The following is a 72,089-nucleotide window of genomic DNA, read 5'->3' as shown; positions in this document are numbered from 1 at the left end:
TGATAATCAAACCAACTTTTCATACAAAATATTACAAATATTATCCAATCGTTTATCAAAACTCTTTTCCAAGGATCAACGTATTCACAAAAACCTCCTAAATTCAAAATTTCTTGTTTTGATGAAACGAACTTACTTTTTTCGAAGACCTTTTCCTACACCGATTTTCCAAAACACGTGGGCAAGAAGACTTCATGGGGACCGACCATCTTCGGATTTCGTAAACTCTTTTAAAACAAAAGTAGCATTTCCATTCATTACAAAATTCGATATGCATGACCAATGAGTACTTTATATCCTCTTACACATGCAAACTATATTCTACCCTTCAAACCAAGCTCAATCTAATTTTGATTCGATAAACTCAACATTTCGTTTAAACAACTATACATGCATATTATCACACACGTTTTAGTTGTTTCACCGCGACAATTTCATTTATATCATTCGTATTTACATGCTCAACCATTTGAGCACTTTTACATGCTTAAATTTGTTATGTTTCAACTAATACTATATACGCAGTCATTAGTATTCGTACTCACACTCACACTCATATTCCTAACAATACGTTTTATACTTATACTTATGATAATCGTATTCATACTAATACTCATACGTTTCATGCCTTTACTTATATTCATACGTTTCATGCTTATACGTATACCATACTACTCATACGTTTATGTCTATACATACATTCACATGTGTATTCATACTTACACTTATACTCATGCTTATACTTTCATTCATATTCATGATTCATACCTTCGTTCCCATACACGAGTGGAATCCGAGGAATTCGCTTACGTGGGTCCTATACATACTTAAGCATGGACTTGCTTACATACTACATTCTTACACGTACACATTCTTAATTTTAAAATTATGTATACCCTAATTCATACACAACTAGTACAAGCTATGTGGATCAGGCGACGATCAATATAATCGGGTGCACACGGGATTATAGTGATAAGCGCATGAGAACCCTAGAGTGTACTACTGTGTATGGTAAGACACGGAATGTCACATGACACCAGATACAAGCGGACGTAATGTGGTCAAAATATGGTGGATACGCCGCTGGTACTTCCTATATATAAGTGTTTTAACCATGTTACCAAACTTTTGTAAAATGTGCCATGAGAAACTCGGTGTGCTGCAGACCTTTTAGACCTGACACAAACTTTAACAACTCACAAAAGCATTGCTAAAACGCGCGATATCCGATTATCCATGACGAAACCACATCCTCAACACTTCACATTCACATTGTATCTGAGTGTATCATACCATTCTTATCCTTGCATTCATCTTCTAGATCGTTCGTTCACTCACATTCCTCCGTTGTCCCCAGACTATCTTCTATTCCTTATTTATGCGCCAACATACTTGGTCGTCCGTTACCTCCAAAATCATTTTATTAATTGCCTAACTCGTTTCTCACCAACAAACAATTTTCTACAATCTAAGATTTATTAATGCTCTTGAAACCAACAAAACTTTTTCATACAACCTACTGTGCGGCCACACTTCTCAACCCGTTTAAAAAAAATCCTTCTTGGGAAACATAGTACCTCTCCATTCGAGTCATTCAAACTTGTTTAAACACACATTGCCTATACACACACATGCACGTTTAACTTATGCGTAATGCCTCTAATCATCTTGGTCAAATAAACTCTTTTTACAAACCCATCCTTTCGTTTCTCAACGATTTAGTACATTTTCAACACGCTTCGAATCCCCAAATCTTGATTTTAGTCAATTGTTTAAGCCAAAATGCCTTTTTCAAAGTCTTACTCTTAAATAAATTTTGGGACGAAATTTCCTAAAGGAGGGGAGACTGTAACGCCCCGTTTTTCGTAACTTTCCTTAATTAGAAAGCGTGTCTTGCATAGTCTATTTTGGAAGTCTTGTGTTCTTTTGTACTTTGTATTCGTTTCAAACCGTTGTAAATCCGAGACTTTGATCATAATGAAATGAATCTTTTATGTGGAATACTATTTTTTTATACATGCTTAAACGTGTTGCAATACTCGGGTTATACGTTACCAATCTCGCATGCATACGCGCGACCTATACTCGACATACTGGTACTCATAACTTATACGTGCTTGTTAAGTATTAAATACGTGTTAATTCTAATAATAATAATAATAATAATAATAATAATAATAATAATAATAATAATAATAATAGTAATAGTAATAATAATAATAGTATAATAATAATATCATCATAATAATGATCATATTTGTTTCGAGGCTTCTCACCACACGAAAAAGAAAAAAAAAACATGAGGCTTATGCTTATACCTCATGTGTTTCACCCATATATAAATATATAATAAACTATGCATATCCTAATTAGTTAATGTGCACTACAAATAGATATTAGGTTGTTAAAAAAAAATAAAGTAACATTAGTGAGCCTTATTGGCTGTTTAGTTGGTTCTCTTAAACTATCCCACCTCCATTTAATTGTATTATCATAAGTGCATTTATGTATCACTTTTATACATAAAATATATGCTACATAAAAAGAGGATATTCATGGCTGGTTACAGCCATTTCGGCCAACAGTCTCGAAACACAACATTTTCTTTTTTTTTTTTATTAGTTTAACCCCCCAACTAATCATATTAATTGTCAACCACCCAACCCTAAACTCCTCCCTATAAATACACACCCTCTCCAAGCCATTCTACATTTTCACAACCCTCTAATCCCTACAAAATCACTCTCAAACTCTTGCAAATTCTGAAATTCGGGCAGATTCATACCTCCTTACAAAAATGAGCATAACTTGCTCAAAACTCAACCAAATCACTTGATTCTTCTTTCTAAATGTTTGGATAATCTTTGGGCATGATTCCTTGATCTCTCCTTGGAGAAATCAGACCTGGAAATACCCTAAAAGTGTCCATAAACTTTCTGTTTTGTTTTAAAACTTTCTAAACTCTTGTATACTTCACACAAACTTGTGTTCTTATGCTTCTAGTCTATTGTATGATTAGTAAATCCAAACCAAGGTTGTTTTACACTTAATATGAGTGCCTAAACACTCTAAACTTTCTGTTTTAATCGAGTTCTTAACTCACAAGTGGTGCCAAGTCTTGAACTTGAAGATGGTGTGACTACTTGGCTAGCCTAGGCTAACCTACTACATAAACAAGTCCACACATCACTTGATGTTTTGCTTAGTTAATTGTATTATTTCTTGTACATATCTATGAGGTTCGTAAATCGAAGGTTCGCCTTCCTACCTCCTACATGACCTATATTTTAACATATCATTCGAGGTACCAAAGTGGAGGGTTTCACCTCCCACCTCCTACTTGACTTATGACACCAAGAGGTACCATAGTGGAAGGTTCAACCTCCCGCCTCCTACATGACTTTATATATATTATTATGTACATAGTACGACTATAATAATCCTTAAAACCGAACCCTTGATAGTGATTATATAAATCCTCTACCAAGTTAATAAGTTTATCACTATGTGTGTAGTTCCTTGTCACGAATCTAATAGGTCTTGAACCTATGAAATCACACACAATCCATAAGGATTACTATAGTGTCAAGACAAGTGCTAATACCATAGTGATTATTTTCATGATACATACTTTGTTATTCTTTGAATCTTAATTCCGAATCTCGACTCTAAACATACTTAAACTTTGACCCTTACACTTTCAATCTTCAAACCTCATCAACTTCGTCGCATTGGATAATAAGAAAGCATAGGCGAATTTTGTGAGTATACTCGATCCCCTTTTCCCTCTTACACTTTGGGATGCAACATGTATGATTATGCAAACAACTTTTTAAACTCAAACGAAACATACTCTATCCATGATTAAACATGAAACTAATGTGAATTACTTGTTATTCTCGTATGCTTTGTGAACGCTTTGGAACGTTATATGCTCATTAACTTTGCTCGCCCACCTTAACAATTATAGCGCTATAGGATTAACGCCCCGCCCGCTATTCTATTGGGTATTGTTAAGTTAAACATTACCACCCCGCTAAACTATTGGGATTAGGCTATGGTATGCGTTGTATTCTTGGGTTTGATCATATTGTACGCCAAAAATTGCATTGCTAGTAAATTTATTCATTTTGTATCATGTTGGATATGAGTTTTTATTCTATTATGCTATATAGTCAAACTTGTATACTCGCCTTTGCTTTTGCATTGAATTCTATTTTAATACATGTTGCAGGTTAATTTTTGAGGTGATACTTCGAGATGAAACAAGATTTAGGGTGGACTAGATACACACTAGATTAATCTATCTTTTATTGTTATGTTACAATTTGAAACAATGTTGTTATTTTTTTATTTGAATCTTGTATGACAATTTAGTATTACAATGAAATTTGAATTTAATTAAATATTGTCACATAGTGTTATGAAGTCTCTAGCAATCTATACACACTTCGTCTCATCCCGATGTTTCCGCCATCGGTTGGGGTGTGACAGGTTAGTTTTAAAGAATGAATACGGTTTAATCGCATAAATAGGCGAAGACCGTTTTAGAATGTGGTTTTGACCCGACAAGCTTGTATACTTGTTTAATATGGGCAACTTAATCACATTCTGAGTTTTGAGACAGAAATGATATGGTTTGACCCGTTTCGGCTAGAATGGGTAAACTAGTTACATAAGTCGATCTGAACGCGTAAAGTGCGTAACGAGTAACCATAAGAGTCATATACAAGTTTCCTAAGTTAATATGCCTTAAATATGTTGTGATATCAGTAGGATACCTTTCATTATGCCCAAAACGAGTTTAAGACCAACTTATGCCCCTTAGGGGTATTTTGGTCATTTTAGAGGTTATAAAAGAGATTAAATATCATCTTGAGTTACATATCTGATTTAATCAGTTAATACACTTAATTTAATAAGTTATAAGAGTAGGGTATCATATATATGTGAAAGTTATTAATTATAACCATTCTATGCACCGCAGGGGCATTTTGGTAATTTCACTTAGGCTTAAAAGGTCAAAACTGAAAACCTGAGTTTAAAACTTTTCCCTACTGTTAAAATATAAAAATTTACTAAATATATCAGTAGGCACCAGCCCTTATATGTTTAAAATAGTTTTGATACATACTATGCGTTAAAAAACGCTTAAAAAGGCGATTTGGAGCCATTTCCGGGTTTTGTGTAGAAAGCTAATATTTTTATTATTCCAGAAGGCTCAAAATATTGTATTTATCATATTAGATCAGTAGAAAAAGGTTTGGGGTCAAAAGGATTTATAAAACTCATTTTATAGCCCAAAAGGGCAAAACCGGCAATTACCGAATCAAGCCTATAACCCTATGTTATGCTCAGCCTAAAAATAAATAAAAATCTTTAAAAATCCTAAAATATTATTTTATATCAGTAGGTAAAACGTTTGGTATCAAAAATTGGGTTTAAATAGGATATACGCTAATTACACCGTTTAATTAATAAAAGGCTTTCTAATTACGCTATTGAGCATAAGTCCTAATCTAGACCTCAAACTGATGTCAAATTTTAGGGACAAGTTTATATATCAGTAATAAAGATTATTGTCCTCTCATATTTTCAAATTTCTCCTTTTAGGGTTAAAAGGGCATAACGGTCAACATTTAGGCATTTAACGGAAACAAGCATGAACTAGGATTTCTATGGAACCAAGTTGTATAACCTCGGAGGGTTATACTAACCTATAATATGGTCCTAAAGGAATCCTAAGGCATATCTAAACTAAGCTAATTCGGGTCAGAACTGAAAGTCAAAGCAAAAGTCAACTTTTGCGACTTTTATAAATCCTAAAATCCTAAAATAAATAAAAATCTTTAAAAATCCTAAAATATTATTTTATATCAGTAGGTAAAACGTTTGGTATCAAAAATTGGGTTTAGATAGGATATACGCTAATTACACCGTTTAATTAATAAAAGGCTTTCTAATTACGCTATTGAGCATAAGTCCTAATCTAGACCTCAAACTGATGTCAAATTTTAGGGACAAGTTTATAAATCAGTAATAAAGATTATCGTCCTCTCATATTTTCAAATTTCTCATTTTAGGGTCAAAAGGGCATAACGGTCAACATTTAGGCATTTAACGGAAACAAGCATGAACTAGGATTTCTATGGAACCAAGTTGTATAACCTCGGAGGGTTATACTAACCTATAATATGGTCCTAAAGGAATCCTAAGGCATATCTAAACTAAGCTAATTCGGGTCAGAACTGAAAGTCAAAGCAAAAGTCAACTTTTGCGACTTTCGGTTCCGAACCGGGTCTATACTTAGAATTGTCGGGTTGAGTCATGCTTAGACATGTTCAACTAATATTTACCAAGTTATTAAAGTGACAAAACTGATTTTTATGACTTTTATATTAGTAGTTACGAATTTATTTAAAACTAACCCGTTTGACTTTCATTTGACCCGACAATTTAACTAAGTAAACGTGGTAATTAGGAGGCGCCCTTTTGAGGGTTAGTCATCTACCTAATTACGGTCACGTAGCCATGTTCGTTGCGAACCATGGCCTAGTCGTTTAAAAGTCAAAGCGTTTATCGATAACACTTGACTTTTCGGTTTAAAACGCTAAATAATTAAACTAAGCATGAAAGGACACTTACGGTGGTCCCTATGGGCTGAATAGAGGTTCCAAATATGCTTAGGATCCCCATTTGGATTGAGAGATAGCAAAATTGAATGAATTGTGAGTTTTTGAGCAAAACCCATCTCTATATATAGTGGTTGGAAGGTGGCTAGATGATCAACAAGTGTTGAGGAAGTTCATAGGATTGAAACATGTGTACTCCGGTTTTACAATTCAGTGGGTAAGTCCCAAGTTTGAGTTTGATGGTTTTGGGTATAAAAAAAATGGTAAAACAAACAGCAAAAACAGGTTGCTGCTGCTGTTAACTGAATTGTTGCTGCTGTACATGTTTGGGCGGCCCGCGTAGGCAGCCCCTTTGGGCTTCGCGGCCCGCGTGGCTGGCCCAGACCAGCAAAACAGTTTGGCAGCTTGCCATTTTCAGTCCCTGCCTTCATTTTCAGCTTTTAAACTTTTATAAACTACCAGAACAGTCCCTGAACTGGTTCTAATCCCTTTTTGACTTTCAAAAATTACCGCTTTAGTCCCTGAGAGTACATAACTGCATATAACAGCCCTTTATAAACCCGTATATCTTATCAAAAGTCATATTTAGTCCCCCTGACCTCTGAATCAGATGGTTACAGGTCTAAAACGACTTTTGAAGGCTGTTAAGATCAGAAACAGTTTGCTGAATTTATAGTTTCAGTCCCTGCATATGTTAAATGCCATTCCTAACACATTTAATGCCCGTTAAGCCATCTTCAAGGCTCTACAATGATGACCCAACATAGGGGACATGAAACATGTTCAAAAACATGTCGGGTGTCGGTTCGTTTGGCCGTACGGTCACGATGTGCGTCTAATTACGACGAAACACGAACGGACGCTAAAAATGGTCCAAATTACGCGACGAGTGGAATTCTATCATGCCACACACTAAAATAAAATATTTTAGTGCTTACATAAATTTTTGGGTGCCCGGGGATATTCAGAATGCGAGATATGCGCAAAAGTGCAAACTTGTGCACTTTTTGACACTTTTAGTCCCTGCATGACATAAAAGTTTATTTTTGGGCACCAAACACCTCTAAGCCTATATCTAAGCTATATAAAGGATAAATATGGTATGTTTAACTTATGGACATATTCCGGAAGGTCCGTTACCATACGGTTCGACCTCCTTTTGCAGTTTGACGCAATTAGTCCCTTAATTGCGCAAAGTAGCGCGAAATGCCGTTTATTGATATCCAAGCCTTCCATGGCCCATAATGGGCATTCCCAAGCATATACTTAAACATTACTACGCTCCCGTTCCCTTAAATGGTCACCGAAAGGCGTAGATTCAAAAGTTGACGCTTTAGGCCCCTCTATTGCGCAAACTTGCGCATCTCATTATTTATTAGCATTGAAGCCTCATCTAATCCATATTAGGCATTCTTGAAAGTATTATTAAACATAACGATGCTTCGGGTTCGCTAAAAGGTCATTCAGAGGTATAATTAAACGTATTGACACTTTTAGCCCCTCTAATTTGCAAAGTTGCGCGTAATTTTACTTATAGGCATAAAAACCTTAGATGGCCATTACTTGGCATTCCCAAGAGCATAATTAAACATCATGAAGCTCCCGGTTTGTTAAAAGGTCACTCAGAGGTAAGAATTAACATGTTGACGCTTTTAACCATTCATCGCGCAAACTTTCAATTAATTACGCAAACGGCTACACTTAATCATCAAGTGGCACATTTGTGAACATAATCATCGTGAGAGGTTATTTAGAAAGTTATTTTAGGTATGCTAACACTTCCAGTCCTTTCAAAATCAAAGTTTTTGATTTTTCGAAAAATTAGTCCCTAAATTTCACTGTTTGACTTCATTAGGGTTTATTACACGTGTCAATACATCATTGGACGTGATTTTATGAGGTGTTACATCCTCACCCACTTAAAAGAAATCTCGACCTCGAGATTTGCTAAAATGCTGGAAGTACTTTTTTGTTGCATAATGGACATGACTTCTATAGCATATCTGGAGCCTCTCCTAGCCCCCAAGTTGACTTCTATAATAGGTACACGCATCCTTTTGGTGCTTCTTAACTTGCCGATCTTTACTTGATACGGGTTTCCCATTGAACTAAAAATCTTCATTAATCTGCATATCATTAGATGATAATATTTCTTGACTTATTGGGGAAACATATCCTTAAACCATTAGTGTGGGTCTCATTGTGAGTTCCACCAAGCTCCTTTAATGAATTTTAGCTCATAAGCTATTTGATCTTGATACATTTTATTCCCTCGAATGATTCTGTATATTCAGAGCTTAACTAGCCTGATAATTAACAGATTGGTACACCCTTCCAGGGTGATATCTTTGTTGAACTTTATCCCTTAATCAAATACTTAGGAGGGTTGCTACAATCATTAATCCTTTATTCTCGGCCGAATACTGGCAACTTACAGATGATTATGGATTTACACGATCTTATTCGTTGTTTCCAAGGCAACTTTCAGATCCTGATAATTGGACTTACCAATTTTCTGTCTAACAATAGATGTTTAACGCCTCATCTATACAAGGTCTCCCAAGGAGCAACCTTGATACTTATATAACAACTATTATAGAAAAGCTGATCTTAAGGTGAGATGGTTATTCCAATCACTGCTTAAAACTAATCTTAAGGGATAGCTAATCCCTTCAGTTAGTCGAATAAATCAACGATCCTGGGCAGCTGATGGCAAATTCTTAATTGTTGCCTAATTAGGGTTGCGGTAATCAATGCATAAGCAAAATGAACCGTCTTTCTTAATTAATTATACCGAATTCTCAGAATATTGAGTTAGGCTATATGAATCCTCTATTTTAAAACTTACTTTACCAGGGTTTCGATTCATCCAATGATGGTACTAGCCGTCTTGGAGATTTCATATTAATATATTCCTAAATGGGATATAAATCTTAACTCTACTTGCCTCACAGGAGGTATGTAGGGTAATCTTAGGAAGAGATAATGAAGATACAAGGAGGTTACAGAGATTTTCCAAATCTCAGGCTCTAGTTCATCCATCATTGCTTGTGTCACATTTATGTTACAAGTCCACGAATTCCGTAATCGGGAACATTTATTTGGACAAATTCCATTCTGGATATCATCTTTGAATACCATTAGTTGACTTTAGTACCATATGACCATCGGGATATCTTTGTGGTCCCATGCATTCAACCTCCATACTGATCAGGCATGGAAGCAATCTATGGAACATATTAAGATACACAAATCCCCATATGGCGCTTTTATCATACCGTCTGGTATTCGCAATCGATAGAGATCAAAGAGATATCAACTATATATGCCGACGCACTTCCTCTATAGAGAAGATACTTCAAAAATTTTACGGCTGAGGGTTTCTGATGGGAACAGAAGAAATGGTTCTTATGATTTTACTTGTAAGTTTTACCTTACACTTAATATCCAGGGTTCTTACGGGAAAATTTCTAAAAGTTTGCTAAGCTTATGGTTTTATGAAAAACTTATCAGTACCCGAAACCAAAACGAAATTCTTAGTACTAAAATCACAATAGGGGATTTATCTAGTATCATTATTAATGTGAACTGCCTCTAATCATACATCAGGAGGGTTAAACGCCTCTATTCTTAATCCTTTTAAACTCAGCTACAGAATCTTTAACAATTTCAGGGCAGTCTCAGCTTTGACTGGTTATTTCTTAATGTATATAACATGAGCAGCTGAGGTAGATCCATAATGGACTTATAATAGGCAGGCTTTGAAACCTTAATGTGCCCTCCTATTTCCGATGCTAACCACCAATAATTCTTTCATTAAGCTTAGACTTTGGGTAGATTGAATAGGGTACTATCTCAGCCAATGAATTAAAACTTACAACATACTGTCGACAGTCTAAAACCTTTATGGTGAGAGTCAGAAATTTCTTATTCCATCTTTTTCCATTCGCGATGCGAATAATAGGTTACCCTAATAAGGTCCTTAAAACTTGGACCATCCCATATTTGTATGAGGGGATCTTTCTTGTGGGCTTCATTAATGTCCTCACTAATTAAGGGTATTGCCATCGAATTACTGTGGTGCACACCTCACCGTGTACTTTCCAGCATAACCGTTGATACACCTAATGGTTTCTACTTCATCCAACAATTTCCTGCAATCGATGGTCCCTTTTTATTATTGAAGTCTCTGGACTTCCCAGAGATGAAGTACTTTTAAGTACATCCAGAAATAATGGGCTCCTTGCCATATATGCCTTTGTTAGGTTTATTCTTCGCATTTGAAGTATGAATATGGCTCTTCTCATGAGCAGCGATATGTGTTCTAATGCGAGCAGCATTTGGCTTTTTGAACATTTTCATGACTTTTCTTATAGTCTTTCTAATAGCTGCGTTATTTACAGTTTTGGAGATTAACTCCATTAACATTGAGGTTCACTTTTAATGCACCATTAACATTTGTCGCATTTCTAACATCGCGACTGTTGTCGTATTTTCTGTGTTTTCCATACTCGAAGCTTTGGTATTAAATACCGAATTCAGCAGATACATAGGCAATCCATACCATATATCTTTTCGAATTGTCAAAGGCTTATCATAAGGAGTCTTGATAAATACTTGCTTCTTATTACTCACAATATGGGTTTAGCTATAAGATGACCAATCCATTCCTATCACTATATCGAGTCCCTCTATTTCAACGGAAACAAGGACAGTGGAAAAGAATGGTTCCTAATGGATATAAAACATCCATCTAATATTGCTGAAGCAGTCTCTAAGGTACCGTTGGCCAATCCTACTTTATACTTAACGCTTAGAGTTTTAACAGGCAGATTTAAAGATTACAAAATCCATTGTCTACGAAAGAATTATCTGAACCTGAATTAAATAATACTCCAGCATGAGCGTTATTGATAAAGAAAGTACCGGTTATGACATTGTCATCCTGAATAGCCTCTTGAGCATCTATTTGAGAGTCCCCAGCTTTGGTCTTCTTAGCCTCTTCAGGCTTCTTGGTTTTATTCGGGCAATTAGTCCTGATATGCCCCTTCTTGTTGTAACCATAACAGGTCGTATCTTTCAACTTCTTGCAATCCTAGGTCTTATGCTCCTTGGACTTGCAGATTCCACAGGGTAAAGGCTGGGATTTAAATCTGCATTTCCCGAGGTGGAATTCCTACAGGTTTTGCATTTGGTCTTTTCACATGACTGCTGGTTGTCCTTCAAGTCCCTTTCATTCATGGGTCTTGTGATTCATCTCTTTACAGATGACACATCCCCTGGTCTGTTCATAGAAACATTTTCTGAAGTGCTTCTTCCCGCAGGCTTTAAATTCAGGTTTTGCCTTCCTTGGCTTGGACTGGTTATAGCTTGAACCGGTCTTACCCTTTTTATAACCTTATTTGGGATATTCTCGCACTTTCTCTTATGATCCTTAAGTACTCGGTCCACTGCTTTGATTACGGCTATATTTAACATAGCTTGTAGCTCAGTGCCCGTTAAGATTAGTCTTACAGTATTACTCTGATCAACTGAATGATTGTGGGCTTCATATGAATCTGCCATGATGAAGCTTTGAAGGCTAAAACCCAGGTAATAATAATTTACTTAGTTATATAGCCAATCGTCGAATTTTATGATTAAATAGCCATGGTGAAATTAAACCTTATAGGCCATTAGATAGTATAAGATTTATTTGATTATGTTTTGCCTAGGTTTTTAAATAAACCATCCTTGGCGTTTACACAGAATCTAATCCTTCTTATTAGACAGGGGATATAAGTCACAACTGTTAATGTCGTACAGACACTTTATACAGCACAAAGGCTTGTTTCAAAGGATTCTTTAGATGGCACAAAGCCTTGTCATAAGGACAATCTAAAACATAATCAATGATTCCTTTGGATCAGAAAATTTCATAACTCATTACCTTTTGACATGAAGTTATGAATAACTATCTCTATCATGAATACATCTTTGCCCGTAGGCATACATCTTAAAAGGATGTTTTGACATATACATCATGTTCGACGATTATTAGCCATGATTCATTCTGATCATTTAGGCTAAATAAGGGGCTTGGAAATTCCAATATAAGGATGACAAATGTGATTTTATCGCATCACTGTTGTCAGGAGTGTTAACATGTTTATCAAGGAATTGAATCTCTTTTAAACAGGTTTTACCATCATAGCTAGGTCTTTACTGACATTCAAGCTAGGTTATACCTTTTAAGATTCTTTTTAATATATTCACTGGCAGAACAGGAATGATATTTATTTTATTCAGGATTTTCATTATAATTATCCTAAATTTATTTAAAATATAACTATGGCACAAAAGGCCTAGTCACGTAGACAAGTTTAATTTATAACCAGGATTCTCACAGAATCGAGGTATTAGGGTCTGAATCCAAGTTCATTATCTTTTCTAGACAGTGAGTTGCAGACTTCTAATGTCTCTTAGTCCCAGAGGACGTTAATTATTACTCGTAGGCACTTCATCCTCAAAGGATGGTTATATAATTACAGGGAATTTAAATTATCCCAATTTTAAAGATGGCATGTGTGATTTGTACTGCATCACAATTTGCCCAACATGCTAACATACTTACAGATGTTAACAAAATTTTGGAATCTTTTGGACAGGTTCTACCGTCTTGGCCATGTCTACAATGACACGTGGCTAGGTTTTACCCATAAGATTCTCTTTTAATATTAAACGCAGATCAATCCTAAATTGAGATGTTAATTATGGATCTGAATCTAATTATGGAGATACCATCTTGGCGATGTCTTATATGACACCTGAGCTAGGTCTTGTCCTTTTTATATTTTGCCATCTTATAATAATGGTAGATCCTATAATAGGAACGTTATTTTAAATCTAACCGTTCCATTTAAAATTTAAACAGGTACATGGTTGCCCTAGACGGGGCTTCTAACTGCACTGACTCGCCCATGCAGGGGCTAATCAGAAAATAACAAAAGAACAAATGAATGACAAAAACGAATCAGGAGTAGTCCTAATTTCTTTGCCTAGACTCAAGAATGTGCAACTGTGTAACTGAGATTAAACACAAAAGGCTAGTGTTTAATTCACTCAGTGTTGGCTCTGATACCAACCTATCACACCCCTATTTTCCATGTGTCACCGGTGGGCCCGGTGGGGGTTCCGTGACGTAGTTGATATCGTCATAGTCAAACAACACATAATTTAAATGCACAACGGAAGCAAAAGATAAAATATATTACAATCCGATATAAAGTAATATCCAAGTATTACAAACGGAAAGTAAAAGATCCACAGGCGGGTCGCAAAAATAAAACATTGTTCAACAGACTTCAGGTATCTAAGCTTGCGAGACTTCTATTTGATGCTAGGAGGGACCAGCCTATTACGCGTAGTACCTGCACTTAGTCTTTTTGGGAAAATACGTCAGTTTTCACTGGTAAATACAATTTAACTGACTCATATTGAAAATGGTTTAAAAATTGATTTGAGTGCAAACGGCACAAAACCTTTTTATTACTTGGGATAATTATTTGCTTATAATGTTGTAAAAGAATTACATGTCTGTTATGCGTTCAGTTGCCCGGGTCGTACCGGGTTAAAGATTAATAGACACACCACTTAATATAATTCCGCCGCGAGACTTCTCTCGATCGACGATTATACTTTATTGAAACGCACTACGGGTGTACGCCTACACCCGTGTGTTAAGGTCGTGGCCATTCTTTGAATGATGCCAATGATATTCGGGACATGGTCATTAAACCCCCAAAGGCGTTAAACAAACAAAACAACATTTTTAAACGGGTTAATTTGACAACACTTAACCACTGACCGGTTAAGGTCAATTTCCCGACCAAGCGGTATTTTATATACCGTACCTCAAGCCCGTATAAGGGAAAATAAGTTAAACGTATTTACCTGAGCAAATTTATACAATTTATCCCAGCCGTATACCACCAAGCAAGTACAGATAGCTTTTACTGGGCTTCTAAATCTGGAACGAAGGTTTTTAATAACCTATCAGATTCCTAGCGGGTCTTTAATTAAGCCTAAGCTTAGACCGGTTAGTTTTAAAGAATGAATACGGTTTAATCGCATAAATAGGCGAAGACCGTTTTAGAATGTGGTTTTGACCCGACAAGCTTGTATTCTTGTTTAATATGGGTAACTTAATCACATTCTTAATTTTGAGACAGAAATGATATGGTTTGACCCGTTTCGGCTAGAATGGGTAAACTAGTTACATAAGTCGATCCGAACACGTAAAGTGCGTAACGAGTAACCATAAGAGTCATATACAAGGTTCCTAAGTTAATATGCCTTAAATATGTTGTGATATCAGTAGGATACCTTTCATTATGCCCAAAACGAGTTTGAGACCAACTTATGCCCCTTAGGGGTATTTTGGTCATTTTAGAGGTTAGAAAAGAGATTAAATATATCAGTAGGCACCAGCCCTTATATGTTTAAAATAGTTTTGATACATACTATGCGTTAAAAAACGCTTAAAAAGGCGATTTGGAGCCATTTCCGGGTTTTGTGTAGAAAGCTGATATTTTTATTATTCCAGAAGGTTCAAAATATTGTATTTATCATATTAGATCAGTAGAAAAAGGTTTGGGGTCAAAAGGATTTATAAAACTCATTTTATAGCCCAAAAGGGCAAAACCGGCAATTACCGAATCAAGCCTATAACCCTATGTTATGCTCAGCCTAAAAATAAATAAAAATCTTTAAAAATCCCAAAATATTATTTTATATCAGTAGGTAAAAAGTTTGGTATCAAAAATTGGGTTTAGATAGGATATACGCTAATTACGCCGTTTAATTAATAAAAGGCTTTCTAATTACGCTATTGAGCATAAGTCCTAATCTAGACTTCAAACTGATGTCAAATTTTAGGGACAAGTTTATAAATCAGTAATAAAGATTATTGTCCTCTCATATTTTCAAATTTCTCGTTTTAGGGTCAAAAGGGCATAACGGTCAACATTTAGGCATTTAACGGAAACAAGCATGAACTAGGATTTCTATGGAACCAAGTTGTATAAGCTCGGAGGGTTATACTAACCTATAATATGGTCCTAAAGGAATCCTAAGGCGTATCTAAACTAAGCTAATTCGGGTCAGAACTGAAAGTCAAAGCAAAAGTCAACTTTTGCGACTTTCGGTTCCGAACCGGGTCTATACTTAGAATTGTCGGGTTGAATCATGCTTAAACATGTTCAACTAATATTTACCAAGTTATTAAAGTGACAAAACTGATTTTTATGACTTTTATATTAGTAGTTACGAATTTATTTAAAACTAACCCGTTTGACTTTCATTTGACCCGACAATTTAACTAAGTAAACGTGGTAATTAGGAGGCGCCCTTTTGAGGATTAATCACCTACCTAATTACGGTCACGTAGCCATGTTCGTTGCGAACCATGGCCTAGTTGTTTAAAAGTCAAAGCGTTTATCGATAAAGCTTGACTTTTCGGTTTAAAACGCTAAATAATTAAACTAAGCATGAAAGGACACTTACGGTGGTCCCTATGGGCTGAATAGAGGTTCCAAATATGCTTAGGATCCCCATTTGGATTGAGAGATAGCAGAATTGAATGAATTGTAAGTTTTTGAGCAAAACCCATCTCTATATATAGTGGTTGGAAGGTGGCTAGATGATCAACAAGTGTTGAGGAAGTTCATAGGATTGAAACATGTGTACTCCGGTTTTACAATTCAGTGGGTAAGTCCCAAGTTTGAGTTTGATGGTTTTGGGTTTAAAAAAAATGGTAAAACAAACAACAAAAACAGGTTGTTGCTGCTGTTAACTGAATTGCTGCTGCTGTACATGTTTGGGCGGCCCGCGTAGGCAGCCCCTTTGGGCTTCGCGGCCCGCGTGGCTGGCCCAGACCAGCAAAACAGTTTGGCAGCTTGCCATTTTCAGTCCCTGCCTTCATTTTCAGCTTTTAAACTTTTATAAACTACCAGAACAGTCCCTGAACTGGTTCTAATCCCTTTTTGACTTTCAAAAGTTACCGCTTTAGTCCCTGAGAGTACATAACTGCATATAACAGCCCTTTATAAACCCGTATATCTTATCAAAAGTCATATTTAGTCCCTCTGACCTCTGAATCAGATGGTTACAGGTCTAAAACGACTTTTGAAGGCTGTTAAGATCAGAAACAGTTTGTTGAATTTACAGTTTCAGTCCCTGCATATGTTAAATGCCATTCCTAACACATTTAATGCCCGTTAAGCCATCTTCAAGGCTCTACAATGATGACCCAACATAGGGGACATGAAACATGTTCAAAAACATGTCGGATGTTGGTTCGTTTGGCCGTACGGTCACGATGTGCGTCTAATTACGACGAAACACGAACGGACGCTAAAAACGGTCCAAATTACGCGACGAGTGGAATTTTATCATGCCACACACTAAAATAAAATATTTTAGTGCTTACATAAATTTTTGGGTGCCCGGTGATATTCAGAATGCGAGATATGCGCAAAAGTGCAAACTTGTGCACTTTTTGACACTTTTAGTCCCTGCATGACATAAAAGTTTATTTTTGCGCACCAAACACCTCTAAGCCTATATCTAAGCTATATAAAGGATAAATAGGGTATGTTTAACTTATGGACATATTCCGGAAGGTCCGTTACCATACGATTCGACATCCTTTTGCAGTTTGACGCAATTAGTCCCTTAATTGCGCAAAGTAGCGCGACATGCCGTTTAATGATATCCAAGCCTTCCATGGCCCTTAATGGGAATTCCCAAGCATATAATTAAACATTACTATGCTCCCGTTCCCTTAAATGGTCACCGAAAGGCGTAGATTCAAAAGTTGACGCTTTAGGCCCCTCTATTGCGCAAACTTGCGTATCTCATTATTTATTAGCATTGAAGCCTCATCTAATCCATATTAGGCATTCTTGAAAGTATTATTAAACATCACGATGCTTTAGGTTTGCTAAAAGGTCATTCAGAGGTATAATTAAACATATTGACACTTTTAGCCCCTCTAATTTGCAAAGTTGCGCGTAATTTTACTTATAGGCATAAAAACCTTAGATGGCCATTACTTGGCATTCCCGAGAGCATAATTAAACATCATGAAGCTCCCGGTTTGTTAAAAGGTCACTCAGAGGTAAGAATTAACATGTTGACGCTTTTAACCCTTCATCGCGCAAACTTTCAATTAATTACGCAAACGGCTACACTTAATCATCAAGTGGCACATTTGTGAACATAATCATCGTGAGAGGTTATTTAGAAACTTATTTTAGGTATGCTAACACTTCCAGTCCTTTCAAAATCAAAGTTTTCGATTTTTCAAAAAATTAGTCCCTAAATTTCACTGTTTGACTTCATTAGGGTTTATTACACGTGTCAATACATCATTGGACGTGATTTTACGAGGTGTTACAGGTAGTAGTCATCTTTTAAGAATGGATTCTTCACATCATTAGCTTCTCTGTTCTTGCATTCCCTCTTGAAATGACCTTTCTCCCTACATCGAAAACAAGTAACTTTAGATTTATCAAAACCTAAAGTAGAAACATGTGCATCAAGAAAGTCATTTCTTCCGGTAATCAGCTTAAATTTTTCTGCTCTTCTTAGAAGACTAGCTAGACACCATTTGATGTCCATTAGTTCCATTTCTTCAGCGTCTATCTGATCGTAATCCTCCTTTGTAAGCATAGGATTTCCGATCCTCCCTGCAACTAAACCTTCATAAGATAGCAGTACAGAACCAAGTAGAGCCATGTGATCTTTCGCAACCTCTTCAAAAAAGCTTTGACCATCTGGAAGATTCAATGCAATGTTGCACTGTATCACATAACCATTTCCAGTTTTCGTGCTCTGAGAATGAAAGCTTGATGTTGTATCTTTTGGATTGACGCTTGGGTATGAAGAGAAACCACTGCTTTTGTTCGAACTTTGATCAACTTTTTCCGATGAATCTCTAGCACTAAACGCAGTTTGGATTTTCGGGCTTCTTTCAACTTCTGGTACACTGCCCTTGTAGTACATTTTCACATCCTGTTGACCACTTGGACTATTCATTCTTGCTATCTTTTGCTGTTCCAGATCCTGACCCTCAATCTTCTCAATAAACTGAGAAATCGTCAACCCATCATATACCCCAGTGTTCTTTAGAATCATCAAGTAAGTACCCCATTCCTTTTGCGGTAACGCATCAGCTAGCTTGTCAACCCACTCTTCACGATCTTTTGTTATACTTAGCATCGACATGGATCGCACCAAGTGGCAGTATCTTTCGATAAGCTTCTTTGTATCTTCCCCGGGCAAACTGGTAAAAAGATCAAATTCTTTCTTGAGCAGTGCCTTTTTGCTCTTAATCATATTCTCACTACCCTCAAACTTGATTCGAAGAGCATCCCAAATTGATTTTGATGTCTTGTCATGTTGAAGCAATACAAAGATGTCTTCTTTGATAGCTTGCTGAAGTAAACTAATCATCATCTTTTCAGCTTTATACATGTCTCATTCTTGAACAGTAAACTCAGATATTGCTTTCTCAACTTGCAAATCAGTACGTGGTAAGACATACTTCTTCAAAATGCACTCCCAAGATCTAAGATGGTTAGCTTGAACCCAGTTTTCGAATCTGTCTTTCCAACCGTAGTACTCTTCTATGATCATTAGCTTTGGGGGTTTTTGTAATGTTCCGGTTTCGTTTTCTAGATTCATGTTCTGAGCAATGGAAGTCGGAGTAGTCGGGGATGTGGCGAACGCGTTGTAGAATTCTTCACTCATGATTTCTCAAGCAAAGTAACCCAATACAGTTCAAGCGAAATACCAAACTACCCTTTTCAAGCGAAATCTCTCAACCTGTACTTTCAAGCGGAATACCCGATTTGCAGGTTGGAGCGGAATCAGCATGATTTTTGAAGCGGAACCAACACTTTGGGGCGGAACCTCAAATAATCTTCAAGCGGAATCTGATTGCAGCTAACTCACTGATTTCGCTTGAACCTTTTCAAGCGAAATCTCACGTTTGAAGCGGAATCAGGTACTTTCGAGCGGAAACAATCAAACAATATCACAGTTTCGAGCGGAATCAGTAGGTGCTCGTCCAAGCGGAATCACAAAAATGGTCCATATCAGTCACTTTTAAGTCGAATTTTACTATGAAACTTTCAAGGGTTTGTTACTATGTATTTTTACACAATCTGTGAAAAATTGAGCTGATTTTGACCGATAAATTTTGTTCAATTCAAGAAAGAAGGTGTAGAAGACAAAAAATGCAATGAAAATCAGCTGTAATCTGCAGAACTCCACCTCCTGAGCTCTGATACCATTTGTAGGTTTGTGTATTTGACCCGAACGAGTCGTTCAGAGAAGTTTTGATCTATTTCAGGTGCGGAAAACAAGAAATAGACTTAGAAACAGCTTAATCTTTACTTTAAACACTGATTAGATTGAAATAACATCAATTACAATCAGTCTTCACACCGGCAGCACCTCTGTGTGGAATTCAAGAACTTACACAACTGATTTCGCCTGAACTACATCTAGCCTATATAGTAACTCTGATTCCGCTTGAAACAGCTTCAAGCGGAATACCACTCAAGAGAAATCACACATAAAACATACTCGAGCGGAATTAACATGATCTAGTTTCGCTTGAAAAGACTCAAGCGGAATCACATGCTAAATCACTTTCAAGCGAAATTAACAATAAAACTTCCTATTTTCTCGATCTACGAGCCCTGATCTATCCTATCTAGTACAAGACTTGACACAAGACGAAGTCGACAGATGCATGCACTAACAATGTGAAAGAATAGAGACCTTTATTACTGAATTATAAACATGTCCCTAAATTTTCACATCAGTTTGAGGTCTAGATTAGGAGTTATGCTCAATAGCGTAATTAGAAAGCTTTTCATTAATTAAACGGCGTAATTAGCATATAGCCTATTTAAACCCAAATTTTTATACCAAAATTTTTACCTACTGATAAAAAATAATATTCTAGGATTTTTGAAGATTTTTATTTATTTTTATGCTGAGCATAACATAGGGTTCTAAGCTTTATTCGGTAATTGTCGGTTTTGCCCTTTTAGCCTATAAAATGAGTTTTACAAATCTTTTTGATACCAAACCTTTTTCTACTGATTTTATATGATAAATAAAATATTTTAAGCCTTCTGGAATGATAAAAATATCAGCTTTTCTTATAAAACCTGGAAATCGCTTAAAACCGCCTTTTTACGCATTTTAAGCGCATAGTATGTATGAAAACTATTTTAAATATATAAGACTTGATACCTACTGATATTTTTAGTAAAATTATATACTTCAATAGTAAACAAAAGTTTTGAACTCAGAATGTTAATTTTTACCTTTTAGGCTTATGTGAAATTACCAAAATGCCCCTGCGGTGCATAGTTTGGTTATAAAAGATAAATTTCACATATATGTAATACCCTACTGTATGACTTATAAAAATGAATATTTTTACTGGTTATATCAGACCTGAAACTCAGATTTATAAATAATCTCTTTTATTAGCTTTAAAATGACCAAAATACCCCTACGGGGTATAAATTGAGTTTAAATTCATTTTGGGCATAATGGAAGGTATCCTACTGATATCACAACATATTTAAGGCATATTAACTTAGGAAACCTGTATATGACTCTTATGGTTACCCGTTACGCATTCTTCGCATTCGGTTCGGTTTATGTAACTAGTTTGCATAAATTGACCGAAACGGGTCAAACCTTATCATTTTTGTCTCAAAATCCAGAATGTGTTTAGTTTACCCATATTATACAAGTCTTCAACTTGTCGGGTCTAAATCACATTCTATTCCGGTCTTCGCTTAATCGTGCGTTTGAACCGTATAGCTTCCTTTAAAACTAACCGGTCTAAGTTTAGGCTTAATTAAGACCCGTTAGGAATCTAATAGGTTATTAAAAACCTCCGTTCCAGATTAGGAGCCCAGTAAAAGCTACGTGCACTTGCTGTTTGTGAATTATACTTGCTCAGGTAAATACTTTTAACTTATTTTCACTTATACGGGCTTGGGGTACGGTATATAAAATACCGCTTGGTCGGGCATTGAATTCTTAATCATATGAAGGTTAATTTATTGAAATGACCTGTTTAAATTGTTTTTTTTGCTTAAAGCCTTTGGGGGGTTAATGACCATGTCCCGGATATCCTTGGCATCATTCATAAAAATGGCCACGACCTTAGCACGGGGTGTAGGCATACACCCGCCAGTGCATTTATAAATAAAAAGATATAACCGCCGGTTTCGAGATTAACTCGCCACGGGACTATATCATGTGGTGTGTCTATTAATCTTTAACCCAGTATTCAACCCGGGCTACTGAACGTGTAACGAACATGTAATTCTTTTACAAGTTTATATATAAATAATTATCCCAAGTTATAAAATGTTCTGTGCCTTGTGCATTCAAGTCAATTTTCCTAACCTTTTTTAAAATGAGTCAGTTAATTGTATTTACCAGTGTAAACTGACGTATTTTCCCAAAAAAGGCTAAGTGCAGGTACTAATCGGAATAGCTGGCCTCTCCTAGCATCAAATAAAAGTCTTGCAAGCTTAGATGCCTTTAAAGTCTGTTGAACAATGTTTCTTTTTATCTGATCTGCCTGTGGATCTTTTTCAGCCATTTTGTAATACTTGATATTACATTTTTATTCGGTTGAAATATATCTATCTTTTGCTTCCGCTGTGCATTTAAAATTGTGTTGTTTGACTATGATGATATCAACTATGTCACGATACTCCCCACCGGGCCCACCGGTAATGCGTGGAAATAACAGGGTGTGACACTTCAAGGTTGAGAACATCCACAAATACATCTATTTCGTTTGATGCTACGTACTGACCCCAGTAGAAGCTTTCAAAGATACCTTTGATTGTGTCAACCCCAGTTTTTGATCGGTAAAATATATCCCTGCCAGGCAAAAATTAAATAATTAAATATTTGAGTGTATATATTGAGATGTTTGTTAGTTGATATAATTATTTTACTTACTCTATGTTTGCAAATGTAGAAAATGTGTATCGGATCACACTCAATTCTTGATTCAAGAGTGCTTCGTGCATGTTTACGACTCTGTTGCAGAAAAGGGAACAAAATGCTTCTCCAAGTTCTGCACATCTTTTCTCATTTCGAACTTTGGCGGCTTCTATTGGCTTATAAAGGAGTTCATTTATCCCCTTTGGTATAACTTGTTTTGGAACTTGATTTGGTTTTGAGTTTTTTCTCCCCCTACCTGGTTTTTTTCCCTTTTTTTCTTCCAGACTGGGTCCCAGGCTCAAAAGCGACTCAACTGATTGCAATTCCTCAGCTGTCACCTGATGGCATTCCACTTCTGGTTCCTTCTCAACTTCGATACCTGAATCGGTTTGTTGAGGGTCCTTCTGTGTAGTTTCTCCTAAAGAAATTGCTTCCACTTCTGGCTCCTTTTCTTGAACTTTTTCTTGAATGTGTTGTGTAGATTCGGCTAAGTTCACTGTTTCTTCCATACCAGTATTGTTTTCACCACTTTTTGCAGGCCAGAGTAAGTTAAAAAATACAATATTTTATTCTTTTATTTTTTTCTAATATAAAGTGTTTTTTACCTTTGACAGGTGGTTTGTAAGCGTATACACCCGTTTCGACAGTTTGAAGGTTTGCAATAAGGGTGTCTGTCACTCCTCCATCATCTTTATTTGTCAATCCTTCATCATCTGGCTGCAGTACCCCTATAGATACAAATTATTGAATTTTAATACATCAAAATAGAAATCGCATGTTATACATGAAATTGCATGCGAAATCAAATGTCAAGTGTTTGCATGAAATCGCATGTGTATTTTTAAGGTATCGCATGTGTACAGGAAATCCAATGTTTACATATAAATCGCATGTGTTATTTTGAAATCGCATGTTTACCTTCTAATTCCATTTGTTCCAAAACATTAGGTATTACTTGTTGAGCTTCTTCATTATGTCTACTTTCTTCGTTTGTAGTATCTTCAAGATGAACTTCAGAAGCTGCATTTTCAGGCTGTTGATGAACATCGGAGGGTGCAGTTTCAGGCTCTTGAACCGAATCAGGCGGCACACAAATGGGATTATTCCGAAGCATCTCATCCCACTGCTTACAGGCCTCCATAATCTCCGGATCCCAAAAACACTTGGTTTTTTCTTCTGAAACTAAGTTGTTCATCCCTTGAACAACTTGAACCATTTTAATGTATTTTTTTACATTGGCTTTCATTTTTTTCAACAGGTTCTGTAATATTTTTCGAGTTAAAATACTATCAATCCAGATGTTAAAAATAAATGGATTAAATGAAATTAATATTTTTTGGGCTTACCTTTTTGTTGATGTTCGAAACCTCTCGTTCTCATTCATGAGCTGAATCGTAGACTACCGATGTGAAAGTGGAACAGGAGTGTTGCAATAGTCCATCATTTTCTGTGTTTGTGTCCCAACTCCCATCACAAGGTTCAACTGAGACATGCCCTGGAGGTCAAAACCGAAATCCATCATATCATCAATGTTGTCGTTATCGTTTGGGTCTTCCTCGGTTTCTTCGTTTTCTATTGCACGTGCAGTCCTTCTTCTGTAGCTTATTGTGGTGTCAACGGGTAGTAGTGCATACTTCTCCGTTGAACGACCCTGTTCTTTTTCATTTTCACTCTCATTTGTTGTCCACACAAGTCCGTTATCCGAAATATACTCTTCGACTTTATCAATCTCCGTAGATGTGATATAACGAATAACCGGTATCTCCACGACTTTCTCGTGTAAGATTAAATATATTTATTTTATATTTAATCTAGTAGCCATTATAATCATTTACATTATATGGATCAAAATATATAACAATCCTATTAAATAATTAGTTGGTAATTGTTGATGGGCCTAATTACCCTTATTAACTAATTAGGGTTTCCTTCTGGGTGCATATATAAGGAGACTTATGTAGAGGTTCTAGGGTTAGACACATAACCTAATTACTCATAACATCAATTTGACCTCCTCTCCATAGCCGATTACCCTTTATCGGTTTCTTATCATCACCATCATTAGATTGCACCCTAAGGAGGAACCAGACCAAACTGACAACTATGTCAAACACTGTTGCTGCATCTCCATCTGGATTCTCTGCTGGCCTGTACTGATGCAATCAAAGGTATGTTTTCATGTTTTCCATTATGATTAAACAGAACTGATCCAACATGTGGTATCAGAGCATATGTTGATTAGTCAGTTCTGTTTTCATATCCATAATTCTGGGATTGAAATCATGAAAACAGAAATTTTAAAAATCTTATGAACATCACAGCCGTTTTCGAGTCATATAAAACCACTCGAAATCTCGGTTTCGAGGAAAAGAACTATTTTAAATATCTCGAAATCTAAACAGTTAAAATTATGTCCGAAATCTGTTTGAGAAAGCCTTAAAAATTCAGGTTTCGGGTTCCAGAATTTATGTTTTATTTTTTAGGGTTCATCATGTTCTTAGGAAAATTCGAAAATTCTATTATGTTTTGGAATGTTTTAGGATTAATGAGTGTTTTTTCCATGTTTGATCCAATTTTATCTTTTAAGTTTATTCGAAAACTGTTATTAGATAAACAGTTATAATTTTCGAAAATATTGTGACAACTCGAAATTCCGAACCTATCTTTGTGCCTTGATGTAACGTAAACTTTATGTGACTAATTGTATTGGATGATTTAATGGAATATTACGTTATTGAATGTTAAGTGCATATATGTTGTGTTGTATGTATGTATGTATAGGAACGACCCAAACGCACAACACCGCTCGATCGCACAAGCCCATTTGGGTCACACCTTGTAATCGGACTATAGGGCAGCCCATGTAAGGGTCGGCCCACTCCTCTTAAACGTGTAAACACCCATCATTGGGGTTTGTTCTTTCATTTGTTACAATTACCTCACACATAAAACCCTAGCTCTCCCCCTCTCTCTCGAACCCGACGGCAAGCATCCCCTTCTCGCGAAGATCGTTCCTTGAATCGGATCACCTTTTGTCAATCGGTTAGTGTTTAATATTGATGTCGTGTTGAATGATGTTACGTGTTCTTGGATTGTTTGCATCTTGATTTGGATAGTAAGTTTGTAATCGGCTCACACATGTACATCGAGTATATTCATGATAATCGGGTATGCATATTACAAATCTAAAACTCAATGTCTCTTAATCGGTTGATGTGTGTTCATAAAATCGGTTTGTATGTGTGTATTAGAATAAGTTCATATTAATCGGATGTTATGCCATAGATCTAGATTCGTGTATTAAAAACTGATCGGCTGTGAAGTTGTTAAGTATAGGGTTGATCCGATTGATTGTTGATGAGTATGTTGTTGTTCATGAATGGTTTGATTAGGGTTCATGAGAAACCAGTTGATAATTGCCTGTTTGATCGATATTATGTTAACCGAATGAATGGATATTATGTTGATTGACTGGTGTAAAATTGGAAACTTGAATAATTGTAACCGAATAAGCATGATTTCCGGATGATTAAACCACTCGCACAAAACCTCTTGGTCGCACAAGAGGTCCATTCGCACAAGAGGACCTGAACGCACAAGCGGTCCCCGGTCGCACAAGAATCATTGGATCGCACAAGCAATGTTTCTTGGTAACTGTTGGGCCTCAGAGCCCAAAGGCCAATCGCACAAAGGACCCTGATCGCACAAGTTGACTGTTTCGTTTGTTTGGGCGAGACCTTTATGTGAACTTCTTATATGTTGGGTCGGGTATTGTTTGGGCTTAGACAATTATATCGCACAAGATGGTTGGGCTCGCACAAGCTCAATGGCCCAACCATCCGAGTCGCACAAGTTGAGAATGTTATGTTTTGACTGTTATGTGGTTGCCATGATCAATTCGTGTTAGTAACGTGTTAACTTGTGTGAAACATACGTGTATTACTTGAGTCAAAGCCTGACTTGTATGGTAACCCTGTTAGGACGAGGTTGACCACTTTTAGTTCAAGAACCCCTTTTTGTGTATCTGCCGAGCAACCCAAGGTGAGTTCACACAGCCAAGGCATGGGATTCCTGGGTTGGGAATTGGGTTGGATTATTTGAAATGGATGATTACTCGTACTTACGCTATTGCTAGACTATAGACCATCGTCCTCAGGATAGTCAGGACACTTACGTAAAACCTACGTAAACTAGTATCTACCATTGTCTCCCGGGTCGGGAGGACACTTACGTAAAACCTACGTAAACTAATACCTACTACTGTCTTCCGGGTCGGAAGGACACTTACGTAAATCCTACGTAAACCCCACACGTACCACTGTCCTCGGGGAAGGGCACTCACGTAAATCCTACGTGACCTTGTACGTATTCCTGTTCTCGGTTTAAGAAGAACACATGGTTGCAAATAGTCTAGTAAGTACATACATGGGAAGCCCCCATTAGTAAAGATAAACGTGGGAAACCCCCACTAGTAATACATATGACCATGGGAAACCCCCACTTTTAGTACATGCTTACATGGGAAGCCCCCACTAAATGCATATATGAATTGTTAGTGAACTTTCTTGCTGTGAACTCGCTCAACTAGTTGTTGACTCTCTGCTGCATGCCTTGCAGGTCCTTAGGTATTTATGGAGCTTGCACAAGGAGGAGCAGGTCGTTGTGGGCATGGATCATGAATGCTTAATAAAACACTTATGACATTTCATACATTATTATTTATGTTGGGTTTACTTACATGCTTCCGCTACTTAAACAAAGTTTGGTTTTGAACATCAATCATGTCGTGATGAGTTACATTATCTACTTTTATTATTAAATGCTATGTTTGATATGATTGATGGCTTGATCCTGGTCATGTCACGCCTCCAAGCGGTAGTACTCCGCGGGTGGATTTTGGGGGTGTGACAGATTGGTATCAGAGCCAATGGTTATAGAGAACTTGGTTTTAATAAGGGAAAACGTTTTTATTAAAACCAGACTATAACCAGAACAGTGCTCTCAACGATCCGCAACGACGCTTCGCTCCACGTGCAAGACTCGACATCCTAGGTAATAAGGTTTATGTTTATTACCTGCATGCTAGAACTATATAGAACTTTGCTCGTATTACGCTTAGATACACATGACACTATTGCCTGAGAATACCTACGTGCTTACACTTTTATGTCATCGCACTACTCGCGAACCATTCTCACTTACGCTACTTTTACTATGAAGATCATGTCTGGACGAATTAACATGACTCAAGCCCAGTTGACAGCTCTCATTAACGAACAAGTTGCTGCGGCACTTGCAGCCGCACAAGCAGGAGCTATATCCTTTAGTCATAGCACACACTAGGGTCTTTAGATCCTACACTCCTAAACCAACTCTCGTGTTTAAACTTTGTCCTATTCGTACACAATAGGTCAACCCGCACAGCAACCTGTCTGCACTTTCAAGAACTTCATGGACTGTCGTCCAAGCACTTTCAGTGGCACAGAAGGAGCAGTGGGAGATGTGTGAATGCCCTGAGGCTCGCAGGGTCAAATACGCCACTGGTACTTTGGAAGGAATCGCGCTAACCTGGTGGAACGCGCAAGTTCAGATTCTCGGGTTGGCAGCTGCTAACGCCACCCCATGGAACGATTTTAAAGAACTCATTAAGAGGGAATACTGCACGCGTGATGACATCCACAAGTTGGAAGTGGAGCTGTATCACCTGAAAATGACGGGGTCAGAGATTGAAGCTTATACGAAACGGTCGAACGAACTGGCCATTCTGTGTCCAACCATGGTAGACCCACCAATCAAGCGTATCGAGTTATACCTCAAGGGTCTAGCCTCAGAGATTCAGAGCCACGTAACATCGGCTAACCTCGACAACATTCAAGATATCCAGCGTCTTGCTCATCGCCTCACGGATCAGGCGGTGGAACAGAACAAGTTGCCCAAACGTATCAGTGCTACCACTTCAGCCGCTACTCCCACTACCCCCAGTGACAACAAAAGAAAGTGGGAGGGGGAGTCTAGCAAGGGTTCAGCAACAGTTCAGTCTCAAGCTCAGCAGCAGAAGACTGACCACTACCAGAGTCCTAGTCAGCAATCCTCTGGTGGTCATAGACAGAGAAGATATCAAGGGTTTCACCCCAAATGTCACAACTGCAACAGACATCACAGCGGCCAGTGCAACAAGGGTCGTTGTCAAAGATGTCTCAAGATGGGTCACGAGGCCAAAGACTGTAGGAGCCCACGGCCTGCAAATCAGAACCAGCAACCGCAACAACCAGCTCCACAGAACCCACAGCAGCAGCAGCCACAGCGTGGAAACCGGGGATGTTTCCAGTGTGGAGCAGAAGGTCATTACAAACGTGATTGCCCTCAACTGAACCAGAACCAGAATCGCAACAACAACAATCACCAGGGCAATGGTAACAACGGTGGGAACAACAACAACAATGGCAACGAGGCAAGGGGTCGAGCTTTCGTACTGGGGCGAGGAGACGCAATGAACGATCCCAATGTGGTTATGGGTAAGTTTCTCCTCGACGATATTTATGTTACTGTTTTGTTTGATTTGGGTGCTGATACAAGTTATATGTCGCTAAAGGTCAGTAAATTGTTAAAACGTGCACCAACACCCTTAAACACCAAGCATGTAGTAGAACTAGCTAATGGTAAGAGTCTAGAGGCCACGCAAGTAGTCAGGGGTTGTAGTATTGTCTTAGCCGGCCAGGCTTTCTCCATCGACCTCATTCCTATAGTTCTGGGTAGTTTCGACATCGTCATCGGCATGGATTGGTTGTCCAAGCAGCAAGCGGAGATTCTATGCAAGGAAAAGATTATACGCATTCCTCGTTCTGGTCAAGAACCTCTTGAAGTTCAAGGCGAAAAGAGTGGTGCAGTGGTCGGCATCATCTCTTTCTTGAAGGCTCAGAAATGCCTGCGGAAGGGTCACACCGCAATCTTGGCACTCGTTTCAGATGCATCAGTGAAGGAAAAGAAGCTGGAGGATATTCCAGTTGTACGCAACTTCCCTCAGGTGTTTCCTGAAGATTTGCCTGGTTTACCTCCTCATCGTCAGGTCGAATTCCAAATCGAGCTCGCTCCAGGAGCAGCACCCATAGCTCGCGCACCGTATCGTCTAGCTCCATCAGAATTGGAGGAACTGTCAAAGCAGCTACAAGAGCTCTTGGAAAAGGGCTTCATTCGTCCAAGCTCTTCGCCTTGGGGAGCTCCAGTGTTATTCGTGAGAAAGAAGGACGGTACCTTCAGGATGTGCATAGACTACCGGGAACTGAACAAGGTAACGGTGAAGAACCGTTATCCTCTTCCACGCATAGACGACTTATTCGACCAGTTGCAAGGGTCGTGTTACTACTCCAAGATAGACTTGAGGTCAGGTTACCATCAGCTGAGAGTCCGGGATGAGGACGTCTCCAAAACCGCATTCAGAACTCGCTACGGCCACTACGAGTTTCTTGTCATGCCGTTCGGGTTAACGAACGCACCTGCCGTATTTATGGATCTTATGAACAGGGTGTGCAAACCCTATCTTGACAAGTTCGTCATTGTCTTCATCGACGACATTCTGATCTACTCCAAGAGTCAGGAGGAACACGAGCAGCACCTGCGACTTATTTTGGAACTCCTTCGAAAGGAGCAGCTGTACGCCAAGTTTTCGAAATGTGACTTCTGGCTTCGTGAAGTCCACTTTCTAGGCCACGTAGTAAACAAGGATGGGATCCATGTCGATCCATCCAAGGTAGATTCGATCAGGAACTGGCCTGCACCGCGTACACCAACGGAAATACGCCAATTCTTGGGTTTGGCGGGGTATTACAGACGGTTTATCAAGGATTTCTCAAAGATTGCTCAGCCACTTACACTACTGACACAGAAGGGTGTCACCTACCGTTGGGGCAACAATCAGGAAACTGCTTTTCAGCACCTAAAGGATAGACTTTGCAGTGCACCTATCCTCTCATTGCCTGAGGGCACGGACGATTTTGTGGTCTATTGTGATGCATCCATCCAGGGTCTTGGATGCGTGTTAATGCATCGCGACAAGGTCATTGCTTACGCTTCGCGCCAACTTAAGGTTCATGAACGAAACTACACGACGCACGATTTAGAGCTGGGATCTGTTGTTTTTGCACTCAAGATATGGCGACACTACCTGTACGGTACCAAGTGCACAATTTACACCGATCACAGGAGTCTCGAGCATATCTTCAGGCAGAAGGATTTGAACATGCGTCAACGACGATGGGTCGAGTTACTCAACGATTACGAATGCGCCATCAAGTACCATCCAGGCAAAGCCAATGTTGTGGCTGACGCTCTCAGTCGAAAGGACACTCTACCTAGACACGTACGAGCCTTGCAGCTCACTATTCAGTCCAGTCTTCCTGCACAGATATGAACTGCTCAGATAGAAGCTTTAAAACCCGAAAACGTCAAGGCTGAAGCCTTACGCGGCTCAAGGCAACGAATGGAACAAAAGGAAGACGGCGCCTACTATGTAACAGGGCGTATTTGGGTCCCACTTTATGGCGGTTTACGAGAGCTTGTGATGGACGAAGCACACAAGTCTCGCTACTCGGTACATCCAGGGTCGGATAAAATGTACCACGATCTCAAAACAACATACTGGTGGCCTGGCATGAAAGGCCACATAGCGACTTACGTTGGCAAGTGTTTGACATGTGCAAAAGTCAAAGTGGAGTATCAGAAACCAGCGGGCCTACTTCAGCAACCCAAGATACCGCAATGGAAATGGGAAGAAATTTCCATGGACTTTGTTACAGGCCTACCCAGATCCCAGCGTGGGAATGATACTATATGGGTGATCGTGGATCGACTCACCAAGTCTGCACACTTCCTGGCTATAAAGGAAACGGATAAGTTCTCCACTCTCGCAGACGTTTATCTTAAGGAAGTTGTTTCGAGGCACGGAGTGCCCACCTCTATCATTTCGGATCGGGATGCACGATTCACGTCAGAGCTATGGCAAGCAATGCACAAATCTTTTGGCTCACGGTTAGACATGAGCACAGCATATCATCCTCAGACGGATGGGCAGTCTGAGCGAACGATTCAGACTCTTGAAGACATGCTTCGGGCATGTGTTATTGATTTCGGCAACGGCTGGGAAAAGCATCTCCCTTTGGTGGAGTTTTCGTATAATAACAGTTATCACACCAGCATACAAGCCGCTCCATTCGAGGCATTGTGCGGACGTAAATGCCGGTCACCTCTCTGTTGGGCAGAGGTGGGGGATAGTCAGATCACGGGTCCAGAGATTGTAGTGGACGCCACGGAAAAGATTGCACAGATACGACAACGCATGGCGGCAGCACGCGACCGTCAGAAAGCCTACGCGGACAAGCGTAGGAAGCCTTTGGAATTTCAGGTCGGGGACCGGGTTTTACTTAAAGTCTCACCCTGGAAGGGTGTGGTACGTTTTGGCAAACGAGGCAAACTAAATCCGCGGTATGTCGGACCATTCGAGATCATTGAGAAAATCGGCAAAGTGGCCTACAAGCTGAACCTACCGGCTGAACTCGGGGCAGTTCACAATGTATTTCACGTGTCGAATCTGAAGAAGTGCCTGTCAGATGAGACCCTCATAGTTCCTTATAAGGAACTCACTATCGACGAACGGTTGCAGTTCGTCGAGGAACCAGTTGAGATCACGGACCGGGATGTGAAGGTCCTCAAACACAAGAGAATCCCTCTTGTCCGAGTTCGTTGGAACTCCAAACGTGGCCCAGAGTATACCTGGGAACGCGAAGACCAGATGACAGAAAAGTACCCCCAGTTATTCGAAACCAATGCAACCACTACTGAGGCTGAAGCTACTACTGCGGAATTTCGGGACGAAATTCCAGATCAACGGGGGGAGGATGTGACACCCCAGGAAAACCAGTGAACGATACAACTTACCTAGCTCCCTCAGTGAGTGCGTACCAAATTTCGGGACGAAATTTCTTTTTAGTTGGGGATAATGTGACAACTCGAAATTCCGAACCTATCTTTGTGCCTTGATGTAACGTAAACTTTATGTGACTATGTGTATTGGATGATTTAATGGAATATTACGTTATTGAATGTTAAGTGCATATATGTTGTGTTGTATGTATGTATGTATGTATGTATATATGTATGTATGTATGTATGTATGTATGTATGTATGTATGTATAGGAACGACCCAAACGCACAACACCGCTCGATCGCACAAGCCCATTTGGGCCACACCTTGTAATCGGACTATAGGGCAGCCCATGTAAGTGTCGGCCCACTCCTCTTAAACGTGTAAACACCCATCATTGGGGTTTGTTCTTTCATTTGTTACAATTACCTCACACACAAAACCCTAGCTCTCCCTCTCTCTCTCGAACCCGACGGCAAGCATCCCCTTCTCGCGAAGATCGTTCCTTGAATCGGATCACCTTTTGTCAATCGGTTAGTGTTTAATATTGATGTCGCGTTGAATGATGTTACGTGTTCTTGGATTGTTTGCATCTTGATTTGGATAGTAAGTTTGTAATCGGCTCACACATGTACATCGAGTATATTCATGATAATCGGGTATGCATATTACGAATCTAAAACTCAATGTCTGTTAATCGGTTGATGTGTGTTCATAAAATCGATTTGTATGTGTGTATTAGAATAAGTTCATATTAATCGGATGTTATGCCATAGATCTAGATTCGTGTATTAAAAACTGATCGGCTGTGAAGTTGTTAAGTATAGGGTTGATCCGATTGATTGTTGATGAGTATGTTGTTGTTCATGAATGGTTTGATTAGGGTTCATGAGAAACCGGTTGATAATTGCCTGTTTGATCGATATTATGTTAACCGAATGAATGGATATTATGTTGATTGACTGATGTAAAATTGGAAACTTGAATAATTGTAACTGAATAAGCATGATTTCTGGATGATTAAACCACTCGCACAAGACCTCTTGGTCGCACAAGAGGTCCATTCGCACAAGAGGACCTGAACGCACAAGCGGTCCCCGGTCGCACAAGAATCATTGGATCGCACAAGCAATGTTTCTTGGTAACTGTTGGGCCTCAGAGCCCAAATGCCAATCGCACAAAGGACCCTGATCGCACAAGTTGACTGTTTCGTTTGTTTGGGCCGAGACCTTTATGTGAACTTCTTATATGTTGGGCCGGGTATTGTTTGGGCTTAGACAATTATATCGCACAAGATGGTTGGGCTCGCACAAGCTCAATGGCCCAACCATCCGAGTCGCACAAGTTGAGAATGTTATGTTTTGACTGTTATGTGGTTGCCATGATCAATTCGTGTTAGTAACGTGTTAACTTGTGTGAAACATACGTGTATTACTTGAGTCAAAGCCTGACTTGTATGGTAACCCTGTTAGGACGAGGTTGACCACTTTTAGTTCAAGAACCCCTTTTTGTGTATCTGCCGAGCAACCTAAGGTGAGTTCACACAGCCAAGGTATGGGATTCCCGGGTTGGGAATTGGGTTGGATTATTTGAAATGGATGATTACTCGTACTTACGCTATTGCTAGACTATAGACCATCGTCCTCAGGATAGTCAGGACACTTACGTAAAACCTACGTAAACTAGTATCTACCACTGTCTCCCGGGTCGGGAGGACACTTACGTAAAACCTACGTAAACTAATACCTACTACTGTCTTCCGGGTCGGAAGGACACTTACGTAAATCCTACGTAAACCCCACACGTACCACTGTCCTCGGGGAAGGGCACTCACGTAAATCCTACGTGACCTTATACATATTCCTGTTCTCGGTTTAAGAAGAACACATGGTTGCAAATAGTCTAGTAAGTACATACATGGGAAGCCCCCATTAGTAAAGATAAACGTGGGAAACCCCCACTAGTAATACATATGACCATGGGAAACCCCCACTTTTAGTACATGCTTACATGGGAAGCCCCCACTAAATGCATATATGAATTGTTAGTGAACTTTCTTGCTGTGTACTCGCTCAACTAGTTGTTGACTCTCTGCTGCATGCCTTGCAGGTCCTTAGGTATTTATGGAGCTTGCACAAGGAGGAGCAGGTCGTTGTGGGCATGGATCATGAATGCTTAATAAAACACTTATGACATTTCATACATTATTATTTATGTTGGGTTTACTTACATGCTTCCGCTACTTAAACAAAGTTTGGTTTTGAACATCAATCATGTCGTGATGAGTTACATTATCTACTTTTATTATTAAATGCTATGTTTGATATGATTGATGGCTTGATCCTGGTCATGTCACGCCTCCAAGCGGTAGTACTCCGCGGGTGGATTTTGGGGGTGTGACAAATATGTTGATAAAAATTAGATCATCTTAAAACAGGAAATAATATCTCATAATCCCTTAGAATTCGAATTTTCAGTTATGCTTTCACATTCATAGCTGTTAACAGGAAGCTTCGAGATCATCAGATTACGACTCGAGACCATCAGTCTCGACTCGAGACCATAAGGTCTCGACTCGAAATCATCAGGTCTTTAAACCTTCACAACTCGAGACCAACAGATCTCGACTCGAGACCATAAGGTCTCTACTCGAAATCATAAGGGCTCAAAATTCTACAACTCGAGACAAAGGTCTCGACTCGAGACATAAGGTCTCGACTCGAGACCATAACGTCATAACTCGAGACCATAAGGATTGCGACTCGAGACCGTGGTTGTGACTCGAGACCTCATCATGACTCGAGATCTCATAAGATATAGTAGTCGAGACCATGGTTCCGACTCGTGACAACAAGGTTGCGACTCGAGACCTCATAACTGACTCGAGATCTCATAACTCAGTCGAGACCTGACTAGAAACCTCATTATTTTAGGCTGTTTAATGTGAACTAAGATTTAGCTCGGGGCTCTGCCCCGAACCCCGTGCGGGGGCACACTGTCCCCCTGCAAACCCCAGCGAACTCACCGCGGAGTTCGATCCACGCTAACAGGTGGTTTGCTATTAAATGATTGGTTTTGGTAATTACTTAGTTAATTAGTGAGGCTCAAATAATGTTTTACAAAACCAAAATGGCTTAACTTGAATGAGCTTCTGATGTACCACTTCTGGCCAAAGCTGATTTGATGCATCTACTTATCATTCAAGTATTACGAAAGCTATGTTAAGTGTGCATCATAAACATGAATTTCTTAATATCTGGCCAAAGCTGATTTAATTCCTTCATAGATGGCATACTTAACAAGTGCATAACTAAATTGATTGTCTCAATTTCTGGCCAAAGCTGATTTGTTACAACCACTTTGCACACATACTTAAATGATTACACTTCTGGCCAAAGCTGTTTTGTCTTCGTTTAAGTAGAACTTTAAGTAGTCTATTATTTTGATGTTAGTAATAGACATATCACAACCTCTTCATACAATGATCCTTATATTAATGATCCTCAATTAATTTTATGATCATTTCGTCTGCCTTATTCTTAATACCCATAATTTTACTCACTATAATTTTCTTCTATAAATCTATATCTCATCCACTCTAATTCTTAAATCTAATATGTTTTGCTTAAAGTTTCTATAAGAATTAGCTCTTAAATTAAATCCTTGATTATCTCTTAAGACACGATGATCCTATTGCTCTCTTCTGATAAAGCACTACAGAAGAAAAGTAGAGCATGATGAATAGGACAAATCAAACATGATGTCTCTTATGATAATCAAGAACTCTGTAACATAAGTGCTGTCACTAAAAGGTTATTCCAGATTAGGTCTTTCCTAAGACTAATCTATAATTGTGGAATAATCACTAGAACTCCTAAGATGTATGCTTTCATTTAAAATTATATATTATAAAGCTAAGTGGTATATGTGAATACATAACAATGTACAATACCATGACCCATAAAGTTAAGGGCTTACACATGGAAATAAGTATATTTTTCTAGAACATTACACACTAAGATTTTCAATTGTACAATTTGATGCCTTATAAATCAACTATAACACTTAAAATACCAAAGTATAACGAGTGTGTTGATAAGCAACATATGTACATAGAAATAAATGTTTGAAACTGGAAAATAAGATGTTATTCACCTTACAACCACTAAAACCTTAAGAGAGGATTGTTCTAAGGTCCATAGACAAATTACAAGTGCTAATCCCAACGTTAAGGTTCTTCAAGGGAAAATCTCACTGCATAATTATGCCATTAGACTAGGCATAAGCAACGAGACTATCCATTATTTAGAGGAACAGTTGGATAAGTTAATTAGGTAGTCATTTCCTAATGATATTTAAGTCTGATAATTTTAATATTCCAATTAACACATGATTAGTTGACTCTAGTTCCATACGTTTCTTTACCAGAATTCGACAAATAACTAACATGAGAATTAGTGACAAAATTAATTGTTAAGGCTATAAGAACCATAATAAGCAGTCTTCTAACAAAGCTATTCGATACCTTACAAATTCTGAATATTAATCAGAATATAGTATCATAATTAAGCAATGTTATGAAGGTTGTGAGGTTTGCATAGTCAACATAAAGTCACACTTATCTTAAACTCTCATCTTATTTGTTCTAAATATCTGGATAGAAAGATTACTATGATGAAACTAGATGATACCTTACTTTTCACAACTTTTGTCATCATGCAAATGAGAATTTGACAAAAGGAAAATGAGACTTATAAATTTCATCCATTAGAACCAAAATTCATGAGAAATCATAACATGGTTAATGAGGATGATTTTTTCATATAATCTAATTTTAAGTGATTTTAAATCATGACGTTAAAGCCCTAAAATATGACTTGGCTTAAGGAATAAGCATGGGTCCATCATAAGTCATTCATTGACATTCGTGGAACTTATTCCAAATGGAATATTCAGACATAATTCATTTATCATTTAACAGACTATCAACTTGTATCTAAATTTTGTCACATATGGCCCACTGTCTTAGAAGAACTCTATTCATATATGTACTTAATAAGATTTCTATTAAATATGTCCCTAAAGTTTCTTATGATATCTGGACATTAAAGAAATCAAATAAAGTCTAACGTATATGTGATAGGTTCCCACGTCACGTAGCTCATTGAAACTTCTCTTGTAGCATTCTAGAGATATTAAAGATCAGTGGGAGCATTAAGTATCTTAATAATAACTAGCAATAGTTGCAAGAATTGGGGAGTGAAAATTTTATATTACCTAAATTTGCACCTCTTGTACAAGACACCGCTCCATCATGACACTGTTCTATCATAATTTGTCTCCTTAAAATCTAATGTTACTCTTACAAAAGTTTCATTGTTGCTTAATTGTGGGCACACTTAGATTTCTTACCTAAACTAACATAATCCTAAAAAAAAAGAGAAACTATAACGACTAGCGTCATTAATTTGTGTTTCTCTATTAGAATTTGTTGGTCGTTACATATTGACCCTAAGCATGCTGAGTTCCTAAAGTTTTCTAAGGTCAGTGGGAGCAGTCAAAGTCCTTATCATGACTTGCAAGGAATACAAGAGGCGGGGGGAAGAGTGTCATTAAATTTCACTCCGAATTTAACCCCGATTACACCTCTTGTACACCATACTGCACCAACTCTTATAAACTTAGAATGAAAATGATAGCAACCTAACCAAGAGCTAATCCATAAAACTGAAACTTCTAATGAACCCAATAATCAACTTAGGAGGTCATCTAGGTTTAAAAGCCTACTAACTTTGATGATTACATAACCTCCCTAATGAAGTTGAAATGGATTTTTGGAAATGTTTAATGATCCTATCTCTTAAAATCAAGCCATTAGCGTAAAACAATCATCTGAATGGAATAAAACAGTTTTCTAGTAAAACTGATTTTATGTGTTCGTGTAACGTTTGGGATTTGATTGAATTACCTAAGAGTGATCATAACTAAACCAAATCCTGATATAAGCGTTAAGACACTAAGAAGCATGATTGATTGTCAAAGGTTATACTTAGGAAGAGATAAATTATCAAAGATTTCTTTGAGGATCATCACTGGTCTAGTAGCTTATAAAGCTACATTAGATGAACATTAAAACAATTTTCCTTAACAAATGGCTGACACATTTACATGTTCATAAAACAACCTGAAAGTTCTAAACTGAAGGTTAAAGAACACTTTATTTGTAAGCTAATAAAATCCATGTATAGGTTAATGCAAACATCATAATGTGATGAAATCTTAACGTAATTATTTTCATCAACAACCAAGTGGATTAATGTACCTACCTCAAAATGAGTGGGAGCAACTAAGATAAACTTGTCTATATAGATTATGTTCTTTTGACAAGTATATGTTACATAAGTCAAAGCATTGTTAACACAAACTTTGATATAATAGATCTCAGAGATGTCTCTTATGTAATAGATATCATATCGTACCAAGATAGACCCAATGGGACATTAGTTTCGTTCCATCAGTTTAACCTTAAATGGGTCCTTACATATGTAACAAACAATATTGCTCTCTTTCAGAGGATAATATGGTAAATGAGATTATTTATTTATGCTTCATTAATTAGAAGCCTTATGTAAGTTTAAGTCTATACTCGTTTAGATATTACTCACATTGCAACACACTAGATACGTCTAGATTAACGTGAAGCATCTAATGGAGTATTACAATATCTTTAAATAAACGAGAGGCTAAAATTTGAAGAAGAAGTGAGAACTCAAACCGGTTTATTACTTTAGCTTTGAAATATTCAAAGATGATAAAATGTAATTTCGGGTATATCTTTATGTTAGCAGACAAAACCTATCTTATGGAGGAGTCATAATGCACTGATATCAACAACCTAAGTTATAACGACATAATATAATCACTAAATATTGTTGGAAATTTATCAGTGGACTCATAAGTTTATTAACTCCATATAGTTAATGTTTTGAAGAATTAGTGTGATAAAGTCAGCTACCATGACTCCTTGAACAATAACAGTTCAAGAGGTGCTGCATTAAATTTCGATACGCAATTAATTATTCGTTTATGAACGAATTGAGGAAACTAAGTTTTGTATCGAATACATTCATGATATGCTTAAGGATCCTATAACTGAAGGGCTATTACCCATAAGTCTTATTAAGAGAGCTCATAGACGGGTATTAATTAATGGCCATGCGCAACTGCATATCGCACTATGAATGACTAAGTATTAGTTAATTTTTCTCACCAGTTTGATTTTGTATGTCTGTTAGAATATGTACAACCGGTATAATGGCATATAGACAAATAAAGTTACAAGTCAAACAAAGGGCTTACGCGTATTTTGATCATGACGATTAGGTTTTAAATTAAGGCTATAGTATGATTAATGGGGGTCCTGAGTCGCATAATGATTCAACGGCTGTATTTCTCTGCTATAGTACTTGTTTAAGGCTAAAATGAGTGTTAACTCCTGATCAGGCTTATCTAACACTCATAGTAAATGATTACTCGGCTAAGTGGGAGAATGTAAGATTAAATATATTTATTTTATATTTAATCTAGTAGCCATTATAATCATTTACATTATATGGATCAAAATATATAACAATCCTATTAAATAATTAGTTGGTAATTGTTGATGGGCCTAATTACCCTTATTAACTAATTAGTGTTTCCTTCTGGGTGCATATATAAGGAGACTTATGTAGAGGTTCTAGGGTTAGACACATAACCTAATTACTCATAACATCAATTCGACCTCCTCTCCATAGCCGATTACCCTTTATCGGTTTCTTATCATCACCATCATTAGATTGCACCCTAAGGAGGAACCAGACCAAACTGACAACTATGTCAAACACTGTTGCTGCATCTCCATCTGGATTCTCTGCTGGCCTGTACTGATGCAATCAAAGGTATGTTTTCATATTTTCCATTATGATTAAACAGAACTGATCCAACATCTCGAACAGTGGAAGCCTCTTGTTGTACTCATGCGTGTATAGAAGCTGTATAAATATAAAAAGGAGTTGATATTTACTTAAAATGTGTATTTATTTTATATTCAAAGTCATCATCATACTCTATTTCTACAAAATCGCATGCTATCAGACAAAACCCGTATGAAATCGCATGTATTCTTTAACCATTTACCAAAACCACTAATCTGATAAAACTGCATGAAATAGTAATGATTTCGCATGTATCAGTTAACCATCACTAAAACTATCTAATCTTATAAATCGCATACTCAAACAAAAATATTTTTAAAATCACATGTATCATTTAATTATATAACAAAACAAACTAGTCTTGTAAATATGTTATCAAATGTAGTAAGGCATACCGTAAGAAAGGCAACAGGTCCCACGAACTGCATTTTAAAGTTTTTCCAGCCCGCTCGTGTATGACGCAAAGTGTCTAGTAGATATGAGCACCAATCTAGATGCGGTATGTCCTCAACAACCTCTACACCAAGCAAACATCTATCATTTGCAGTTGTGGCCTTTGTAATCTCCGCAAAAAACGTCATCCAATACACCAAGAAATTTAATCTAAACAGGCTCCCCCCATCTCTTTGATTATCTATTGCAGTTGCAATTAAGCCATGGGTAATTCTCGCGTTTTACCCCCATTGACTGATGAATGTATCCATAACAGTATTTTCTGGCTCTTTTCTCTTTTCAATTTTCTCCGCCTTTTTAACTTTTCTTTTATCAACTATTATTTCAACTGGCTTTGGCCCCTTTGGTATTCCAAATACCTCATAAACTATGTCCGATGTAGTTTTTATTTGGTGTTTACCTACGTTTAGCGTATCGAACATCTCGTCAAAGTTTCTGGCTAGCCAATATGCCAAACGTGTCGAAATATGGCTGATATTCATATCTAGAATAGCCCCAAATCCCATATTCTTCACCTCATCAACTTGTTTTTTTGAAAAAAAAATTCACGGTATCCATATACGAGTTAGGTTGACATCTCAACAGTATTGCTTCATTGTTGTATTCGAAGAAAGCCGTAGGTTCTGTTCTAGGTGGTTCCAGCTGGCTTGTTTTTTTCCTTGTTCCACCTTTTTTGAAGGTTTTTTTGTTTGTATCTTAGATTTCTTGTCATCTTTCTTCTTTTTCGGCAGTGGCTCAACAAAGTCATCAGAATCAGAACTTTCTTCCACAACCCTTCTTTTTCTATTTTTGTTCACTTTTTTCAATGTTGATATGGGCTCTTCAAGTCATTATCAGAATCTATTTCTACAAAATCGCATGCTATCAGTCAAAAACCTTATAAAATCGCATGTATCAGTTAACCATTTACAAAAACTCATTAAGTTGATAAAATCGCATGAATGAGTTATCAATTCGCATGTATAAATTAAGCATTACCAAAACTAGCTAATCTTATAAATCGCATGCTTCAGACAAAAAAAAATTTATAAAATCGCATCTATCATTTAATCATATACCAAAACTAACTAATCATATAAAATCGCATGGAGTTTTTTATAAATTCGCATGCACAAGCTAACCATTACCAAAACTACATAATAATATAAAATCACATGCCCTAGACAAAAATAACTTTTATGAAATCGCATGCCTAAGACAAAAAACCTCAACAAACAAAACTTAACATATAAAATCGCATTTGTCATATAAAACCCTCACAAAACCCTCTATAATATCGCACATGTATCAGCTAACCATTAACAAACCTTCATAATCATACAAAACCTAATAAAAAATCATACCAGACATAAACCCTAATAAAATCGTAGGTATCAACATTACGTAATCTTATAAAACTATAGGTTTCAGACAAAAACCTTACTAAACAAACAAAATCGCATATGTCATTCAAAGCCCCTGTAAATCCCATTATAAAATCGCATATGTCATTCGATACCTGGATTCATCTTCTTTGCCTGAGGTCTGTCGTTGTTGGCCTTGCTCCGTTTCTCAAAACTCATCAATCTTCCTTGATTCGCAACGGTAAGTAGAACGGAACTTTGGGGGAAGAAGAATGCAATGTTTTGAATTTGGGTTTACGGTATGATTGTGAGTTTTTGGTTGCTGATTATCAGGGGTTTTGATTTCGCAATGGACGATTTTAACCTTGGCGGTTTCATTTATATATTTTAATTTGATTAATTTAATAGTTAAGTACGGGGTTTAAATGAGATGATCTAACGGTTGTGGTTGTAGCGTACTTAATGTACGATTAGGCATATTGTACGATAACCGGCCTCTATATATATATACACACACACATGCACACACACCAAATGATAAACACATGTAAAGTTCATCTGAAAAGTAGAAAATATTAATCGCTAACCCAAAAATCTCAGACATCTCCTTATTCTCTCTTAAAAGTTTTGTTCATGCAAAAAAAAAAAAAAAAAAAATTGAAAAACCGGTGGCAAAATTTTTTTGGCCTTTTTTATTGACAAATATTTTATTTTATTTTTTTAATTAATTTCAAAAGTAGAAATTTATAATACTTTTTTTCCTAAACTGTTTAAAAGGTGCTTTTTTTTCTTTTTCATTTCTTTTTCCATTGTAGTTTTTTTTTTTATCATTTATCATTATTCATTTAAATAAAAAATTTATTGTTGAAGTTGTTTTTACATTACGATTTAGTTTTTGGGATTTCCTTTTCATTTGTTGTAGCATGCCGACAGCAATCTTTTTCCCACATATATGTGTTTTTTTCTTTTTTTTAATATTTTTCTATTAGCTCGCTATTTTGTTATCATTGCAGTTTTTAATATTCGTTTTTAAATATTATAGTTTTATGTCTCTATTTATCTTTGCAAGTTATTTAGGCTTAACTTTTAGGTTTCTATTTGATTAATGTTATGTAACGGAAACGATACCGATAAATTCCCCTTGCATTCTCCCGACAACACGCAGTTTGATACATCTAATTATCATTATACACTAATCCATATTACATTTAGGATCATATTCTTCAAACAATACCATACTATATCTTACATTGCATTTGAAGATATTAGTATTATATCGTATTATATCTTATTTTATCGTGTTGTATCAGATTGTGTCATATTCTTTAATAAATAATAATAATAATAATAATAATAATAATAATAATAATAATAATAATAATAATAATAACCCTCATTGTTAATATTGGAATGTACTTTATAATTAATTTTGTAATCATTACACCAACCCCATGATTTTATTACAATTAATTACAAATTTCAAATCTTAATTGATTTGTAATTAATTTTGAAATCATTACACCAACCCCATGTTAATATTGGAATGTACTTTATACTTATTTTGTAATCATTACACCAACCCCATGATTTTATTACAATTAATTACAAATATCAACATTCATTTTTAAATTTGAGTAAATTACAAGTTTTGTCCTTTATCTTTACATCAAATTTCAGGCGCTGTCCTTTAGGCAAAAATTGACAGGCGGTGTCCTTTACGTTTCAAAATCTTGCAAGTTTTGTCATTTAGACCAAACAATGTTAGAAATCTCAGTTAAAATACCTCATGTGCAAGGCACATGAGGGTAAAATGGTCATTTTCCTGTCACCCCTTTCAATTCCCCCTTTATATCTCAATCTTACACCAACCCCTGAATTCAGCATCTAAACACACTCGTTGTCCATCATCTTTCATAGTTAGGGTTTTTACCACACGGTTCAGAAATGGAGAAACACTACCACTGAACGGAGAAACACTACCACAGCTTTTCATCACAATCGCTCGTTACGTCCTTCCTTCAGAGGATCACACGGTTCAGAAACTACTCCTTCTTTACCGGTCCGGAGCATAGAAATCCCTTCAATTGACCAGTCCGGTCAACGTTTCCGGCCTTGCCGCCGCCTCTGTTGGTGGTGGCTGCATCCACTTTGGCCTGGATTTCCTTGGCTGTGTGCTTTTTTGGCTTTGCTTTTCTGGTGATGATTGATTGATTGTTGTAGAGATAGTCTAGGGTTTGTTTGGGTATGAGATTAGATGAGAGGTGGAGAGGATCGGGGAGGAGGAAAAGAGGGAATTAAAAGGGGAACAACTGAAAACCCTAATTTGATGTTGCTGTTTGTGGATATAAATATTTATTATAATGAAATGACAATAATGCCCTCATGTGCAAGTCACATGACTAGATTTAACCAAAAAATCTAACTAGGTTTGGCATAAAGGATATAACGTGCAAAATTTTGGAACATTAAGGACAAAACTTGTCAACTTTTGCGCTAAAGGACAGCGTCTGCAATTTGGTGTAAACATAAAGGACAAAACTTGTAATTTACTCTTCAAATTTTAAAGTCGGCAAATTTTTCGATATTGGTTAATGGCTCGCCGACTTTCACATTTAGATGTGAAAAAGGAATGAGACAAGGGGATCCGCTTTCTCCTTTCCTTTTTTTGGTCGTGATGGAAGCCCTTTCGTGTATGATCGAGAATGCGAAGGAAGCTGAAGTGATAAGAGGTATTAAGATATCTAACAACGGTCCGTGTATCTCTCACCTTTTTTACGCGGACGACGCTATCATGATGGGTGATTGGTCTAGGAATGAAGTGGTGAACGTTGTTAGAATTCTTTTGTGTTTTTTCTTAAGTTCGGGATTGAGAATTAATATCGATAAGTCCAATTTATACGGGCTAGGAGTGGGAGTGGAAGAAGTAGGGGAATTGGCTAGTATAGTGGGTTGCAAACCGGATTGTCCGCCTTTTAAGTACCTTGGGCTCAAACTCGGAGCGAATATGAATCGGATATCTAATTGACAACCGGTATGTGACATTTTCCGAGCTCGTCTTGCCAAATGGAAATCCCAACTTCTCTCTATTGGTGGAAGGGTGGTGCTCATCAAATTGGTTATGGAAAGTTTACCAACGTATTATTTTTCTCTTTATAAAGCTCCAAAGAAAGTGATCGCTACATTAGAGTCTATGATAAAAAATTTCTTGTGGGGAGGTAATTTGGAAGAAAGAAAGATGCATTGGGTCGCGTGGGAGAAGGTTACTCGGCACAAGAAAAATGGAGGTTTGGGCTTGAATAATTTAGATGTGATCAATACGGCTTTGTTATCCAAATGGGGTTGGAGGTACAAGACCGAGAAGAATAATCTTTGGAAAAGAGTCGTTGATGCCATTCATTCGAGTCGGGTGGGTTGGGAGTGCATTCCTTTTAAAAACACGTGCTCTGGTGTTTGGCTTAACATAGCAAATTTTTTTTTTATTAAAACGAAGGTAGTGGGCGGCCGTTAAGAAGCTTTATGAGAAGCACGGTGGGTAACGGCGAGGATATAACTTTTTGGTTAGATCCTTGGCTGTTTAATGACCCTCTTAAAAACATTTATCCCGAATTATTCAGCTTGGAGGTTAAAAAGAAATGCAGTGTGGCCGACAGAATTAAGTTTATCGATAACGTGGTCCTGTTTCATTGGAGCCGGAGTTTTGACATCGCAGCCGCAGACCAGGTCTCGAGTCTTTTTCAGCTGCAATCGGATCTTGCGGGGGTCCTGATCTCGGGTTATTCGGATCGGTGGAAGTGGAGTGCAGACCCGACAGGTACGTTTTCTGTAAAATCCGTTAAAAGATTATTGAAAGAGGAGGATGTTCAAGGTAGTTCTTTCATCTTGAGCTGGTGCAAATGGGTCCCCGCTAAGGTTAACATACACGCGTGGAGAATGGAGATGGACAAAGTCCCTACCGCCGAAGCCTTATTAAGGAGAAATATCGGCATCTCCACATCCTTATGCCCGATGTGTAACTCGGAAGAAGAAACCGTCGAACATGTGTTTAATACGTGCATTATTGCCGCAAACGTTTGGAACGGTGTTTGTGTTTGGTGTAAGATCCCTAACATTTTCGCTTTTTATCTCAAAGACCTTTTATCTATCTTCAAAGACCTTGATGTTTCGGAGAAGAAAAAGGAAGCGGTTCAAGGAATTATATTGATTGGATGCTGAAGCTTATGGCGAGCTAGGAACAATGCTAAATTCTCCAATACCCCGATTAGAATAGAGAACATTTTGAGTGAGATTAAGGCTTTGGGTTTTTTATGGTTTTCCTATAGATCGAAACATAAAGGTTTGGAGTGGAGGGATTGGTTGTCTTTTGTAAATATGTAATTGGTGTTGTATTGTTTTGCCGGCCCGGCTTGGGTCGGTGGTTATGTTAATGATAGTTACCTTTCAAAAAAATTGAGCAATATAAATAGCATAGAAAGTCTTATTCATGTTCACATCGCAAACACATATCAACATCAACTATGGTGAGTGCTTTGGTTAAATTTTCCTTCTTCCTCACCTTCGTGCTCAGCTATGGTGTTTTATGCTTGTTATTGCATCAAGGCCTCAAAATGTGGCTTTAACTACCGTAACCGATGTTCGCGACACAAGTTATGACTCGGATATTTACTACAGAACAAACAAGTATAACTGACGTTAAGGTCCATCCAGAATGTCATTCGACTTGTTTTCCATCGGAGTGCATTTGTAACCCTCAAAAACTAGTATAAGAATAGAGGGGCATGTTTCTCTAGATATGTTATGAAATGCATACCTTTTAAATATGTTTAAGAAATATGTATGTTAGGTCTAAATGATCCTAACAATGTAGCACAAGAAGAAATCATGATTAATGAAAACCAATCAAAAATATGAATCATTTACATATATAGGATTAGGATCAAATACAAAGGATCCTAATTGTAAGAAGTGTAAGAATGATTTATAGAGTGACAAGTGTTCAATAACCTAAAAAAACCCGCTACACAAAAAAACCCCATTAAAAAAAAAAAAAAAAAACCTTAAACATCCACCACCACCAAAAACCTAAACCCCCCCCCCCAATCACCCACCCTAAAAAAAAAAAAAATTTTTTTTGCCAAGGGGGTGGGGGGTGGGGGTTTAGGTTTTTGGGTGGGGGTGGGTGTTTAGTTTTTTTTAAATTTTTTTTAGGTTTTTTTTTTTTGGGGGGGGGGGGGTTAGGTTTTTGGGGGGTGGGGTGGGATGGGGGGGTTAGGTTTTTTTAGGTTTTTGGGGGGTGGGGGTGGGGGGGGGTTAGGTTTTTTTGGGGGGTTTTTTGGTGAGGTATAGTTTTTTTTTTTTTTGCGGGGGGGGGGGGGGGGGTTACATTTTTGGGTGGTGGTGGGGTGGGGGTGGGTGTTTAGGTTTTTGGTGGTGATGTAGTGGGTTTATTTTAGGTTTTTGGGGGGTGGGGTGGGGTGGGGTGGGATGTGGGGGGGGGGGGTTTAGGTCTTTTTGGGGGTTTTTTGGTGAGGTATAGTTTTTTTTGTTTTTTTTTTTTGGGGGGGGGGTGGGGGGTTTAGGTTTTTTGGTGGGGGGGGGGGGGGGTTAGGTTTTTGGGTGGTGGTGGGTGGGGTGGGGTGGGGTGGGTGTTTAGGTTTTTGGTGGTGATGTAGTGGGTTTAGTTTTAGGTTATTGGACACTTGTCACTCTATAAATCCTTCTTACACTTCTTATAATTAGAAGCCTTTGTAGAATAACTTGACCCTACATATATATTTTGTGAACATATTATGCATCATCTTCTACAAGCGATTTAATATAAAATTAATTTTAGATAAAGAAACAATCACATAATTAACTCTCTTTTTATCTTCCATTATATCGACTCTCAATACCCATTCAAATGCGAATATGATCTGAATGGTTCTCTTTTAAAATTTGGTTTTATATTCAACGCTCCACTCTACTTGTTATAAACTCTAAAATTGTTCAAAGGTTTTTTAAATTTGTATACACATTACATACCCACATTCATTAAGTAATAAAACTTATCAAGTATTTTGCAAATATTACATTAATCAATGCAAATATTGAGTTATATTTAAAAAATAAGGTTTTTATTATTATATTTTTAACAAAAGTGAGGTCGTGTAAGATTAATGTGATTTTGTACTACATTATTATAATTGTATGTATCATTATTATAAAGTGCTCTTTTTGTTTTTTGACTGCCAGCTTCAAAATGTTATATTTTTATCTATAATCTATAATACTATAATACTATAAAAAGGAGAAGTGACGTACAAAATTGTAATTTTATCATACGTATCAATTCTAAAGCAACATGTACAAGGTGCTTAAAGCCATTTTTTATTATTTGTGAGGGATAGTTTAAGACGCTAAAGGGTTAACATTGGGATTTCACATGGAATTCTAAAGAACCCTAATATAATAGTTCAAGCAACTGAATCATTTGTCGTTCAAGCAAGTGGTGACGATTTCATGACCAGGAAAGTGAAGAGACAGAGAGACAAGGAGAAATCGAAAGAGAGAGGAGGATGGAGATCAGGAAATAAGAGGGGGGCCTATCGATGATGGGGACGACCGTAAAACTGCGTCTTCAGGCGGCGGCGATGATGGTTTGATGAACACCTGTTACACAGGTTCTACTTATTTTGATATCCGTTGATTTTTAGGTTTTGGTCATAATCACTGAACCCCTTTCAGATTAATTCATGCACTAGGACTAATATGGATCTGCTATGGTTTAAAAAATCTCGTGGAACAAACCCTGCGCATTATTATCCAACAAATTTCAAGGAAAATCGAGCAAATTTCAGGGTTGAAATTGACATTTGTCTTTCTGCAGATGAACCGTTGGGTTTCCCTCGATTTTAAGACACCGCCAGTGATGGTAGCGATGGGTTGCTTGGATTGAACATCTGGCCTATTTGATGACGATTAGGGTCCAGAGTAGGCGATTCACAACTCTAAGTAATTCCCCCTAAAATTAGGTAAGTATTGCTTAACCGTATTTGATTCAAGTTATTGTGTGCCTGATTTTGAATATATTTTTTCGCATTGAATTCGATTTTAGATTTTTCAGATTTGTATAACCTAATTCATTTAAAATTCTATTCAGGTTTTATGTGGGTTTGGTTCATTTTGGGTTAATCGATCCCACATTAATGTTTTTCATGGAATTAGCCATGATCATTAACAAGTTGAATCAAAAGTGGGAAATGTTTCGAGTGAAATCCTTTTATATGTTGTAGATGAGATGATGTATGAGTATGATACCTCTTCATCTCAAGCATCATGTATGTTAAAACCTGATGATGCTGTGAACAACATTGAGGAGAAGTAGAAACCTCTTATTCCGGATGATTTTTGATTTCAATATTAACTGAAGTCTACTCAGATTACGACGACGATGAAGCCGTTGTCGATCCGGATATCATCCCTGACGAACCAGAAGATATCGGTGATGAAGAAGGTGAAGGTGAAGGCGAAGATCTGTACGGCGATAATTACATCAAGTAAGTTGTCAGTTATCTATAGATTTCCATTCAAAGTTCGTTTAGACTCTTATTTACATATATCTACACACACTCACACAAACACTTGTAATAAACTGTTTTTATGATGTAGTGATTACCGGAGGATGGAAGAGCACGATCAGTATGAATCGGTTGGATTGGATGAATCGCTTGAGGACGAGAGAGATCTGGATCAGATTATGGCGGATCGTAGGGCTGCAGAGATGGAACTTGATGCTAGAGTCGGTGTTGCTTCTCAACGGAAGCTTCATCATCTGCTTCATGATCAAGGTCTGTCGATTATCGACTTTTTGTGTTGATTTGTTTTTTTTTTAATTTTTTATTGTTGAAGTGTTTACTGTTGTTTAGATTCCCGTGGTTACTTGTTCTTTGTGTTACTGTTACAATGTTTTTTCTGGATATTTTGTGGGAATTGGAGCAGTTAGGCGTTGCTAGAATGATTCAAAAGCATCTGGTTGGAATTTTATATGTAGTTTTTCAAACTTATTAATTTGATTGGATTGGATTTTGATGACATGTTTTGACTGACTTTGACTGATTACTGATGTTTGGCCCAACTAGGTGAAGTTAGTTGATGAACTACCGATTAATTGGCGATTAATCTCGATATTTATAACACTGGCTACGCCTACAACTTATTGTATATTAATTGTAGTTTGGTTTTGACTAAGGATGCTTGTGTTGGTGGCCCTGTATTTGGTTTTTAGTGTGGTGTTAAGGTTAATTGTACCATTTATATAAAAATATATTTTTTACTGGGTAGCATGTTAATTTGTTCTTTATGTTTATTAAGTGGTGCCAGAAAGAGTAATGAAGTACATTACCAAAAAAAAGAGTAATGAAGTATAATTAACATGGTTTATAGCTATACTGGTAACTTATTGTATATTATGTGTAGCTTAGTTTGACATTTTTGCTGGTTTTTATTTAGGTGGTATTATTTTACCTGTCAAACTTGCTTTGAAACTTCAGTATGCACTTTAGTTGTATTTTATATTGTTTGATACAGTATTGTCTTGTGCAAGGAAACTCCAGTTTCAAATAGAAATGTATCTTTTATTACAATTCTGATATACCATTGGTCTATCATATCATCTTTTTTTTTTTTAACTTTTGTAAACAATCAGTGTTTTATGAATTTAAAAGCTAGATTTTGTATTTGTTGACCACAAATACACTTTGTGCAACTTCGAACGCGTTTATTTTTTATCTTAAATTCAGCGTTTTTTGTTTCTTCAAAATATTACCAATGTACATCCAGTCCTGTCCCATTTTTGGTCAGTTTTTTGTACATCCTAGGCATTAATACATGGGTTTTTTTGTCATGTGTGGGTCACTACGTAGATTTTTGTATCATTCGGGTCATTATCAACTGTAAAAAAAATTGTTCCATTTGTAATATCATTAGATACATGTTTGACCCATTAAAGATCAAACGTAACTCGTATTAATCAATTCATAAGTAAAGGGTCGTCATTGTTCTCTACTTTTGCAATATTATATTGTTCAATTTGATTTATTGATTAATTTATGTTTTGTAGGTACAACTTTGATCCGGTGATGAGAAGCCGTCTATGGTGGTATGATACAGTTTTTTGGTTCCGATTTAAAATTTTGCAAAACTTCACTGTTCCCAATGGGTAACAGTGATATATTATAGGTACAACTTTGATCCGGTGATGAGAAGCCGTCTTGGTTGGTGCATTGAATGGGTAAAAACAATATACTGTTGCCAGTAGTTTCTTTCATTACATGATATATTATATACATAAATCCTTCCTGTTAATGGATCTTCAATCTTGCAGCTTCAAGCAAACTTTCTTGTGCTTGATGATATCATGGATGAGTCTCATACAAACAGAGGTATTTAGTATCACCTACTGAAATTGGTTGTTGACTTCATGATGTCTTTTTAATAATGTAGAATACTTCCCTTTTTATATGTGCAGAGAACTTCATGACAGGATATCAGTTGGTTTTTTATAGGGAAAATCTTACACTCGGATGCTCACACTCAAGATGTGAGTATATCAACCATTTCTTTTTACAGACAGTTAATGTCAATTGTCAACCATCTTTTGTCACATTTATTAGCTTTGGTGGGTATAGTGGTCTATTTCAAACTTTTTTTTAAGACCATTATGCACTTGAGGATACTCTTTTTACCATAAAATGAAATTCTCTATCACCATATTTTGATTTGATAAACCAAAACCACCAAGGCTTGACAAGAAGTTTCGATATCAGATAAAACTCGAGCTCGGCTCGTCATGTTTTTTTGAAGCTCGGTTCGAGCCTACTTATTTGAACTCGAGCTCGGCTCATGAGTAAAACCCAAAGCTCGAGCTCGGCTCGAGCTATATTAAGAAACATCATACGAGCTAAAAACTCGGCTCGAGCTCGCTTCAGTATCGCTTAAACTAGCCAAAGCTCGGCTCGCTAATGTTATCATCATTATTATTATATATAAAATAAAAAAAAAAATTGTTTGGGCTCGTTTAGGCTGTCTAAAATTTTCTTGTGTGGTATTGTAGTTGGATCTTTATCTGCTATCCGAGAAATGGAAGGCGCTTATAGAGAATGCGCAGTCAAAGAAACTTCAACCCTATGGACGTATATCATTAAAGTATATTATTTGAGAACGGGATTGGATCGAAGTATATGGACATGTACAAATCCCTAATATCGTTAATGTTAATAAAGTTGTAAATAAACCTACTTTTATTGTTTTGATGAAAATTTGTTATGGTTTAATAAATCTAACTCTTTATATTGAAACTGTAGATTTTCTTTGCATGTTTACGACATTATAGGTTCTTCGTCTATTTTTTATTGAATGGAATAAAATGTTAGAAACCCGGAATGGGTTGTGGTTCGTAATAGACGTCATAAATTAATCTGATATCAGTCGGGACACCCGCCGCAACGCGCGGGCATTCCCACTAGTATATTAAAAAGGAGAAGTGGTGTACAAGATGGTAATTTTGCCATGTGTATCAATTTTAAAGCAACATGTACAAAGTGATTAAAGCCATTGTTCTCCAAAATTTTAAGACGCTGCAGGGTTAATGTTGAGATTTCACATGGAATTCTAGAACCCTAATAAAAGCGTGTGATAATAAACTGGCGTCTCTTGATTTCCCCTGAATTGAATTGGTGATTCGTGGCTTCACCGTTTATCTCTTGAAACCCTACTTATATCTGCTAATTAATGCTTTCATCTCCATCTCCTCCTTCCATTCCAATTTAAAACTCCTGATGATATTTGAAGCCGAGAAGAAACAAGAAACGGGGACGACGATGACGATGTGCACTCAGGTAACGTTTTTGGGGTTTACTAATAGATGTTATTGCAGATAATTATCACTCCAGATCACGGATTTAGTAGTTAGGGTTTTAAGTTTACCTTTCTTTTTTCGTTTTTGTAGATAACCCAAATGAAATTTAGGTTTATCAAGTTTCAACAATATACTTCTCAGGTTTGCAAGTTTATTGTAATGATTTATTGTGTTTGTTTGTGAATTGCTGAATTGATTTGGTAAATTGGTAGATTTGATTGTTCTAGGGTTTGGAGGATCGTTGGATGTGGTGGCTGTTTTGGATTTTGTGGACTCTGGTAAGGATTTGATTGTTGCGGCTGATGCGAGTGCGTCGGATTTGATTCGGAGTATTGCGGCTGAGTGTGGAGTTGATTTTGATGAGGTAGTGTTGTTTTGGACTTGTTAAGTTTGGGATAAGGTGTTGATTTGATTTAAATTGTTTAAATTTTGTTGAATGTAACTTGTTAGAATGTGGATTTGTAGCTTAATTGATGATACGGTGACCGATTGTTTTGAGTGTTGAGTAAAGTTTAGTACTTGTGTGATTTGTTATAGTGCCGTGTTAGATTGACATTTTTGTTTTATGTTGTTATTGTGTAGGATCCGTCTGCTGTGGTTATCGATCATGGGAGCTATGCTGTGTCAGGAACTGAGGGGGATCATATGTTAATTGCTACTGATGATTTTATTAAATCTGATGTGCTTTTAGGAAGTACTAAAATTGAGGTTAGCTTTTGCTTGTTTTATTTGAAGAATAGTATTAGTGTATTACTTTTCCAATACATAATATGTTTTTTAATTCTTTTTCATTGTTCGCTTTTTTTCCTTGGGCTCTCGCTTTTTTATGCTTCGCACCTAGGCCCCAGGCAAGGCCAGTGCGCCTAGCGCCTTTAATAACTATGGTAAAAAGTATTAACCTTTAGAGGGATTCAGCGATTCTAATAAAAACAGTATCAATAAGAGCAATTCTATTATTTTCTAGCAACAGTCTTAAATACTTTGTAGTAAAGCACTCAGTCCCATCTCTCCTCCACACCCATCTACCTTAGCAAAATAAACCCCCTGTAACAGAATCAAACATTGAACCAGCTCATCCTTCTCTTTGGCCAATGATCAATATCAATCATAATCAGTATAGGTTTTGCTTTTTATGTGACTGTCTATATATGTGTTCATCATAAATTAATATTTTTTTTTCCATAGTTTCTTTGGATTTTATGTCGTGAATCAACTTACATCTTCGGTATTCTTTGTATTGTTTTCTCTTTAGTTCGTTTAGTGTTGAAAGTAACTTGCCTATTTGCTACTGTATACACCCTTTGAAACCACGCTTATGCCAGTTTTCCTTGGTCATATATTTCAGATTCATTAGTCTTTTTTTTATTTTTTCAATCTTAACTTTTCTGTTTTGGTTTCAGGTGGTTAATGACATGTTCAATCCAGCAGGGCAAAATTAAACAATAAGGAGGATAGTCAGGTAATTTGTGTATCACTATGAGAAGAAGATGAGTTGGGCAAAATTATAGATTTTGTCGAAGAAGATGAGCTGGGCTGGGATGTGAAACTGGGTGTTAATCTGCCAGTACCGTTTAGAACCAAACCGTTTCGATCAGTACCGGTTCGCGTCGAAACGGTTCGATTCGAAACGGTACTGGTCGAAACGGTTCAATTCAAAACGGTACAGATCAAACTGTTCGCGTCGAAACGGTACGCATCGAAACGGTTCGTGTCAAAACGATTCGCGCCGAAACAATTTGCTTTTATTTTCATTAAGTGAGTGGGCGGTTAATATTCAGAGAGATAACTATGCGTCATACGTTGTCCATTATCCCATGCTCGCTTATTTGGCAATAGTGGAAAATGAGTCTATTGGGAGAGAACGCTACAATTTCATGCAGGTGAGCTTCATCATCAACTTTTTATAATTCTTTTATACATGTGGTCATTTCCTCTTATTTTAATAGAAAACTTAACCAAAGTTAGTGTTAATACCCAAACACGTTACAAACTAAACTCACAAGCCCTAAAGTTGTTACCGAAAAAAGTAGATACCCAAACCTGTGATTCGCGTAGAACCACAGGGACTATTTGTGTAAATAACTCTTCTTTTACATTTCCTTGCTTCTTTTTTTCTTTTTTGAAAATTCTACATGCTAGGTAGGATTATCTTTCAAAACAGGATCATTCACTTCTTTTTTATTCTGCAAAAAAGTTGGGCAAAAAGTGTGTCGGCCAACCCAAGCCGACCCATTTCCATCAATACAAAAAGGGCAAATATGCTATTATTATTATTATCATTATTGTTGCTACTATTAATGTTATTATTATTGTTATTATTAATTATTGTGTTCATAAATTTTTTATTGATATCTTTATGGTGCACCGTCAGGTTCTGCTACAGGAAAACGGGCAAGTTTTGGAAATGTGAGATCTGAAAGGCATTCTAGATGGGTCCCACACTTGCCGAAACAAAAAATACGGGTGAATTGAGGACAGCGAATAACGGAACAAGCAGCACTAAGCCTTTGGTTAGCAATGGCAAGCGCAAGCCGATAAGAAGAAATTCTCAAATTTGCCCACATTTCATCAAATCTTTCGACACGTGAGATATGGTTTTGTTTTTTAATTTTGCTTGTAGTACAAGGGGGAAATGAGACTGGATGCGGTTAATGATGTTGACGAGGACGAGATGCTGGATGTTGACGTAGATTGACTCTTGTTAGCTCAGAAATATAGAATGCATAGTCACCCTTGTTTTTTGCAGTGTGTAACAGCTTTATTTTGATATGCTTTCATGTTTCTAATACCCGGTAACAAGTAAAGGTTATGCACTTTAAGGCTTTGGCAGGGACTTCTGTAGCAATAGAGTATACGTGTGATTATATTTGCTATTTAGATAATGACATGGTAAATCTTAATGAACTTCATTACAAGACGATAAACAACTTTAAGTGATCGTTTGTTTGCGGTGGGCTTGGGCTACCTAGCGTTGTCTGTGGTCGCGGGCGTATGGGGTCGCCTTTATTGTTACTTGTAGGAAGGGATGTCATACAATATTATCATAGGAACAACAAAGATTATAAACGGTAATACCTTGAATAAAACCTTAACAAATATATTAGGCCACTAACCCCAATGGTATGTATTACTTTACTACTCATCAAAAATTATATTATGTGGAATACAAACTTCTACGACTATTTTTTGTTGAATGGAAAAAAAGTGTTAGATAACCGTAATGGTTTGTGGTTCGTAATAGGTATCATAATTGAATCTGATACGAGTTCGGACATCCGCCGCAACGCGCGGGCATTCCCACTATACTATAAAAAGGAGAAGTGATGTACAAGATGGTAATTTTGCTATACGTATTAATTTTAAAGCAACATGTACAAGGTGCTTAAAGCCATGAAAATTGGAAATTCCATTCAAGTTTAAGACGCCTAAAAGGGCAATTGTGGGATTTAAGTGTGAGATTAGCATTGAATATAATTGTAACACACGACCAGTTTCATACCAATCGTCCTGCCTTTAATTAGTCGCTTCAATCCTCCCCTCCGTTTCCATCCCACCCTTGTCCATGGTTCATGATCAGAAAGAGAGAGAGAGAGCGACAAATTGGAAGCGATTGGAAGCAAGATCGATTTAGAAGCAGGCCCGACCAGAAGCTAGGGTTTTAAGTATTCCATTCAGGTTTTCCTTGTTTGTTCATTATCATGTGAATTTAATTGACCTCTGAATACACCGATTTCTTGATTAGAATTATCTTAATCCTTATAGATAAAATGGTATTGTGTTGTTCCGTTTCCCGCTTTTATATTATATATTATGATGCAGTACATAACTTTTTGTTGAATGATTTTGGGACTAATCATAAGAGTTGCTCACAAATTTCCTTCTCTGTAATTTGATGATTATCACATTTGCTACATATTAAACAATAAAGCTTAATGTATATTAGGCATTTACATGAGCCTTATATGTTGCAAAGTTTTTTTTTTGTTTTGTTCATGAATTTCCAAATGTAAAGGCCATCTAAAGTTGCTATAAAAGTGCAAACGTGCAATCATGTGATGTAATCGGACTGCAATTAAGTAAACAAAATTGACCCCTATTGTATAAAAAACTGAGTTGATACTTCAGAGGGTACATTTGGTATCATTTTGAAGTATGTATCTAATATCATGTTGTTATTATTTTAGGTTGAAAAAGACGCCGTTGAATGTCTGCAAAAAGCATTGTTTAGAAGATATCTAGATATGAATGTCGCTGCACGTGTAAGAATTTTAACATCCAGAAAAATAATATTTGTTTTTTATTGTTGAGGATTAACACAGTCTTGTACATGGGTTTATTTGTGAACAGGTGAATGATAGTGTGGGAACATTGGCTGTTGGGCACTTTCTTGATAAAGACACAGTTGCCGCAGTGGTAATTGGTACTGGCACCAACGCCTATGGGTCGCGTACTGAGAAATGAAGAGAAACCACTAAAGATTGGTGTGCCAGCAAGAGGTGCTTTCAGGCAATTTGTTAATGTTAGTTATGATCCAGACAAGAATGAAACCTACGTGACTGGATTTTCGATACAAGTATTTGAAGCTGCCGTGAAGAAGCTTAATTATTCATTGTCTTGTGTCTTTATTCCCTATAGCGGCACGTATGATGACCTGGTCGCTGAAGTTCATAACAAGGTATAATATTTTTTTTCCTAAGCTTTATATTTGCATAATATATTAAGGGTGTAGGTCTAATCGGATTGTTCATGGGTCACGGGTCAGCTGTGGATAGTTTGGAATGGGTCAACAGAAAAGTTGTTATTTAGTCACAGGTTTATTGTTCATAATAGGTGATGGGTCAATTTTTTTTGATTATGCAAGTAGTGTGTCTAGAACAAGGGTTAATTAGTTTATATTCGAGTCAAAGTAACGGGTAGTGGGTCAAGATACTTCACGTCAGTTTTGTTTTTGTTCTATTTACATGTAAATTTTACAATGAATGAAGAGTGTGTTTTAAACAGTAAACACCTTCATGTTCATGAGTTTGCTGTGTGTGATTTTGAAGCTTAAAACACCAACAAAGGGTTGTGCTACACGCACCCCATCCCTATTTATTTTACTAAATGTATCTCTTCTCTACTTTTTTTTGAACGGCTTAGATCACCTGGGTAAGTCGTTTGCCTACAACCTACACTCCCCCGGTTCGAATCCCCAGCGCATACAGGCTTTTCAACCCCTCGCCCGAAGGCTTCGCATGTTTTGCATACCTCCTGGATCGAACTCGGAACCACCCGGGCGGGAACCAACGCAAGCGTGGTAAACCCTCCCACCTCCAACCAGCTGGGCTGGCCATCATTGGCGTATCTCTTCTCTACTAAATCAGTCATTTCATCTCTCCCTACTTTTATTCACTAGAGGTGTTCACTAAAGCATACAAGGGCACATTTAATCAATCCCTTTATTAATAGCTTAACATGTGTTACTTATAATCAAACTTTTACCATGCAGACCTTAGATGCAGCTGTTGGTGATACCGAAATAATGGCAGATCGGTATGAATATGCTCAGATCAGATCAGGACTCTTGGATTTTTTCATTGCATCGGATTTGGATTTTTCATTAACTTACTGTGAAACACTATGGGTCATCTTCTGTTTCTGAGACTGGTGAGCTTGATCAAGAAGAACTTGCTATGTGTTTGATGATGTTGTCGAAAGATTCCGCGAATTGGGCTGGTGTGAATTCGGTTGTCGAATCGTCGAACAATAACTCTGCTGTTCTCGAGACGAAATCGTCTTCGGTTGAAAGAATCAGTAAGAAATCAAGTGGCGGTTTGGATGCCGATACTGTTCAATTCGAGAATCTTACTGCTAGAAAAGTGGAATCGGACATTTCGGTTGAGGAATTGCTTCGATACGGTGACCCGAACAAGAAGTCGAAATGGGTATTCGATAAAGCGCAAGAACTGACTTACGAACAGAATCTCGAAATAAGAAGGAATTTGTTTAGAGAATTCACGTATTTGAAAAAAAGAGTTCGCGATGATGATGTTTCGTATACTCCTAAACTAGAACGCGAGGGGCCGAATAAGAAACGAAATAAGTACGAATGCTTGAACTGCAACAAGCTTTTTACGTCGTTTCAAGGGCTTGGCGGGCATAGACCGTGTCACAAAAAGAACAATACGGTCGGGTCAAAACACGACAGTGGCGAAAACAGTTTAGAAGGTGACTTTGCACATACTCGAAAGGCGAAATACGATAAGAAAACGAAGGTGAAAAAGATCAAAGGGCACGAATGCCTGATTTGTTTCAGGATGTTTAAATCGGGGCAAGCTTTAGGTGGTCACAAACGGTGTCATTGGCAGATTCTCAACCTCTTGATGAAGATTCTAAAATTAAAATTATTGAGTAACAGATGCAGCCAAACAAAGCAAGTGAAAATCAGATGGATCTACCTCAATCTTTATCTGGAGTTGATTCAAGCACAGAGACTCCTGTTAACAAACTAACAGGATCCCATTCTAAGTCTAGGCGTACAACAATAAGGGGACGGAATAATGTAAGTTTCACTTTTATCTATGATTTTTTTAAATGAAAATTTTCATATATAGCATCTTAATTACTATATCAAATTGGAAATTCTACAGAAATTAATATTGTTGTGGTTTATATAATAACTAGGGGTGTGAGTATTCGAAACCAGATGCTCTAACAAATATTCACGGATTTGGGTTTAGTCTGAATGAGTTTGGGCCAGTTTCGGGTCGGACCCGTGAATACGTTTAGCCAAATGGGTCATGTTCGTGTCAACCCGGCAGATTTGACTCATTTAACCCATTTTTATATGTTTAATGTGTTTCATATAATACTTAAACTATCTGAGTATATTTATATAAAAGTATTAAAGTTTAAAAATAGTTTGGCATAATTTAAACCTAAAAGCTTAAAAATTATATGTAACCTTAATATTTTAGAGAGCCAATATGTAAAAAATAGTTAAATAACTTTTTTTGGGGTGAAATAGGTCATGGTCGTGTCAACATGCAAATACACATGTGTTCAGGATCGATCCCCACCCTATGAACACAGCCCGTTTAGCAGCCGCTTTTATAACATTGTGTCTTTTTTCTGATCATTGTTTTTGTTTTCCTACAGGCTAGAAAGACTCCTTCAGTTGAATCTTTTGATTCTTCTGCTGAAGAAGAGTAAGAAGAGTAAGATCATGCACTTTAGAGTTTGGTGCATTGCACTTTTGATTTTCTTTGTGCATGCAGTGAATATATATTTTTAAACAATATTAATATATATTTTTTTTATTTTAGGCAAGAGGAAACACAATACTTCAAGCTAGCTTGGAAAGAAGGAAGCAAGCATTACACGAACGTAGGATGACACTTGAACAAGATGCACGGAATTCAAACTTCGATGAGTATTTCTCGTTGAATGGAATATAAAAGTTTAGAAACCCGGACCGGGTAGTGGTTCATAATAGACATCGTAAATGAAACTGATATCAGTCTGGACACCCGCGGCAACGCGCGGGCATTCCCGCTAGTACACTATAATAATACATTGAGATTATGCATAATAACACTAGTTTAACCGTCGGTTTCAATATACTTAATTTCCTATCATACAAAAATACAAAATAAAACATATTTATTAGAACTTTTTATTACTAAATATATTTGTTTTAATATTGTGATAAAGTTACCTTAGGGTGTAAGGTGTGGGCTTCGGCAAACCCACTTTACCGATTCAGTAAAGTGTGGCAAACCAATGCCAACCCTTTGCCGATTGAAGTGTTTGACGAAATGGGTGTTCAATCGGTGAGGCACTACCGACGCGGGGAAGGGAGGAAGGAGAGAGGGGGGGGGGGGATGTGGGGTGGGGTCCATTCCAATCTCAACCAATCACATCTTTTTCCTTTTTTTATTTAAAAAGTTTACCACTTCACCAAATGTCTAAACCATTGCCAACACTTTTCAGCAAAGTTTAAACACTTTTGACTGATTGACATGGCGCACTCTGATTGGTCAGTTTTTTGGTTTGCTACTCCAAAGTGTTTAACCACTCCTTACACCCTTACATAACAATAAAAACCTTGAATTAACATGTTTTAGGCATATTACAACTATATTTTTTTAACCTAGAACTAAACATGTTTTAGGCATATTACAACTACATTTTTAGCGTTACTGTTTTATAAGCGTATATAATAAGATGGATTATACTGACTCAAAAGAGAAGCAAAAACTTTAAAAATTATATTTGGATAGATGAAAATATAACATTTTATTTTGTTTCACTATTAAATTAAATGTAATAACTCAATTCACTTATAAGGGTGATCGGGGCGTAGGCAGTGACCCCATGCGGGGACCTCATCCACCGAAGAGTGGTGGTACCGCCATCAATGCGGTGAGGTAGAGAGAGGGAGGAAAGCGGTGGGAAGTCACCGAAGAGAGAGGGAGGAGAGAGGGAGGAGTGGACCAATGAAAAATTTCTTTTTTTTTTTTTAATAAAAACCAAGTTACCTAAAAGGGGAGTGCCGCCATCAATTTAGGGTGTTAGGGGAGTTTAAGAGGGGAGTTGACGTGGCACACGAGAATTGGTTATGCGTAAGAGAGGGGACTCCCTTCTTAGGGGAGTGCCCCTTACACCCTAAGTATTATATGCAAATTTATGATTTATATTTTTTTTCCGATATCAACCCATGTCACAGATTTGCAAACTAGTATCATATTGTATCGTATCATGAAATAATAATAATTGCACCAACCATGTAATTTTATAACAATTGCGGATATCAAAATTAATTTTCTAAATCTCATTAAAGCTCTATAAATATAGCCCCCAAAAGTCGTTCTGTTGCATCTTCAAAACATAAACACAATTCAAGATCAATTATGGTGAGTGTTTCGTTCAAAGTTTTTTTCTTCCTCTCACTCATGCTCTGCAGTTGTAGTTTAATGCATGTTGTTGCATCAGAAACTCAAAATGTGGCTTCAACTAGTGTCACCGATGTTAGCAAATACGATCGAGTTTACGATTGCGTACCATTTTGTTCAGATGGACTCTGCTTTTGCTTGGTTAGAAAAGAAGGGTAAGATAAGAAGTGTATGTTTTTTAATAATGCTTTGTTTAAGAAACATGAAGCACAAGAATAATTATGAGTTTATCGGGTTATGACTAATATAAAACAATCCAAATTATGAATCATTGCTGTTTACATACATTTTTTTTTTGTGTGAACGTACGATACATAATCTTCTACAAGTCATTTAATGTAAAATAATTTATAAATAAATATATAACGACATAAACAACTCTCCTTTTTAATCTTCAGATATATCAATTCTATAGTGCGTATAAATGTTAACACGATTTTAACGGTTCTTTGTTTTGATTATGTATTAAAAGTTTCTTTTATACATTCCAGAACTATAATATTGTTTAAAGATGACTAAAAGTCTAAAACACTGGAAATTGTTTAATATGTATGCATGACAAACTCACATTTGTTAAACTAATGAATGAATTGTATTTTACGTCATTTAAGTTTTAACGAAGTTGCAGGCGTTGTCTTTTAACTACGAAAATTACATTGGATGTCCTTTAATAAGTTAAATTCTCAACTAAAAAATTACGATCATAATACCTTTGTTCTTCATTAAAATAAAAGAGCATCTACATTAAGATCATTTTGTGACTTACATACTTTTATCTTAGCAAAAGATATTTACATGGTTAATGGTAAACATAACCAATTAGTCGGTTAGATTAAAGATCCTGTACAAATGGCCCAAAGTGTGAGAAGTGTGAGAAATATTGTAGAGGTGACATGTGTCCTCAATCTAAATTAATTCAAAAGGGTAAACAAGTAATTTTCTCATTGATTCAATTAATTGATAACCTTCGATAATCGCCACCAATTATTATAGGAACACAAATTTGTATTTTTTTTTAAGATCCATTAAGATTCTGTGAGTTATCGTTCATTAATTATAATTTTTGAAGATCGCAGAATGAAGGTTTTATAGAGTGTTATATAATGATGGATGCAGAATGAAGGTTTTTATACAGTGTTATAGTGTTAACTGTTATATAGTGTTATATTTTCTGGTAGCAGTTCTATGATGGATGTATAGTGTTATATAGTGCTATACTGTTATATTTTCTGGTAGCAGGTCTATGATGGATGTATAGTGTATATAGTGTTACATAGTGTTATATGGTGTTATATAATATTATATAGTATTGTATAGTGTTGTATAGTGTTATATGGTGTTATATAGTGTTATAGTATTATATTTTCTGGTAGCAGTTACATGTTTTCAAATTCGTAGAATAAAGATGAACAAGGATCGCTGGAATTTAGGAGAAGTTGCCTTATTTGAAACATATAAAAAGACATTATTACCCCTACAATTGTCAAATCAGTCCAAATAATTAAAACATAATTTACATTTTGGTCCCTATTGATCTCAACCATTAGATCAAATATCTAATGGTTTAAAATACTTCTTACACTTTAGGCCCTTTTTACACTATCCCTACCCTATTCAGTTATACTTCTTACACTTTATGTCGCTTGTCGGTTAATATTGGTTCAGTTATGTCGGTTATTTTGCTCACCCCTAATAATCTCCATCCCCAATGAAGCTCGAACCAAATAGATCCGGGCTTGATCAAAACCTCCTATTGCTCCACAAATCTAGTTTATAAATGGTTTTGTATAAAATGAAGTGATCGTAGGTTTGTAAACACCTTTATGACTCTAGAAGTTTAACCTTTTTGGTTGTTGATGTCAATTTTTTGATGGTTATTTCTGTTTTTCATCTCTGATGGATAATGGATTGTTCACATGTTGTTGGTTTTTTTTTTTTAATGTCATCTATATACTTTTGATGGTTGTATTTGTTTTTTGCTATAAAAAGATTGGAATTACGAACTACATCAATACAAAAAAAAATTTTGAAAAATGAAAGTTAATAATGTTTATTTCCAAAAATAATTGCCGGAAGCGTGCTTTATAAAACGTCAATGTCGCACACCTTCGCAATCTTTGGTCTATAGCAATTTTTATGATTTTTATTTTTATATTTTATTTAATTCTATTGAAATATAATGCCCCACAAGATTTCAAGTCCCACTACACCCATTTTAACATAATGCCTCACAATGCACACATATTGACTAGACCGTCACATGACGTAAAATATTCAAGGATAGGGGCATTATCTTCCCCTACCACTACACATGGTCTATGGTAAAAGTAACTTATATGATTAGTGTTTATTGACTCCTTGGTTTTGGCTCATAATATTATTATCTATCTTAAATGCAAATGTCTACATTTGGGCCCCTCCTTTTTGTTTGCTTTTTATACTTTACCATTGTCCTTTTTATTGCTTATTTGACTGGTCATGTAGTGGTAAATTTTGTGTAAAGCTGGTTGAATGATTGACATATGCTTTGTAGTTTGTATCTCACACAATTACTAAACAACAAAATCATACAACTCTAATACCAAATGAACTTGGTTCAGGTTCTAGGACATAGGTTCTGGGATAACAATTTAAAGAGCTATGTGTCATTTACGTCTCTGTGGTTTGTATACTTTTGCTATTTCAGGCCAAATTTTAAAATTATACCATTTTTCTCCGTAACACTCTCGAAACGTGTCATTTCAGTTCAAAAATTCCAGAACAAAGTGCCATTTTCGTCCCTGAGCTAACTGATTTTTTTTAACCGGAGTTAGTTTTTTGGACTGAAATGACAAGCTTCGAGAATGTCAGGGAGGAAAATGATACAATTTTAAAATTTTGTCTGAAATGACAAAAATGAACTTACCACATAGACATAAATGACTTTAACTCTAATTTAAAATACCCTTTTCTGTAACTTAAAAACTATCTAACCAAATTAATAAGGGCATTTTTATTGAATAAATAATATTCGTTGTTAACTTAATAAATTTTTTACTAATTTAATAATTTAATGTTTCATTAATAACTTTCGTTCACTAATTTTTTTATTTACCTCTATCGTTCATTTACCTTAAAAAGACTAATTATTTACTTGCATATTTCTATATACATATCGGTATAAATTCGAGTTACTCTATGTTTTGACGTAAACTTTTTTTTTTCTGAAAACGAGTAGGTCAAATATAATACACTTTCGTTTAGAAAAAAAAAACATTTTTACTTGTATATTTTTTATACGTGTCGGTATAAATTTGAATTGGTCTACGTTTTGACTTAAACTCTTTTTAGAAAATGAGTCAGGTCATGTATAATACGTTTTTATGCTTACTTTATGTATGTTTCTTAAATTTTGTTACGAACCGGTGGACTCCAACTGCGGTTTCTTTTTCCTTTTTAAAAAGCTCTAATCCCTTTTGATTACACATGTCAGTTTTTCTTTTACACATGTTACGTTTTCTATGTATGAGTTGAGTCACATATAATACGTTACGATTGTACGGTATAATTTCAGTTTACTTTACGTTTTGATCCAATTGCAATGCTTGTGTAGGTTACATTGACTTCAATCGGATACATCGAAACACGCGGTTTTCATATGGTTAACGCATCACATAATGCTTTGACTAATGACGCGGGTATTTTTACTAGTTGTTTATTGAACTTTTAATAAAAGTAAATAATATTTGTTACGGTCAAAGTAACGTATATGGTTAGTATTTCTTTGTAATAAAAATCCCCTTGATTTCTTTTCATTTCCTTAGATTAGATATAAAACTAACTTATATGGTTAGTATTTAATACTACAAATTTGTAATTCAAATGTAACTTATAAAATGCTTGATGACTTTTACAAATCCAAAGATAAAGTTAAAACAACAATCTTCACAACATGTTTATTTCGGTTTGCATGTTATTCATCTGAATTATTTTAGTGTTAATTTTGCAGTTTGGATGTTGATGATTCATGTTGTTTTCATTTGTTAAAAGTCTTATAGTGAGTCTAATTATGATTTTTGTACTTGATCGTCTTGGTCTCTCTATATTCAAAATGATACTATTCCATTTAAATGACATTCAACTTATTATTCCCAGTGAAGATGTACATCAACATGGCTTTCTCAAGAAAGATTATGATGAAGTTTCGTTCTCTACAAGACTACAACAATCAGTAATTGCTTTTAAGTTTTATTTTATCTGTTTCATTTTTAAACATACATTTTTTTAGAAGTGTTTACCTTTTTACACTTATCGTTAATGTTTGTTATTTTTTGGCTCTACACCTTTAGTGCAATCCGATAGTTCGGTAGGCTGGGGTTGGAGATTTATTGACACTGAAGATAAAGAATTTTGATGGAGTTCAATATGAGATGACTGGGATCGTTACATATTTTTTTGCTAGAACTTTGTTTATCTCAAGGTATTGTTAGGGTTGACTTTTTGGTTAAAACTTGCTAAGATGAACTTATGGTTTGGCTTGGTTTTTTAATATTTTTTGGATGTAACTTTAAATCTTTTGGTGTATCTATTTTTTTTTTCTTTTGAAAATTAGTTTACAGTCGCTTAGACATTTAATAACAGTTTTTCAATATATTAACATGTTTTATTAATTTAAGTATATATATATATGCCTAAAAATAAATTAAAAAAAGTACAGACAATGAGAGCTAGGGATGAGCAAAAGACAAAACCCGATCATTACCTGACTGACCCGACCTGAGAACCCATCAAACATAAAATACATAACCGATTCACTACACTAAATATAGGGTCGGTCCTGGGTTTTTATGTAATCGGGTTTGTCGGGTACTACATATAAGAACCGACCCGACATATTTCATTTTTTAGCATGTTTTGTTATGAACTTGGGAAGGCTATTGTACATTCACAAACCATCCGATGATGAAGAAACACAACATTCTCCTTGATTTTGGCCTTATATACATTTCAATGTTTCTATTTCAATCCATTAACGGTGGTGAGTTATTTCTTTGTTACTTTTCATTCAAATGTTATTGATAGTTATGCCTAATTTGACCACACAAGTATAATATGTTTGTTGTATATTAAGTAGTTCTGTAATAGTGGATACGAATTTGAAAGTATTTCATGCTTGATGGGGTGTTTATGCTTCAATATAATGTTTATTATCCATGATTATTCTCTTTGCACACCAAGTGGTCGATAAAGTATCTGAGTGAAAAAATTGACGAAACATATTACCAAATGTTGTTGTTTTTGATGAATTGCATTACCAAACGTAGATAAAACCTTCTAACCAAAAATTCATAACTTAAACATCCAAGAATTCAAAAAGTATTGAGTAATTCACAGTAGCAGCCAAGAAGTTGACTGCAAATTCAATGCAGATGGTTTTTTCTCTATATGAATGTATCTGTGAGAACATCATGCAGCCATTGTATGTTATATATTTTAGGGATTCAAGCCCCAATCGCTACTGGGTTATGGCCTAATCTTTTTTAAGTAGCACTTTTGTTGGTGCATATGTCTGTCGACTTTGTCTTGTATCGAGTCTTGTATTAGGTTGGTTAGATCAGGGCACGAAAAACAAGAAATGTGTAAGAAAAGGCTATTTCGCACGAAATGGAGTAAAGTCCATTCCATACGAAATGCCATTTCGTATGAAGCTGTTTCGTGCGAAATGAGCTGGTCTATGTATATGTGTCTTGTGATCTCATTTGAAACGATCTGATTCCGGTGCCGAAGTGCTGCCGAAGTGTCTCCAGACTGTAAAACGTTGTATTTTTAATATAAGAGACTGTTTAAAGTGATTCTTGTGCAATTCAGCTGAAATAACTTCGATACGACTTAATTCCGCCTCTCGTATTGATCGAGTACTCTTCTGAATGACTCGTTTGGTCATGCGAACGATCCTACAAGTGGTATCAGAGCTCAGGAGGAAGAGTTCTTACCATTTCAGCTGAAAATTCTTATTTCTACACCTTCTTTTCAAAATTAAACAACTTTTCACGGTTAAAATGGTTTGATTTTCTCACATTATAAGCGCAATTCTGTTTTAACAAAGCCTTGAAAGTACCAGACCTAAAATCAGACTAAAACTTGTTCAATTTGTCAAAATCATGGCCGATGTGACGATGTCAGCACCATTTCGCACGAAATGAACTTGTCATTTCACACGGAATAGTTCTTCAGGTTTATTTCGCACGAATTGATTCGTCCATTTCGCACGAAATCGCTTAGTTTGGTTCCATTCCGCACGAAATAGCTCTTTTCGTGTGAAACCATCTTCATTTCGTACGAAATCATTCATTTCGTACCAAAGGGTCCATTTCGTTTGAAAAGTGTGTCATTCCGTACGAAATCAGTCATTTCGCATCAGATTGGTCATTTCGTTTGAACAGGGTCATTTCGTGTGAAGAAGTTCATTCCGCACCAAAGTTCATTTCGCTTGAATTGTGCCATTTTGTTTGAAAGATTAAGTTTGTGAGATTTTTGTTACCGAATCATTGAAGAGGAATTTTACAATGCGTTTGCTACTCCGATTACTATTGTACAGCATACAATGTTAGAAAATGAAACGGGTACCATGCAAAAACCACCAAAGCTCATGAATATCGAGGAGTATAAAGGATGGGATGAGCGATTCGAAAATTGGGTTCAAGCAAATTACTTGGATGCTTGGGAATGTGTTGAAACAAAATATGTTAGACCGGTGAATGATGATGAAGAGGTTATTGCTATTAAAGATCTAAGTGTTAAGGAGAAAAAGAAATACAAAGATGAAAAGATGATGACTAGTCTATTGCATCAAGCTGTTAAAGAAGATATCTTGGTTTTACTGCAACATAATGGAAGTGCATATTCAATTTGGAAAGCATTAAAATCAAAATTTGTTGGAAGTAAAGAAATGATCAAGAACAAAAAATCGCTTTTGAAAAAAGAGTTTGATCTATTTCGAGGTTTAAGAACTGAAAGCACCAAGCAGATCATAGAAAGATATTGCAATTTGATAGTTAACATGAAGAGGTTGAGCATCACAAAAGATAACGAAGAATTGATTGAAAAGTTGGCTGATGCGTTGCCACATGATATTTGGGGCACATACCTTATGATGTTGAGAAATAAAAAAGATTTTGGCAGTCTAACACTGGGAAAGTTTATTGAAAAAACTTGAAGCTCAAGAGATGGAACAACGGAAGATCTCAAGAATGAAAGATTTTGATGGTGAACAAGATATTGGTTTATATTACAAAGGAGGTATTAGTGATAAGACCAACATGTCACCAAAGATCGAAACTGCATTCAATGCTAAAAGTTCTTCTGGAGGGTCATCACAAGGATCAAACAGCAAAACGGGATTCTCTTCATATCCATCACTTGATCCAAACTTTTCAACAACCAAGAATGGCAAGATGTTACAATGCAACATTGCATTAAACCTTGAAAATGGTCAGGATTTCTCGGAAGAGATTGCGAAAGGTCACATGTCTTTGTTGGTGACTGTGTTAGAGTCATATGAGAGTTTAGTTGCAGGACGGATCGGAAATCCTATGTTGACAAAAGAGGATTACGATCAGATTGATGCTGAGGAGATGGAGTTGATGGATATAAAGTGGTGTATGGCGAGTGTCTTAAGAAGAGCTGAGAAATTTAAACAGATCACAGGAAGAGATGACTTCCGTGATGCTAATGTTTCTACATTAGGTTTTGATAAATCTAAAGTTACTTGTTTTCGTTGCAGGGAAAAAGGGCATTTCAAGCGAGAATGCACAAACCGCGAAGCAAGTGGAGCTCAAAATCCGTTCAACAACAATGATTATTATCGGAAAGCAATTTATCATCAAGTTGCTCAACAACCACAACAACAACAACCACAAACTGCTCATGCTAGGAAGGAGATTGAAGAATCAAAGAAAGCTTATATGGTGAATCAAGATGATGGAAGTTCATCTAAAGGATTCAGTTGGGATAAATATATTTCAGCAGAAAATAAAGCATGTTTAATGAACAAAATGATAGATCAAGATGATGAACGGCTTCCAGAAGGTTTTAGCTGGGACAATTACTGTCCAGATAAAGAATTTTTGGCTAAAGAATTTGTTGCTCGAGTTGTTGAAGATAGTGATAATGATGATTATTATGCAAACAGAATGAAAGAGCATTTAAGAATGCTAGAAGGAAGTGATGACAGTAATGATAGAAAATTTCGAGTGAAAAAGAAGAAAGTTAAAAAACAAGTTAGTAGTGATGATGAAGAAGTTCGTGTGATAAAGAAAAAGGTAAAAGAAATTCCAGCTTTCACAGTTGAAGCAGAAGCTGATGCTCGAAAGACTCCTGTGAAATGTGAAACCTGTGAAACAGTGAATAAGCAAAACAGTACATTAATTCATAACATGAATAGATTGAAAGAATCCTATGATGTTCTAAACAAAGCAATGAAGCAATACAATCAATCAAGCAGTGAACAAGCAACTACTATGAAGACACTTAAAGGAGCTTTCATGACAAAGCAGAAAATTGTCAATAATTACATTGAGAAGTGTGCTGTGCTGGAACAGAAACTGGAAACACAGAGGATTGAAACAGAAAGAGTAAATAGGTTGTTAAAAAGTTACTCATGTACTTCTTATGTTATTGACAGGATTTATCTAACCATTGAAGGCATGAAGGCATTTGAAGAAGAAACATCTGAAGTGAAGATGTTAGAAACAAAAGAAGAGACTGAAATGAAAAATTCTGGTAAGAAACAAAGTGTCAGTTACAACAAGTGTCCACCCCCGCTTGAAAATGGATATTCTCCACGAAATCCAAATTCAGAAAGAGTCAAAAAGGCAACCAACTTACAGTGGGAATCGGAGTCTTCAGATAATTTGCCAGATAATATTGATGTCACTTTCACTTCATCTGATACTGATCATGAGTCAGAGTTAATAAAGAAAGTGGTCTATCAAGTGTTGGATAAAGATGAAACCGAGGAGTCAAAGTTGGAGTTAAATTCAGAGTCAAAGTCTGAAACGTCGAGTTCAACAGTCAAAAAGAGCAAACGGGTTTACAATAAAGAATTTCTGTTATCAAAATCTAATTTGAATGATGAAACATTCAAAGTAGCATATACTTTGAATGATTCAGACAAATTATTTTCTGATGAAGAATTTCCAATAAGAGGTGTCAAAACTGAAATGATCAAAAAGGTTTTCAAACTAACAGAAATTAATATTTCTGAAATAAAAGATGTAAATCTTTCTGAAAAACCTAAAAAACACACCTCAAGAATACAACAGAAAGAAAACAAGAAAAAGGGTTACAGTTCTGGTGTGAATTTTCGAAAGAAACCATAACAGTAATTTCAAAAGGAAAGGTTTAGGATTTATTCCACCGAAAAATCATAAAAATGAAAAAGAATATAAACCAAAAACTGTTTTTGTTTCAGGAATTTCAACTGAAGAAGAAAAAGAGCACTTGTTCAGAAAACAGACGAACAAAGAATTTCTTGCAAGGAAGCAAGCGGGTATGATGAAGGAAGTTGTTCAGAAGAAGAAGGAGACGAGAACCTGTTTTCAATGCAAAACAGTTGGTCATATTGCCAGGAATTTTCCAAAGGCAATCCAAACAAAACAGGGAGTCTCTCAAAAACTGAAAGAAAAGATGGTTGACAAAGAACCACCAACCAAACAATTTATTGTTTTCAAAAATTCAAAATTTGAGGTTGGTGAATGTTCAAAGAGTGGGTATAAATCAAAAGCAAATCTTAGCAACAAAAAATGGGCTGTTAAGAAATCTGAGGATAGTTCTAGCAATGATTCTGATTCATCAAAATCAGAGGAGCTATTTTCTGGCGATGAATCTGATTACACAAAGTCAGAGGAGCCACAAGTTGAA

The 72,089-nt window shown here is 36.5% G+C and overlaps 3 protein-coding genes and 1 long non-coding RNA gene across 10 annotated transcripts; all 4 read left to right on the top strand.

The window, feature by feature from the left end:
* Positions 1 to 48,830: 48,830 nt before the first annotated feature.
* Positions 48,831 to 52,684, top strand: LOC110929575. 5 transcript variants are annotated; one of them, XR_002587259.2, is made up of 9 exons: positions 48,831 to 49,021; positions 49,086 to 49,372; positions 49,780 to 49,897; positions 50,010 to 50,188; positions 51,460 to 51,498; positions 51,579 to 51,630; positions 51,724 to 51,781; positions 51,868 to 51,939; positions 52,453 to 52,670. XR_002587259.2 is itself a non-coding variant. In XM_022172726.2 (5 exons), exons 1-5 carry the CDS (start codon positions 51,449 to 51,451, stop codon positions 52,599 to 52,601), a joined length of 381 nt encoding a protein of 126 aa, XP_022028418.1. In that variant the 5' UTR covers positions 51,021 to 51,448; the 3' UTR covers positions 52,602 to 52,681. The 5 variants fall into 5 exon arrangements, 2 of the variants coding, with proteins under 2 accessions (XP_022028418.1, XP_022028419.1); XR_004889790.1 differs by having other exon boundaries at positions 48,833 to 49,021; positions 49,228 to 49,372; positions 49,771 to 49,897; positions 52,453 to 52,668; XR_004889789.1 differs by having other exon boundaries at positions 48,833 to 49,021; positions 49,228 to 49,372; positions 52,453 to 52,667.
* A 534-nt stretch (positions 52,685 to 53,218) lies between these two features.
* LOC110931996 (dolichyl-diphosphooligosaccharide--protein glycosyltransferase 48 kDa subunit) lies at positions 53,219 to 54,695 on the top strand. Its single transcript, XM_035988155.1, has 5 exons — positions 53,219 to 53,236; positions 53,367 to 53,397; positions 53,469 to 53,620; positions 53,839 to 54,003; positions 54,657 to 54,695. Exons 1-5 carry the CDS (start codon positions 53,219 to 53,221, stop codon positions 54,693 to 54,695), a joined length of 405 nt encoding a protein of 134 aa, XP_035844048.1.
* A 373-nt stretch (positions 54,696 to 55,068) lies between these two features.
* Positions 55,069 to 56,120, top strand: LOC118490659. The gene is made up of 2 exons (XR_004889788.1): positions 55,069 to 55,136; positions 55,628 to 56,120. It is a non-coding gene; the product is annotated as an uncharacterized LOC118490659 (long non-coding RNA).
* A 2,559-nt stretch (positions 56,121 to 58,679) lies between these two features.
* On the top strand, positions 58,680 to 60,781 carry LOC110929576. Of its 3 annotated transcripts, none has more exons than XM_035988436.1 (3): positions 58,680 to 59,797; positions 60,394 to 60,443; positions 60,561 to 60,781. In XM_035988436.1, exons 1-3 carry the CDS (start codon positions 59,654 to 59,656, stop codon positions 60,628 to 60,630), a joined length of 264 nt encoding a protein of 87 aa, XP_035844329.1. In that variant the 5' UTR covers positions 58,680 to 59,653; the 3' UTR covers positions 60,631 to 60,781. The 3 variants fall into 3 exon arrangements, 1 of the variants encoding a protein (XP_035844329.1); XR_004889787.1 differs by having other exon boundaries at positions 58,681 to 59,797; positions 60,394 to 60,452; XR_004889786.1 differs by lacking the exon at positions 60,394 to 60,443 and having other exon boundaries at positions 58,681 to 59,797.
* The last annotated feature ends 11,308 nt before the right edge of the window (positions 60,782 to 72,089 follow it).

The sequence above is a fragment of the Helianthus annuus genome, chromosome 3 (genome assembly GCF_002127325.2).
Source record: "Helianthus annuus cultivar XRQ/B chromosome 3, HanXRQr2.0-SUNRISE, whole genome shotgun sequence".
NCBI classification, from domain to species: domain Eukaryota; kingdom Viridiplantae; phylum Streptophyta; class Magnoliopsida; order Asterales; family Asteraceae; genus Helianthus; species Helianthus annuus.
The sequence above is the reverse complement of the archived record's forward strand: the minus strand, read 5'-3'. Positions and strand labels throughout refer to the sequence as shown.

What these genes read in the sequence shown, in the direction of transcription:
- LOC110929576 (XM_035988436.1), top strand. Translation starts at nt 59,654, where the DNA reads ATGCAGCCAAACAAAGCAAGTGAAAATCAGATGGATCTACCTCAATCT. An exon ending in CAATAAGGGGACGGAATAAT is followed by an intron (nt 59,798 to 60,393) that starts GTAAGTTTCACT and finishes GTTTTCCTACAG; the next exon opens with GCTAGAAAGACTCCTTCAGT. An exon ending in GATTCTTCTGCTGAAGAAGA is followed by an intron (nt 60,444 to 60,560) that starts GTAAGAAGAGTA and finishes TTTTTATTTTAG; the next exon opens with GCAAGAGGAAACACAATACT.
- LOC110929575 (XM_022172726.2), top strand. Translation starts at nt 51,449, where the DNA reads ATGTTTTGTAGGTACAACTTTGATCCGGTGATGAGAAGCCGTCTATGG. An exon ending in TGAGTCTCATACAAACAGAG is followed by an intron (nt 51,782 to 51,867) that starts GTATTTAGTATC and finishes TTATATGTGCAG; the next exon opens with AGAACTTCATGACAGGATAT. An exon ending in CGGATGCTCACACTCAAGAT is followed by an intron (nt 51,940 to 52,452) that starts GTGAGTATATCA and finishes GTGGTATTGTAG; the next exon opens with TTGGATCTTTATCTGCTATC.
- LOC110931996 (XM_035988155.1), top strand. An exon ending in GTGGAGTTGATTTTGATGAG is followed by an intron (nt 53,621 to 53,838) that starts GTAGTGTTGTTT and finishes GTTATTGTGTAG; the next exon opens with GATCCGTCTGCTGTGGTTAT. An exon ending in ATTTGAAGAATAGTATTAGT is followed by an intron (nt 54,004 to 54,656) that starts GTATTACTTTTC and finishes TTTTGGTTTCAG; the next exon opens with GTGGTTAATGACATGTTCAA.